This window comes from Magnolia sinica, chromosome 17 (assembly GCF_029962835.1).
Source record: "Magnolia sinica isolate HGM2019 chromosome 17, MsV1, whole genome shotgun sequence".
In the NCBI taxonomy this organism is placed as follows: Eukaryota; Viridiplantae; Streptophyta; class Magnoliopsida; order Magnoliales; family Magnoliaceae; genus Magnolia; species Magnolia sinica.
The window spans coordinates 13173331-13234278 of record NC_080589.1 but is presented as its reverse complement, the minus strand read 5'-3'; the positions used below and the strand labels follow the sequence as shown (position 1 = coordinate 13234278).

The 60948-nt window shown below is 40.7% G+C and overlaps 2 protein-coding genes across 2 annotated transcripts; both read left to right on the top strand.

Moving 5' to 3' along the window:
- Window positions 1-16021: 16021 nt before the first annotated feature.
- Window positions 16022-19693, top strand: LOC131231467 (glutathione S-transferase F13-like). Its single transcript, XM_058227669.1, has 3 exons — window positions 16022-16201; window positions 16301-16349; window positions 19135-19693. The coding sequence occupies exons 1-3, from the start codon at window positions 16052-16054 to the stop codon at window positions 19593-19595; spliced, it is 660 nt and encodes a 219-aa protein (XP_058083652.1). The 5' UTR covers window positions 16022-16051; the 3' UTR covers window positions 19596-19693.
- A 9073-nt stretch (window positions 19694-28766) lies between these two features.
- LOC131230421 (glutathione S-transferase F13-like) lies at window positions 28767-29120 on the top strand. The gene has a single exon (XM_058226348.1). It carries the CDS (start codon window positions 28767-28769, stop codon window positions 29118-29120), a length of 354 nt encoding a protein of 117 aa, XP_058082331.1.
- The last annotated feature ends 31828 nt before the right edge of the window (window positions 29121-60948 follow it).

The following is a 60948-nucleotide window of genomic DNA, read 5'->3' as shown; positions in this document are numbered from 1 at the left end:
ATTTGTGATCGACGGTGACCGGCCCACGATCGGGTCCCAGAGTTGGTGGACAGGCGCAGGAAAATCCATTAGGCCTCCACAGTAAACATGGAAGAGATCCAATGGTCGGATAACCTGGAATCTTGGTTCCATTTGCCAGCGCCAGATTGGTCCTGGCATAGTTGCGGTGCATTAAGTCAGTGCCAGATCCCACTTCTGAGCGTCTGCCGGGTCCGCGGTCCTCGATGGACCACAAGCCCAGTGAGCCCTATGATCCCCTAAATTTCTAGATTTTTTTGACCTTCCGGCGTCGCGGTATAGCCCGGACGGACTGTGGCTCATTGTAAATGGTCATCCGGCTTGGCGGCCCGCACTTGGTCTTACCATGGCCTGTCCGGTACAGGAAAATGGGCTAATCCTAGATTACTTACCTCATGGCATCCCTGCCACGAACGTTTCAACCGTTTTGTCCTGCGGTAAAATCCTACGTGGACGCCTCAAGACACTGTACCGATTGGACGAGATGTTACAATAAGGAAAAAGTCTTCAATCTTTCACAACTAATTCTTCATATACAAACTCTTCAAAATAATCTATACGGGTGTGAGCGCGATAACTCGTAGTGTCACATCCTTCCCAAAATTAAAAATTTTACTTTAACACCAATACAACTCAATAAAATAAATAGGATTAATTATGAGTATTGAATCGTCATTTTACATGACAACAATAACAATTTATTTATTTTTTTCATAACAACAAAATAAGACAATGCAGTCATCTAAAATCCTTTTTGGTTCAATCTAGGGCAGAGCACCCGTGTTTGTTAATCCTTTTAGGGAATGACCCTCGGCAGAGCACCGGTATTGATCCTTTTAAGGAATGACCCTCGGCAGAGCACCCAGTGAATAAACTTGTAGGGTAAATACTCATGGCAGATCACCCGTGTATGTTGATCATTTTAAGGAATCGCCTAGGGTAGAGTACCCGTGCCGATCTTTTCGGGAATGACCCTAGGCAGAGCACCCGTACCGTGCCGATCCTTTCGGGAATGACCCTGGGCAGAGTACCCATAAAAATATAACGATCCTTTTAGGGCATAACACTTATAAACAAATAACATGGTGATCCTTTTGGAGCAGAGCACCTATAAATTCAAATACATTATACATCATCTAATAATAAGGAAATAATTGCATTTTAAGCACATAACGATAATTTATTGAAGTCAGTTAATAACTCAAATAAATTACCTCTATAATATGCAATTAAGAATCAAATAAAATAATATGCAACTAATGACAATAATCAAATAAATTGAATATATAACAAATAATCAATTCAATTTATATATTAACGTAAAATTTTCAATTGAGAAGATCACCTACCTGATTTAGTGTAATAGAATTTGATGTATGATTGGCCTTAATGTGTCGACGATCCGACTCTGCTCCAGTTCGACTCAGTTGAACGCATTATACACTAAGTGACTTAGCATGACTCTTTACAGCTTCTATGTAAATTGATGAAGTCATCTGTCATAAAATTATAATTGTTGGTCATACATAGATTAAACTAACGTTTCTATTTCCAGCCAAAATCTAAGTACTCAACCTAATGACTCACAGAGTTAACTTAGTGAGTTGACTCAATGAATCAATAGCATTAATCCTAACTAGAGTACTATTTTGAATCGGTTGAGTTAGAGGATAGTCTACCTGTCAGGGATCGCATACAAGGTTTGGATTAAACTTGGAATTTGTTTGAATGTGAAGAGTTGATGGGTCGACTCGATGAGTCGATTTAGCGGTGATTCTCTCCTATCTTCTTCCTCGTTGCTTCTATTCTTCTCCCTCTTTTCTTATTCTTCTATTCTTGCCTGTTGTGTCTTTCCTTCTGAGTTACTTCCTCTAGATTATGTCCCACAACTGCTCATGAAAACCTGCAACTTAATGATTCAATGATTCTTGAGGTTTCTCACGATCTCTCTCTCTCTCTCTCTCTCTCTCTCTCACCATTGATGCCCCTGGCTTTTGACACTGGAGAAAGGTCTTAAAGCATTTAGAGAGTTGGAGGTTGCAAATAAAGCAAGCGGTTTGAAGAAATAAAAGAAGAAGACTGCAAAACGGATCTATGGGTAAATTTGATTGTTTATTTGAAACATGAGGCATTGAAAGATTTAGAACCATTGAATGAAGAGGTAGGAGTGGCAAAGATCATGTTATAAGGGTTTCACGCGGATCGTGGGGGAGAGTTTTCAACGGATGAGATTACTTCAAAGCCCGAACACAATAGATGGTACAAATTATGCTATGGGTCCCAGCATGAAGAATGGTTGATGATCATAGCTTGGATCATGCGAGCGCTGGCCGAAGAAGAAGGGAGAGAGGAGTGAGAGATGGGGTTGGTTACGGTGAGAGGAGTGACGTGCAATGTCACGTTACTTTCTTCTTTTCTTTTTTCAAAAAAAACATGTTGGGACCCACTAAGATGGTGTGGAAAATCCACTCTGTCCATCCATCTTGTTGGGTCAAGTTAGGGTAAGGGCCCAAAAATGAAGCTGATCCAAGGTTTAAGTGGGCCACACTGTAAGAAACAATGAGGTTTGGGATACCTACCGTTAAAAAAAAAGGATGTTACATTCTACCCTCCTTAACAAAATTTCATCCCCGAAATTTACTATAATAACGTTTATGTCAAATCTCGTGGAGTGTATGCAATTGGAGGTGCTTGTGTTGGCGTTTCCTCTAGTTTTGTCATTCTCTTAAGTGGTGGCTGACATACTCGAGTGTTGAAATTTGCTCCTCCTTTGGTGGTGTGGTAATATATCCTTGGGCTGACATGAGTGTCGTGCAGACCTATGATGTTGCCACTGTTATCATTGTTGATCTAGTTGTTGAGATTGTCGATGCGGTCCTTGATATGACTACAATGTGACGTGTACGACGGATGTTGTTGCTAAGATACTTAGTACGGTCGTGGAGAACTCGTTCCTGCGGTTGAGTCTTCAAGTGCTATGATTGTGATTTCGAATGTTGTGGCTAACCTCAAGTGTTGTGGTTACCAATGCGAGGATTGGTGATATCCATTTCCTATTCACTAGATCTGTTGTGGGATGGTTGGTGTGATCTTGAGATGTCTTGTGGGTGTCTTTACTGTTGTGACCTCAATTACGACCATAATACTTTTTAAAATATGGTGGAGGTGATCTTGAGATGATGGTTACATTGAAGAGTGCAGTGCAGATCTTTGTTACATGGATGGCAACCCATTCTATAGAGGTGTCCTATAGACTTGCTTAGGTGGTCCCTGATTTTACGGTTGGCGAAGAGGAAGGGGTCGCGCATAGACATACAACATGGTCTTCATATCCACAGTTGTAGCAGGATTTTAACAGTAGTGATGTAGAAGTGTGATCATGGTTGGTATAACTAAAGCAACTTAAAAATACTTTAGGTCCTAGCTACTCTATTTGCAAGTGATCCACTCTAAAGGCATCGTGTCAGGCGTTCATGATAGAGTGACATGACTCGAGTAATTTATAAGTACAATATATAATCGGTTGAAAATGTGTTTCACAAAAGATTTATTCGATTTCCAAGAAAGGATTTAGTGGTTGGAGTTGGTATACGTGATGGTTCAACAGGGACGGTGCTAAGATATATATTGAAGTTGAAGTGCAAAAATTTCTGATGTTGAAGGTACTGTTCCATTTAATGCATTGGATAGTTTCAAACATTGGATTGGTCTAATTTTATTTTATTTAATTATATATATATATATATATATATTTTAATTAGTATGTTGAAGATTTTGCAGGATTGCAAGGAAGATTAGATAATCTAAAATACTTACACATGAAGATCAAGAGAATAAGAGCTGTGATATGTACCAAGGTTGTTGCGCAAAACAAAAAAATAAATAAATAAAATTATGAGGATATTGTTTCCACTAATGTTTCTGGCATTTTTAGGTATCGGATTGGTCTAAATTTTTTTTATAACGATGCATATATTAGTTTATTATAACAGTATAAAATTTTAGCTTAATCCAAAATTTACAAAAAATCTTAAAATTCAGAAAATTAGGTCTGCCCAGAAGTGGACGATTTCTTACTAGTATACATATAAATTAAAATCGGTATAGGAGAAACCTAAAATTATATTTTTGTATTATTTCACTATAAAACTACACTTGTTAATCTATGACTGAGATTTTGAATCGTCTTAAACGGAGTTATAATTAATTAGTTATGATTTTTATAATTCATATGTTTTTGACTTACTATTGCTGTCCAACTTATCATAGTAGGCTAAAAATTCTTAAAAATTCCTTAAGGTCCAGTTTTGGGTTATTAGTTCAATGTTAAGCCTAAATAAGATCATATTTGATTTCGACATAGATGCAAACAGTTCCTAAATATATATTTTTATTTTTCCTATCATAAAAGCAAATGGCTTTATGTTTGCGTTACTAATTTAAAACACAACCTAGGTCCTCAGTTAGAATCTGCAACCTAGGCTCTGATACCAATCTGTCACGCCCCAAAATTCGATAATCAAGTTGGTCAGGTCCGAACTCGAATTCCAGGACTGTGAGTTGTACTTAAACAAAATATAATCGCAACTCACATTATTTTCATGCATTTTCAAGGCAATCAGAGCAACAAAAAAAAGGTCAAAATAAATATCATTAAATAATATCCACAAATCAATCATTGAATATTTAGTTACATTAATACTCAAAAATAATTAATAACAACATACATTGATCTTTAATTAACTTCTAAATAAATAAGGAAAAAAGTCTTCAATCTTGTCCAACTGATTCTTCATATACAAACCGTCCAAAATAATCTATACGGGTGTGACAGCGACAGCTCGTAGGGTCAAATCCTTCCCAAAATTGAAAATTTTACTTTAACACCAATACAACTCAATAAAATAAATAGGATTAATTATGAGTATTGAATCGTCATTTTACATGATAACAATAACAATTTATTTATATTTTTCATAACAACAAAATAAGACAATACAGTCATCTAAAATCCTTTTTGGTTCAATCCAGGGCACAGCACCCGTGTGTGTTGATCCTTTTAGGGAATGACCCTCGGCAGAACACCAGTGTTGATCCTTTTAGGGAATGACCCTTGGTAGAGCACCTGGTGAATAAACTTTTAGGGTAAATACCCAGGGCAGAGCACCCGTATGTGTTGATCATTTTAGGGAATCGCCCAGGGCAGAGCACCCGTGCCGATCCTTTCGGGAATGACCCTGGGCAGAGCACTCGTACCATGCTGATAATTTTGGGAATGACCCTGGGCAGAGCACCCATAAAAATATAACGATCCTTTTAGGGCATAACACCTTTAAACAAATAACATGGTGATCCTTTTGGGGGCTGAGCACCCGTAAATTCAAATACATTATACATCATCTAATAATAAGGAAATAATTGCAATTTAAGTACATAACGATAATTAATTGAAGTCAGTGAATAACACAAATAAATTACCTCTATAATATGCAATTAAAAATCAAATAAAATAATATGCAACTAATGACAATAATCAAATAAATTGAATATATAACAAATAATCAATTCAATTTATATGTTAATGTAAAATTTTCAATTGAGAAGATCACCTACCTGATTTAGTGTAATAGAATTTGATGTATGATTGGTCTTAATGTGTCGACGATTCGACACTGCTCCAGTTCGATTCAGTTGAATGCATTATACACTAAGTGACTTAGTGTGACTTTTTAGAGCTTCTATGTAAATTGATGAAGTCATCTGTCATAAAATTACAATTGTTGGTCATACATATATTAAACTAACGTTTCTATTTTTCAGCTAAAATCTAAGTACTCAACCTAATGACTCACTGAGTTAACTCAGTGAGTTGACTCAATGAATTAATAGCATCAACCCTAACTAGAGTACTATTTTGAATCAGTTGGGTTAGAGGATAGTCTACATGTCAGGGATCGCATACAAGGTTTGGATTAAACTTGGAATTTGTTTGAATGTGAAGAGTCGACGGGTCGACTCGATGAGTCGATTTAGCGGTGATTCTCTCCTATCTTCTTCCTTGTTTCTTCTCTTCTTCTCCCTCTTTTCTTATTCTTCTATTCTTACCTGTTGTGTCTTTCATTCTGAGTTACTTCCTCTAAATCACGTCCCACAACTGGTCAGGAAAACCTGCAACTCAATGATTCAATGACTCTTGAGGTTTCTCATGATCTCTCTCTCTCTCTCTCTCTCTCTCACCATTGATGCCCCTGGCTTTTGACGTAGGAGAAAGCTCTTAAAACATTTACAGAGTTGGAGGTTGCAACTAAAGCAAGGGGTTTGAAGAAATAAAAGAAGAAGACTGCAAAATGAATCTATGGGTAAATTTGATTGGTTATTTGAAACATGAGGCGTTGAAAGATTTAGAACCATTGGATGAAGAGGTAGGAGTGACTAAGATCAGGTTATAAGGTTATAAGAGTTTCACGCGGATCGTGGGGGAGAGTTTTCAACGGATGGGATTACTTCAAAGTCCGAATATAATAGATGATATAGATTATGCTATGGGTCCTAGCATGAAGAATGGTTGATGGTCATAACTCGGGTCGTGCGAGCGCTGGCCGAAGAAGAAGGGAGAGAGGAGTGACAGATGGGGTTGGTTATAGTGAGAGGAGTGACGTGCAATGTCACATTACTTTCTTCTTTTCTTTTTCTTTTTCTTTTTTCAAAAAAACATGGTGGGACCCACTAAGATGGCGTGGAAAATCCACTCCGTCCATCCATCTTGTCGGGTCAAGTTAGGGCAAGGGCCTAAAAATGAGGCTGATCCAAGGTTTAAGTGGGCCACATCGTAAGAAACAATGGGGTTTGGGATACCTACCGTTACAAAAAAGAGATGTTACATTCTACCCCCCTTAACAAAATTTCATCCCCGAAATTTACTACAATAACGTTTGTCGTCGAATCTCGTGGAGTGTATGCAATTGGAGGTGCTTGCGTTGGCGTTTTCTCTAGTTTTGTCATTCTCTTAAGTGGTGGCTGACATACCCGAGTGTTGAAATTTACTCCTCCTTTGGTGGTGTGGTAATGTATCCTTGGGTTGACATGAGCGTCGTGCAGACCTATGATGTTACCACTGTTGTCATTATTGATGTAGTTGTTAAGATTGTCGACGTGGTCCTTGATATGACTACAATGTGACGTGTATGACGGATGTTTTTGCTAAGATACTTAGTACGGTCGTGGAGAACCCGCTCCTGCGGTTGAGTCTTCAAGTGCTATGGTTGCGATTTCGAATGTTGTGGCTAACCTTAAGTGTTGTGGTTACCAGTGTGAGGATCGGTGATATCCACTTCCTATTCACTAGACCCGTTGTGGGATGGTTGGTGTGATCTTGAGATGTCTTGTGGGTATCTTTACTGTTGTGACCTCGGTTACGACCATGACACTTTTTAAAATATGGTGGAGGTGATCTCGAGATGACGGTTGCACTGAAGAGTGCAGTGCAGATCTTTATTACATGGATGACAACCCATTCTGTGGAGGTGGCCTATAGACTTGCTTAGGTGGTCCCTGATTTTACGGTTGGCGAAGAGGAAGGGGTCGCACAGAGACATACAACATTGTCTTTATATCCACAATTGTAGCAGGATTTTAACAGTAGTGATGTAGAAGTGTAATCATGGTCGGTATAACCAAAGTAACCTACAAATACTATAGGTCCTAGCTACTCTATTTGCAAGTGATCTACTCTAAAGGTATCGGGTCAGGCGTTCATGATAGAGTGACATGACTCGAGTCATTTACAAGTACAATATATGATCGGTTGAAAATGTGTTTCACAAAAGATTTATTCGATTTTCAAGGAAAGATTTGGTGGCTAGAGTTGGTATACGTGATGATTCAATAAGGACGGTACTGAGATATATATTGAAGTTGAAGTGCAAAAATTTCTGATGTTGAAGGTACTGTTCCATTTGATGCATTGGATAGTTTCAAACATTGGATTGGTCTAATTTTATTTTATTTAATTATATATATATATATATTTAATTAGTATGTTGAAGATTTTGCAGGATTGCAAGGAAGATTAGATAATCTAAAATACTTACACATGAAGATCAAGAGAATAAGAGCTGTGATATGTACCAAGGTTGTTACGCAAAACAAAAAAAAAAAAAAAAAAAATTATGAGGATATTGTTTCCACTAATGTTTCTAGTATTTTTAGGTATCGGATTGGTCTAAAATTTTTTTATAACGATGCATATATTAGTTTATTATAATAGTATAAAATTTTAGCTTAATCCAAAATTTACAAAAAATCTTAAACTTCGGAAAATTAGGTCTGCCCAGAAGTGGACGATTTCTTACTAGTATACATATAAATTAAAATCGGTATAGGAGAAACCTAAAATTATATTTTTGTATTATTTCACTATAAAACTACACTTGTAATCTATGACTGAGATTTTGAATCGTCTTAAACGGAGTTATAATTAATTAGTTATGATTTTTATAATTCATATGTTTTCTACTTACTATTGCTGTCCAACTTATCATAGTAAGCTAAAAATTCTTAAAAATTCCTTAAGGTCCAGTTTTGGGTTATTAGTTCAATGCCAAGCCTAAATAAGATCATATTTGATTTCAACATAGATGCAAATGGTTCCTAAATATATATTTTTATTTTTTCTATCATAAAAGCAAATGGCTTTATGTTTGGGTCACTAATTTAAAACACGACCTAGGTCCTCAGTTAGAATCTGCAACCTAAGCTCTGATACCAATTTGTCACGCCCCGAAATTCAGTACTCGAGTTGGTCAGGCCCGAACCCAAATTTCAGGATTGTGAGTTGTACTTAAACAAAATATACATTGCAACCCACATTATTTTCATGCATTTTCAAGGCAATCAGAGCAACTAAAAAAAGGTCAAAATAAATATAATTAAATGACATATACAAATCAATCATTGAATATTTAGTTACATTAATATTCAAAAATAATTAATAACAATATACATTGATCTTTAATTAACTTCTAAATAAATAAGGGAACAAGTCTTCAATCTTGCCCAACTGATTCTTCATATACAAAATGTCCAAAATAATCTATACGGGTGTGAGCGCGAAGTTTGTAGTGTCACATCCTTCCCAAAATTAAAAATTTTACTTTAACACTGATACAACTCAATAAAATAAATAAGATTAATTACGAGTATTGAATCGTCATTTTACATGACAACAATAACAATTTATTTATATTTTTCATAACAACAAAATAAGACAATGCAGTCATCTAAATTCCTTTTTGGTTCAATCTAGGGCAGACACCCTTGTGTGTTGATCCTTTTAGGGAATGACCCTCGTTAGAGCACCGCTGTTGATCCTTTTAAGGAATGACCCTCGGCAGAACATCCGGTGAATAAACTTTTAGGGTAAATACCCAGGGCAGAGCACCCGTGTGTGTTGCTCATTTTAGGGAATCGTCCAGGGCAGAGCACCCGTGCCGATCCTTTTGGGAATGACCCTGGGCAGAGTACCCATAAAAATATAATGATCCTTTTAGGGCATATGTAACAACCCGTCCAACCATCAGCTTGGATTAGAAAATGTGGTCCATTTAAGTAAATGTGGTCCACCCATGTACCTTATTTACGAGCTGGTCTGGATGAGCCGGCCCGACCTGGCCCAAAAGAAATTAATAGATGAAAGTAGAGCTTTGCTAAGTGCACATGCATGTGTAATAAAGCTCATATGCCACACATGTGCTAACATGGCACATGGACCAACCTTATATATGTTTTCCCAGTAGAAAATCTGGTTCAATCAGCATGTGGGTCCCAATAATGGAACAGGTAAATGGGTTAGAAAACTTTAGCCCACCGTGATGTGTCCGTGTTTTATCTACGCCGTTCATCTGTTTTGCAAGATCATTTTTTAAGTATGAAACAAAAAATGAGGTAGATCCAAGGCTCAAGTGGATCACAAGCTGAAGATTGAACGGACACCATAAAGAAAAAAAAAAAAAACTCCTTTGGAGCCGTATAAGTTTTGATCAAGGTCAATTTGGCCTTATGAGCAGGTTGGATGGAAAATAAATATTACGGTGGGCTTTAGAAAGGTTTCAACGGTGGGATCGATCTGCCTCACTTTTGAGCTAATGCCTTAAACTGATGTGGCCAAATGGATGGATGGCGTGAATAAAATGGCAGATGATTTTCTGAATTCTTTTAAATTTAATTTTTATTTTTTTAATAATTGGGAAACGTCATTATCATCGGACATGGATTTCTTGGCAGGAAGTTCCTGCGCTGGGAACCTAGGTGGGGTACACCGTGATGTTTGTGAGAAATCCACACCGTCTATCCTTTTTGTAAGCTCATTTTAGGAGTTATTTACAAAAACAAGCCGGATCCAATGTTCAAGTGGGTTGAAAATGTGAAGATTGAACTTCCACGGTTAAAATACTCGTGAGGCCACAGAAGTTTTGAATCAGGATAATATTTGTGTTTTCGGTTCTTCCCATTAGGAATGATGTTATGAAAGGTATAGATAGCATGTAAATATCACTGTCAACCCCACTAGGTTTCAACCGTAGGAATTTCCCTACCCACCTTTTCCTTTAGTGCAGCCCACTTGCGTCTTAGATCCTGATCAGTTTTGAGCTTAAGTCCTACAATGAGATCACAAAACGGATGGATGGGGTGGATGTCTCACAAACATCACATATGGCCCCACCTAGGTTCCCAGGGCGGGAACTTCCTGCTAAAGAAATCCGTGTCCGATATCATCGTAACGTCATCGGACGCGGATTAGATACTCCAGGTTGAGTAGCGAGAAGGGCTGCTGAAGTGACGTCATTAAGTTCTTTGGGACCTACGATGATGTATGTGTTATATCCACACTGTCTATCCATTTGGAGATATCATTTTAGGGCTTGAGAGAAAGAATGAGTCAGATCCAAAGCTCCGATGAGCCCCACCACAGAAAACAGTGGAAAGAGTGATGCCCACCATTGAAGCCTTCTTAAGGCCCACTATGATATTTACCTGAGATCCAACGTGTTCTTAAGGTAAGACAGACATGGTCAAGGGTTCGAGTACCCATACGTAGTGAAATCCACCGAGGCTTGAGTTAAGTAAGTCAGACATGAAAGAAAGGAAAACACAAATTTTAGCTTCATCCAGAACTTCTGTCGCCCTTATAAAATTTTAACGGTGAGGGTGACTCTCTCCACTGTTTTCTGGGGTATCTAGCTTTGGATACGAGTCATTCTCGCTACTCAACCTGTCAGTGGACCTAATACGCGTCCAACGTCATCACTGCTGTATTAAATGCAGCATGCGGTGACCTGAGAACGGATTGGATACTCCCATGCTTCCAGCCCCGTGGCTGGTGGTGCTCTGTGGCCCACACTATGATGTATGTGTTTCATACATTCTGTTCATCCATTTTTACCGATCATTTTAGGGCTTGACCCCAAAAATGAGAGAAATATAAATCTCAGGTAGACCACACCACAGGAAAATAATAATGATTAGATATCCACCGTTAAACTCCTCCTAAGGCCCACTGTCCTGTTTATTTGAAATCCAATCTGTTGATTAGGTCATATAAAAACAAAGATTAACTTTTATGGCCCCAAAAAGTTTTCAATGGTCGATGTTCATTCAACACTGTTTCCTATAATGTGGTCTACTTAAGATTGGGATATACCTTATTTTTGGTCTCATATCATAAAATGATCTATAACAATAGATGGACAGCATGGATGAAACACATACATCAAGGTGGGGCCCACAGAGCACCGCCCACCAGCCATTGGCTGCTGGCGGGGGAGTAGCCAATCCGTTTCCTGGTGACCTGGCCCATTTCCGTTTAAAGGATCAGGATTCGGAAAAGCAGCTTTTGGAACTTAGAAGCGCCTTATATTGGAGGTAAGGGATCAGAAGTCAACATGTTTGGATCATCTGAACGGTCCATCTTGTTGTCCCTAAAATAGATAGAGTATGCATCCCAAAACATTAAGCAGATTGGACGATTTTAATCAACCAACTGGCAAATTTTCCTTTTCAATTGAATGCCACCGATCCTATGACGAGGATCATCCCATCGTTTTTCAATCCATGGTTTGGCCCACAAGATGGACGGTTTAGATCATCCAAGCGTAGTAACAAAAAGAAGGTCTAGATTATCTCTGTTTGACTCGGGGCAGTAAGACGCTTGGCAACTCATTCAGGCATGCATGTCCAATCCGGGCCGTCCGAGTCTTGGGCCCTGTTATGGATGGAGCAAAACCTGAAAATCCTACTGATCAGGTGATCCTAATAATGCAATTGGTGGTCAATGATCGGGTACTTAGAACACACTGTCAGAGCTCAATCAAGAGGATTATTAGAGCAATATCCAAACACGTTAGGGCCCATCGGATCAACGGTCTAGATTATGAAGATGCGTGGCCTACTTGCCCATATTAAAGACTCAAAGATACTGTACATTTCATAATTCCTACTTGAGAAAATCTGGTACGGTACGTTACAGTTCACATTTCACTGTACACCGGCCTGATTTTTGGAGACGGCTTCCTTATACATGGAGTGGCCTATATGTTGAAGCCAGCAAGGTGGAGACTGTAGCCGTTGGATCTGGGTCACGAAGACCACTATTCTATTATTCTAGAAGTGGCCCACCATCCAAACGGCTAGAAAAGATCCCTCCGATTAAAGAAAAAGCTGGGCCAATGAGACACGGTCGACGACCATCGTGGCATCGTTGTTGTTGTTGTTTTTTTTTTTAAATAAATTTTGTTAGCTTGTTAGTACACCCCACTGTCAGTTCACACATCACCATCGTGACATCGTTGCTGTGGCTGTTGGATCTGGAATCATGTTGCCATAATCCAAACCATTCATATGATAGGCCTCACCATGGATGAGTGATATCCATTAAATTCCATCAGATTCGACTATTTTGATCCTCGATCATTTAACTCTTTATTTTTGTTTTAAAATGGACTGTCTAAATTAACCATTGTTTTTTGTGCCACTAATAAATGGTCGAAGATTATTTTTTTGCAGGGCATAGCCCTTCCGTGGTGTGGCCCATTATATAAATGGTTTGGATCCTTGCAACATGACTCAGATCCAATGGCTACGGTCATGATGCATCGTATGAGGTCGCATATTCGGTCTACTTTGTCTAGATGCTTTTTTGTCCCACCTTGCCGGCCTCAACATGTGGGCCACACCGTGTAGATGCCGCCCAAGATTCATGACAGTGCACAGTAAAATATGAACCGCAGTGTACTTTACCAAGTTTGCAGGAGGAATTATGCGATCGGTGATCTAGAGGCTAGGATTTGTACTGTATAATTGAGATTTTAATATGTACAAGTGGGCCATGCGCCTTGGTAATCCAGACATTTGATGGACCCTAAAAATTTCATGGTTAGGATTTCCTTCGGTGTGATTTTAGATTGGATGGTCCGGATTGGACGTGAAAATGGCCGAGGTTGCCCTTTCCAAAGAGAGAAACTTTGATACTCTGGCGGACCGTGATGGATGATACTCGAGCACTTAGAAATTGAATACGTGACATATAAGTAAATCAAATTAAAATGTTCATATTTATGTGCCCTAGTTAGATGTTTCATGAACGAAAACTTACCCTTATTTAATTATCTTATCATCAGATTGGGGAACATTTATTGGACGGTCAAAAATGAAAAAAAAAATATATCCTTTCTCCTATTTCAACGAACAAGTGTCCATAAAGTAGAGGTTAGAATTGTTGGACCAATCTTATTTTGGGCCTATGACTCCGATGGGCTCCACAATTTAGTGGGTTTGAGTTAATATAAACCACGTGTACAATTTCTAAATGCCTGTGTATAAAGCGTCATGCTCTGCCTGAGTATATAGTATAACTCCCCTTCCAAGGAACAGGACAGTGTAGTCCGATAATGCAACCTGTCTTTTTAGTGGGTCAAATCGTGTAAAATGTAGCAAACGCCTCACCGTACGATTGTTGGCATTCAATTTTGATAATGAAAATTTAACTAATCCGTTGACCGTGTTGTATCTTATTCCGGTTGATAAGGGAGTTACACGGGGCATTATACTAGAAATAGAAGATAAATAAAAAACAGTTCAATATATTTGGAGCGTTTTTTGTGAAATTATAACCGGTGTAAATTCATTTTTACATGTTATTGAGTGGTCCACGACATTATATGACAAGTTAAGTTTAACAAGTAAAAAAGAAAAATTTTATAAAATAGTTTAAGATGCTGGGAGACAGGATCTAGCCGACAAAAGATAAGTGGTCTGGGAAGAAAAATGTAACAAAAACAAAAAATATATTAAAGGCTTTTAAGTTATGGTAGCCATTGCGATAATGGAAAAAGCATCAGAAAAATAAACTACATACCAAAAATCTACAAATAACTGAAAAAAACCATGGAGCAAATATTTCCAATCATCGATAAATCTAATCAAATCCAATAAATCTATTAATTTACTTTATCTTAATATATTTTAGGAGAACTGATAATCTAATATCAGTAATTCTTAACTATAATTTTATTTGTAATTCAAATATGCACTAATACATTGAATTTATCTTTTATCGAATTAGTTTGTTTTTTTTTCAAGAGTTGCATTCTTTTTGTCACTTCTATTAACTGATCATAAATTTTTTATTTTGTTTTTTTGCACTAGTATTTGAAAAGTTTTTTTTTAATGAAAAGTAAAAAATCAACTTATCTTCAAAAGAAGAGCTTCACCATCTGTTTATCACATGATCATTATAAAATTTTGTAAGTGATTGTATAAGCGATCGGTCTTCTCAGAATCTGGTTATATACATTCACAATGGATGTATTTACTTATTTCGGTGCTTAGTTTGAAGTTGATAAGTTTGGATCGGGTTGATATATCAATTCTAATACACCCGCACACACTACATGTGACAGGAAACAAACCAAGCGACAACAAATTGAAGTCCTAATTTGAGAAGCATAGTCCATCCATGTTAGGGACTACTTTATGTACGGTTTGGATCATCCTAGCATGCAGTCATCTTGTCCCTTACCTCACATAAAACGTCTAAATTGCAACTGTTGTTTTTAATTTAAAAAATAAGATAAAATTATCTCAGCAAGTAGGAAAGGAAATAAACAAAACGAAGAAAGTCAAAGCTGGCCGCCCTCCCTCAATTTTAACGGAAAAAACTTTAATACTTGGGTAGCGTGTGATGGATGATACATAGGCACTTAAAATATTTAAATTGCATACGTGGCATAGAATTAACTCAAATTTAACCGTCCAAAATATGGGTATAGATTTAGATGTATCACAAACCAGAAATTACTTCTTTTTTGTCATTTTAATGTCCAATTGATAAATAGTTATTGGACGGTTAAGAAAAAAAAAATCCAATGCACCCTTACACAGCAGTATAGCACCTTAGTGGAAGTTACCATTACCATAGGGCCCACCTTGACGATGTGTTGTATATCTACGCCGTCCATCCGTTGGCCCATTCTAGTTCATGGTCCCAAAAATTAAGCAGATCCAAACCTCTGGTGGACCACACCACAGGAAACAATAGTGATTGAATGCTCACCATTAAAAACTTCCCAAGGTCCACCGCAAGTAGATTAGTAATGTTTATTTTACATCCAATCCGTGATAAGGTCAACCAAACCTGGCTGAAGGTAGAAATACAAATATCAGTTTGATCCAGAACTTTTATGTCCTACAAAGAGTTTTTAATAGTCATTCGCCACTTTTTTCAGTGGTGTGGTCCAGCGAAGATTTGGACCTACTTAATTTTTGGGACAACGTCGTAAAACGAGCTGCTGAAAAAATGGACAGTGGGCCCACATGGAAAAGGGTAACTAACTCCCTTCCGCAAGTCTTATTTTTGTAACTGTAACTATATCTAAGTACCTGCGTCTGAAGCGTCTTCCGCAGCAGAGTATCAAATAACTCCTCGTATATATAATTATAACCCCCTCCAAAAACCATTGCATTGCGGGGGGAGAGAGAGATGGCGCTGAAGGTATACGGTCCTCCCTTTTCCACGTGCGCGGCACGTGTGCTCTTCTCCCTGCATGAGATGGGCGTTGATTACGAGCTCGTTCCCGTAAACTTCTCAGCAGGCGAGCACAAGCAGCCTTCCTACCTCGCCACCAAAAACGTAATTCCCATTTTACCCTTCGTTTCTTCATTTCCCAGCCCTTTTCTCTTGTTTGTAAATTTCTTTCTAAGGGTATTTTCTGTCTCTTTTTTTTGGCAGCCGTTTGGTCAGGTCCCGGCTTTGGAGGATGGCGATCTCACGCTCTTTGGTTAGTTCTCTCTTTTTTACTCTAATGCTAGTACGGAAAGCATACGGGTAGTTGTACACCGTTCGACCTTTGTGGGGTCCATTTTGATGTCTGTGTGAAATCCACTCCGTCCATCAAGTGATACTCGTCATGATTACCATATACAGTAAAATTCGGATCCTTTTCGAACTCGGGTAGGATTAATCAACACGGTGAATACATTAAACAACGGCTACCGTTCATGCCATGTGAGCTGCCTGAGTTTTAGGTCAAGCTGATTTTTGTACATTCAACCTGGAGAGTCTAACCTGATGAACGGTTTGGATGGAAGATAAACACTATGGTGGGACCTGCAGAAAAATCTATGGTTGGCATTACCTCCCACTCTTCCCTATGTTGTGGCCCACTTGAACTGTAGATCGGGATGATTTTCCTTCAAAGCTTTCATCCAAATGATCACATGATGGACGGAGTGGATTCAAGAAAGAAAGCCGTAGGCCATGCAGAGAAAGAGACTTTGGACAAGGGAGTTATATGTTATGGTATGGTGATTCAGACAATCGAAAGGATGGGTCCTACCTCTGATGGACCATGCTGAAATATCCTAAATTTTCAATTGACATCTTGTACATGGTTAAAAAAAAAAATACAATATCAATGGTCCACATTCAATAGATTGGTACAGAGATTGAATGGCTAGGATTTTCCAATCAATAGACTTTTGGGTCATGGTCCATCCACACTGGGTTGAACTTGGGGCCCACTCGGCAGGACTGTGATTAGATAAAGGGAAATGATATGGTGGCCCGCATCTAACCAAAATATGGTAGACACTCCTCTATACCACACAAGGGAATGTTTGAATCACTCGGATTGGGTGATCTTAGCCATTCTATTGGTGGTCTTCAAATCAATGGTATAAAATACACACACGTGGCTTGATCGGATCGATTTGGTTAAGCTTGACCTACAATGCCATGTGTGGACCCAGCATGAGGTTATGCGTGAAATCCAATCCGTCCATCCCGATTATGCCGATCCAAATTTCAGGAAGGCCGCACCACATGGAACACTTGGGGTGGGGATGGCACCATTAAGGACCTTCTAGAATTGTGTGGAGCGTACTGTGTTTTGTATATCCCATCGAATCCATTCAGGAGGTGCGTCCCACCAGGATGAATGGAGAACCCGAAACTAAGACCATTTCGAAACTGAGGTGGGCCACACGAAGACATAGTAGGGGTTTCAGGCATGATTTTACATGTTGTGGCCCACTGAGTTTTTTTATCAAACTGTTTTTTGGCACTTGAGAGAACATGAGGAGATGCACATGATGGACGGATTGGATGTCATGTACACTTTATGGTGGCCTCGCTCCCAACTATTGTCTTGTGGGCTAAGCTTCACTTGTATAGATTTGCAGTAGAGCCAGCTTCAGAATAAAGTTTTGAAGGTGGGCGTGTTTCCACAATCCAGACCGTCCAGATTCAAACACATAATATCCATCCGTACATTTGACATAGGTCTACCCAATTCTAGTGCAATAGGTGGTCTAGCTCTTGGTCCCCACAAATCCGTCTAATCCAAAACTCAGGTGGGCCACACCATGTAAAATCATGCATCATGGCCCAAAATATAGCCCATTAAAGTCCACTAAGCTATCTGCACCATTACCTGTTTTCCAATGGCTAAAGGTGTAGATATAATCCCAGTTATGAGAATCCAAAATCACAATTTCATAGGAGAAAATGCCAATTTATCAATGCAGATCTGCCCCGTAAGGCATGGCTCCCAAGGCCCACCAAGATCAGGAATAAGATCTAATTGTGATTATGGGATGTTCCTCCCAAATGACCCTTAGACACTTAGAGCTTGTTTAGATACAAAGAATACTTGGTGCAAACATAGATATCGATAATGATTACCTCTTTTTTTTTTTGTATTTGATTAAAAAAGAAATAAATATAAGGGATACCATTTCCATTAGTAAATTTTTTTTTAATATTCATTAATTGTCACCTTTGCACATGTGTCATGTGCGTCTAATCGGAATGGTCCATGTGATGTGGAATCCCATGAAACGTCAAAGGACAAAATTTTCACACCGATCTAAAATTTTGGTGGGCCATAGCAAAGAGAAATATAAATCAAGGGAAGAAACTTTTTTTTTTTATATTTTTCATGGCTTACTAAAGTTTTGTGTCAAAGTAAAAAATTGGCCCTGGTAGGTTTTATGAGGTGCTGCTTTACGTGGACCGTTCAGATTTTGGAGTCATATCGCGTATGATGAGTATATATATATAGAGAGAGAGAGCTCTGCATGCTCACCTGCGCACCCGTTCGCATGGGGCAAACTCTTTTGAGAACCCATCATATATGATTTGACTCTAACATTTGGTGAAGCAGCACCTCATGAGACATCCCGGCCCAATTTTTACTTTGATCAGAAACTTTGGTGGGCCATGAAAAATAAAAACAGTTTCCTCCCTTGATTTGCATTTCTCTTTACTATGGCCCACAAGAATTTTAGATCAGGCGAAAATTTGTCCCTTAAGGTTTCATGGGATTCTACATCACATGGACCGTTCGGATTAGACCCCCATGACACGTCTGCATACATATATATATATATATATAGAGAGAGAGAGAGAGAGAGAGAGAGAGAGATCTTAAATTAACAAAAATACGGATAGTTTTTTTTTTTTTTCATGAATTCCTCGTATCGAAACAGGCTCTAATTAAAAAGAAGTCTGTACACACGCAAATGACCATTTGCATTTTATTGATAATTGCATGGGACGTGTAGAATCTCGTGCGATCACCCGTTACATAGTGACCAAGCATAAGGGCATGGGCGCTGATCTTTTGAGGCTTGACAACCCCAATAAGTCTGCATTGGTTGGAGTCTGGATGGAAGTGGAAGCCCGTAATTTCAATGAGCCAATCTCAGCCATCGTCCATCAGATCCTTGTCAGTCCCTTACTCGGTGTGACCACCGATGATCAAGTGGTCGAGACGAATGCCGAGAAACTAAGCAAGGTTCTCGATGTCTATGAAGAGAGGCTGTCCAAGAGCAAGTACTTAGCTGGGAATTTCTACAGCTTAGCTGATCTGCATCACATCCCATACATTCACTACTTCATGAAGACTCCCAAAGCTTCACTGATTAGCTCACGCCCGCACGTGAAGGCATGGTGGGATGACATCTCGTCGCGGCCTGCTTCCAAGAAAGTCATTGAGGGGATGACCTTTGGAGAAAAAGCATGAGATCTGAGGAGGTTTTGCTAAAGAAATAATGCACGGGTGGTGTGATTGTCATTATCGTAATAACAATCTCTCTTTGATATGTAGTCTTTGTTTTGTTTGAGTGATTTTGAATTTTCTTTTGAGTGTCTTGCTCATTTTATCCATTTATGTTGTCTATTTGGTGGAACCCACCTAATAACACGCTTGGCAACCAATCCAAGCCGTCCGAGTCTTGAGCCCTGTTATGGATGGAGCAAAACCCTAAAATCCTACTGATCAGGTGATCCTAATAATGCAATTGGTGGTCAATGATCGGGTACTTAGAACACACTGTCAGAGCTCAATCAAGAGGATTATTAGAGCAATATCCATACACGTTAGGGCCCATTGGATCAACGGTCTAGATCATGAAGATGCGTGGCCTACTTGCCCATATTCAAGGCTCAAAGATACTGTACAGTGGGTTTTTGAAGTTGCAGTTCAGGTGTTCGTGGAAATGCCTCAATGGCGAACTCGGCCTGAGCTGGCCAGTCGGGCTCAAGGACCGGGCCGAGCCGAGTTCGAGCTGAGGTTAGCCAATGTTCGAGCCGAGGACAACTTGTCACGGTTCGACTCGATGTGCATTATCATCGAGTATGTAGTCTTTGTTTTGTTTGAGTGATTTTGAATTTTCTTTTAAGTGTCTTGCTCATTTTATCCATTTATGTTGTCTATTTGGTGGGCCCCGCCTAGGGGTGGCAATGGATCAGGTCCACCCATGGCCACTTATGAGGTAGGTTTGGCTAAGCTAATTAAATGGGTAGTGGGTCAGCTTGGATTAGAAAATGTGGTCCATTAATTAAGCAAACGTGGTCCACCCATGTAGCTTATTTATGAGCTGGTCTGGATGAGCCGGCCCGACCTGGCCCAAAACAAATTAATAGATGAAAGTAGAGCTTTGCTAAGTGCACATGTATGTGTAATAAAGCTCATATGCCACACATGTGCTAACATGGAACATGGACCAACCTTGTATATGTTTTCCCAGTAGAAAATCTGGTTCAATCAGCATGTGGGTCCCAATAATGGAACAGGTAAATGGGTTAGAAAACTTTAGCCCACCGTAATGTGTACATGTTTTATCCACGCTGTTAATCTGTTTTGCAAGATCATTTTTTAAATATGAAACAAAAAATGAGGTAGATCTAAGGCTCAAGTGGATCACAAGCTGAAGATTGAACGGACACCATAACAAAAACTCCTTTGGAGCCGTATAAGTTTTGATCAAGGTCAATTTGACCTTATGAGCAGGTTGGATGGAAAATAAATATTACGGTGGGTGGGCTTTAGAAAGGTTTTAACGGTGGGGATCTGCCTCACTTTTGAGCTAATGCCTTAAACTGATGTGGCCAAATGGATGGATGGCGTGAATAAAATGGCAGATGATTTTCTAAATTTTTTTAAAATTTAATTTAATTTAATTTTTATTTTTTTATAATTGGGAAACGTCATTATCATCGGAGCGGATCTGCGCTGGGAACCTAGGTGGGGCACACCGTAATGTTTGTGAGAAATCCACACCGTCTATCCCTTTTGTAAGCTTATTTTAGGACTTACAAAAACAAGCCGGATCCAATGTTCAAGTGGGTTGAAAATGTGAGGATTGAACTTCCACATTTAAAATACTCATCCCAGTAGGAATGATATTTGTGTTTTGAATCAGGATAATATTTGTGTTTTCTTCATCCCAGTAGGAATGATGTTATGAAAGGTATAGATAGCATGTAAATATCACTGTCAACCCCACTAGGTTTCAACGGTAGGAATTTCCCTACCCACCTTTTCCTTTGGTGCGGCCCACTTGAGTCTTGGATCCTAATCAATTTTGGGCTCAAGTCCTACAATGAGATCAAAAACGTATGGATGGGGTGGATATCTCACAAACATCACGTTGAGTCCCACCTAGGTTCCCAGCACAGGAACTTACTGGCAATGGCTTCCGCAGGACGCAGATTTCCTGCGAAACCCTTGGCACGATGTTCCTGCGCAAGGATTCTGTGTGAGGCCACTTGGATGTTTGTGAGAAATCCAAACCCTCTATTCATTTTTAAGCTCATTTTATGATATAATGCTAAAAATGAGAAGGATCAAAAACTCAAGTGGGCCACACCAGAGGAAACAGTGGAGATTCAGTGACCACCATTGAAACATTTATATGGCCATAAAAGTTTTGTAAGGATCTAATTTTTCATTATTTTCACTTTATCTGAGTGAAAAGACCTTATAAACAGTTTAGATGGCATATAAACAGCTAGGTGGAGCCTAGGAAGGTTTTAACAGTAGGCATTCCTTTCCCCACTGTTTCATCTCCTATGGCCCACTTGAGTTTTGGATCCTCCTTATTTTTGGTAACATTTCTTGAAATGAGGTTGAAAAATAGATGGACGGATTTGATTTCTCACAAACATTACAGTGGGCCCCACTCAAAATTCTTGTGCAGGAACTTCATGCGGAAGGGTTTAGCAGGAAATCCGTGTCCCTTATAACCGCAACCTCATTGGAAACGGATTGGCTACTCCCCTTGCACCCGCCTCGGAGCTGGTGGTTGGTGCTCTGTGGGCCCCACCATGATGTATGTGTTTCATCCAATTTGTTCATCCATTTTTAAATATATTTTTAGGTCTTTATCCTAAAAATGAGAGGGATATAAGTATCAGGTGGACCACATCATAGGAAAATAATAGTGATTGGATATCTATCATTTAAATCCTCCTAAGGCCCACTGTACTGTTTGTTTGATATCCAATCTGTTTATTATGTCATAAAGACCCAGATGAAGGGAAAAAACAAATATCAACTTGATCTAAAACTTTTATGGCCCCCAAAAAGTTTTTAATGGTCAAAGTTCATTCAACACTGTTTCTTGTAACGTGGTCCACTTGAGATTAAGATATATCTCATTTTTTGTGTATTACCATAAATTGATCTAGAAAAATATATAGACAGAATGAATGAAACACATACATCATGATGGGGCTCACAAAGCACTGACCATCAGCCATTGGCTGGTCGCTGGATAGGCTACTCCCCCGGCCTCCAGCCCCTTTGCTGGTGGTCGGTGCGCTGTGTCCCCCACTATGTCATCTATTTCGTTCATCCATTTTTATAGGTCATTTTAGTGCTTGATCTCAAAAATCAGAGATATAAATCTCAGGTGGACCACACCACAGGAAAACAATAGTGCTTGGATATCCACCATTAAAATCCTCCTATGGCCCACTGTACTGTTTATTTGAAATCCAATCTGTTGAGTAGGTCATATAGGACTAGATGAAGGTGAAAAACAAAGATTAACTTTTATGGCCCCAAAAAGTTTTCAATGGTTGATGTTCCTTCAACACTGTTTCCTATAATGTGGTCCACTTAAGATTGGGATATACCTCATTTTTGGTCTCGTAAATATAAAATGATCTATAATAATAGATGGACGGCATGGATGAAACACATACATCATGATGGGGCCCACAGAGCACCGACCAGCAACCATTGGCCGGTGGCAGGGGGAGTAGCCAATTCGTTTCCTGACCTGGCCCATTTCCGTTTAAAGGATCAGGATGCGGAAAAGCAGCTTTTGGAACTTAGAAGCGCCTTCTATTGGACGTAAGGGATCAGAAGTCAACATGTTTGGATCATCTGAACGGTCCATCTTGTTGTCCCCAAAATAGATAGAGTATGCATCCCAAAACATTAAGCAGATTGGACGATTTTAATCAACTAATTGGCAAATTTTCCTTTTCAATTGAATGCCACCGATCCTATGACTTCTATCATCCCATCGTTTTTCAATCCATGGTTTGGCCCACAAGATGGACGGTTTAGATCATCCAAGCGTAGTAACAAAAAGGTCTAGATTATCTATGTTTGACTCGGGGTAGTAACACGCTTGGCAACTCATTCAGGCATGCATGTCCAATCCGGGCCGTCCGAGTCTTGGGCCCTGTTATGGATGGAGCAAAACCCTAAAATCCTACTGATCAGGTGATCCTAATGATGCAATTGGTGGTCAATGATCGGGTACTTAGAACACACTGTCAGAGCTCAATCAAGAGGATTATTAGAACAATATCCATACACGTTAGGGCCCATCGGATCAACGGTCTAGATCCTGAAGATGCGTGGCCTACTTGCCCATATTCAAGGCTCAAAGATACTGTACATTTCATAATTCCTATTGAGAAAACCTGGTAGGGTACTTTACAGTTCACATTTCACGGTACACCGGCCTGATTTTTGGAGACGGCTTCCATATACATGGAGTGGCCCATATGTTGCAGCCAGCAAGGTAGAGACTATAGCAAATGGATCAGGGTCGCTTTGCAATGATCAAAGCGTCCAAATAGTCCAAAACGAGAGGCCCATCACATAAACGGTTTGGATGATAAAAATGTCATTGCAGATCCAACAGCCACGTGGGGGTGTATGTAGCAAACCTAGGAATATACCACCTTCGAAGACCACTATTCTATTATTCTAGAAGGGGCCCACCATCCAAACGGCTAGAAAAGATCCCTCCAATTAGAGGAAAAGTTGGGCCAATGAGACACGGTCGACTTCAGGGGTGTAGCTGGCTCGGCTTGGCTCGAAAAAGCTCGATTCAACTCGGTTCGAAGCTGTGTTCAAGCCGGGTTGAGTTGATTTTTTGAACTCAAAAATGAGTTCGAACAGCCCTAGCTTGACTCGTCTTGAAACGAATCCAGCTCGAATTGAACTCGGATTGAACCAGTTTGGTGACTCAGTTACTTTGCCATTGATGTTGCTCCCCGACTGTTTGATAAAATGACTCAAGGAAATGTGGCCGGTGGGAAGGAAGGTTTGTACATTAAACAAATATATATATATATATATATATATATATATATATATATATTTCTCTCTCTCTCTCTTTTTTTCTTGGTTTTTATGTTACTTATAAAGTGTTTGAGAAAACACCTATAAAACCATTGCCTTTGTTTGTAAAACAGTGGATTTTTAAAATTGTAGTTCAGGTGTTTGTGAAAATGCCTCAACGGCAAACTCAGCTTGATCTTGGCTCGAACTCAGCCTGAGCTGGCCCGAGTGGCTGACTGAACCAAGCCGAGCTGGCCAGTCAGGCTCAAGGACCACGCCGAGCCGAGTTTGAGCTAAGGTCAGCCAATGTTTGAGCCGAGTTCAAGCTGAAGACAACTTGACTCTGTTCAACTCGACGTGCACCCCTATCAACGACCATCGTGACATCGTTGCTGTGGCTGTTGGATCTGGAATCATATTACCAATATCCAAACCATTCATATGATGGGCCTCACCGAAGATTGGTGATATCCATTAAATTCCATCAGATTAGACCATTTTGATCCTTGATCATTTTACTCTTTATTTTTGTTTTAAAATGGACTGTCGAAATTAACCATTGTTTTTCATGCCACTAATAAATGGTCGAAGATTATTTTTTTCCGGGTATAACCCTTCCGTGGTGTGGCCCATTATATAAATGGTTTGGATCCTTGCAACATGACCCATATCCAATGGCTACGGTCCTGATGCATCGTATGAGGTCGCATATTCGGTCTACTTTGCCTAGATGCTTTTTTGTCCCACCTTGCCGGCCTCAACATGTGGGCCACACCATGTAGATGCCGCCCCAGAATCATGACAGTGCACAGTAAAATGTGCACCGCAGTGTACTTTACAAGTTTGCAGGAGGAATTATGCGATCGGTGATGTAGAGGTGAGGATTTGTAATGTATCATTGAGATTTTAATATGGACAAGTGGGCCATGCATCTTGGTAATCCAGACATTTGATGGACCCTAACAATTCCATGGTTAGGATTTCCTTAGGTATGATTTTAGATTGGACTTGAACATGCCCGCGGCTGCCCTTTCTAAAGAGAGAGACTTTGATACTCTGGCGGAGCGTGATAGATGATACTCAAACACTTAGAATTTGAATACATGACATATAAGTAAATAAAATTAAAATGTTCACATTTATGTGCCCTAGTTAGATGTTTCATGAACGAAAACCTACCCTTATTTAATTATATTATCATCAGATTGGTGAACATTTATTGGACGGTCAAAAATCAAAATAAAAAATAAAAAAATCCTTTGTCGTACTTCAACAAACAAGTGTCCACAAAGTAGAGGTTAGAATTGTTGAACCAATCTTATTTTGGGCCTATGACTCCGTGACGGTGGGCTCCACAATTTAGTGGGTTTGAGTTACTGTAAACCATGTGTACAATTTCTAAATGCCTTGCGTATCAAGCATCATGCTCTTCCTGTATATATTATAACTCACCTTCCAAGGAACAGGACATTGTAGTCGGATAATCCAACCTGTCCTTTTAGTGGGTCAAATCATGTAAAATATAGCAAACGCCTCACCGTACGATTGTTGGCATTCAATTTTGAAATTGAAATTTGAACTAATCCGTTGACTGTGCTGTATCTTATTGCTGTATATAAGAGAGTTACACGTGGCATTATACCATAAATAGAGATGAATAAAAAAAACACTTCAACAAACCTGGAGCGCTTTTTGTGGAATTATACCGGATGTAAATTCATTTTTACAAGTCATTGGGTAGTCGACCAAGTTACATGATCAAGTTATCTAAAAATTTAACAAGCCAAAAGAGAAAGTTTGTGAAATAGTTAAAGATGCATGAGATGACCGAGTGACTGAATCTAGCCAACAAACAATAAGGGGTCACGAAAGAAAAACATAACAAACACAAAAAATTATAGAAAAGGCTTTTCAATTACAATAACCAATGCGATAATGGAAGAAGCATTGGAAAAATAAACCATGTACCAAAACTCTACAAATAGAAGAAAAAATTCACAGAGCAAATATTACCATTCATCTATAAATCTAATTAAATCCAACAAATCTATTAATTTACTTTATCTTAGCGTATTCTAAGAGTGGTGATAATCAAATATTGATAATTCTTAGCTATAATTTTATTTGTAATCCAAATATGCTATCATATGTTAAATTTGTCTTTTATCCAAGTGATTTTTTTTTTTTTTTCTATGAGTTGCATTCTTGTTGTTACTTTTATTGGCCGATTGTGAATTTTTTATTTTGTTTAATTACATTGGTATCTAAAAAATCCTTTCTTATGAACTGTAGAAATCAACTCATCTTGAAAAGAAGAACTTCACTATATCTAATTATCACATTTTCAATATAAAATTCTGCAAGTGATTGATTATGCGATTGGTCTTCTCAGAAATTGATCATATACATTTATAATGGATGTATCTACTTACTTCGATGCTTAGTGTCGAAATTGATCAATTTGGATCGAGCTGATATATTGATTCTATCATGCCCACACACACTACATGTGACAGGAAACAAACTAAGAGTTAACAAACAGAAGTCCCGATTTGGGAATCATAGTCCATCCATGTTATGGACTACAATATGTACGGTTTGGATCATCCTAGCATGCAGTCATCTGGTCCCTTACCTCCAACAGTTGTTTATTCCATTTTTTTTTTGTTTTCTTTAAAATATTATCTCAGCCAGTAAGAAAGAAATAAACAAAAAGCAGAAAGTCAAAGCTGGCCGCCCTCCCTCTATTTTTACATAAAAAAAGAACTTTAATACTAGTGCAGAGTGTGATGGATGACTCACAGGCACTTAAAATATTTATTTACTGGACGATTAAGAATAAAAAAATCCAATGCAACCTTACTCAGCAGACGAGTACCTTTCGAATAGGAGGTCACGATTCTTCCGCAAAGGGAGTGGATTAGGTGTTGTTACCCTTACCATGGGGTCCACCTTGATGATGTGTTGTATATCCACGCCGTCCATCCGTTGGCCCATTTTAGTTCATGGTCCCAAAAATTAAGCAGATACAAACCTCAGGTGAACCACACCACAAGAAATAATAGTGATTGAACACTCATCATTAAAAACTTCCCAAGGTCCACCGCAAGTAGATCAGTAATGTTTATTTTCATCCAAGCTGTTAATAAGGTCAACCAAACCTGAATAAAGGTGACATACAAATATCAGTTTGATCCAAAACTTTTATGGCCCAAGCTTGACTTGACACGGATTGAATCCCAACTCGAATCGAACTCAGATCGAACCAATTAGGTTACTCGGTTACTTTGATATTGATGTTGCTCACCAGGCGTTTGATGAAATGTCTCAACAAAGTGTCGGATGGTGGCAAGAAAGGAATGTATGTGAAACAAATACTATTTTTTCTTAATTTTAATGTTGCCTACAAGGTGTTTGATGAAATACCTGAAAATAGATGATGTTGTTTTACATCCAGTAAGAAATTGAAAGTGCACTCTATGTGTTTGTAAAAAAGCCGGTCAGGCTCGATCTTGGTTCGAACTGGCTCGAGCTGTTGACCGAACCGAGCCGAGTTCGAGCTAAGGTCAGCTAGTGGCTGAGCCAGGTTGAGCTGCACCAAGCTCGACTCGGTTTGACTTGTGTACACCTCTACACACCATGTAAAATCGTGCATCATGGCTCAAAATAATGCCCATTAAAGTCCCAAAAATCACAATTTTGTATGGGAAAATGTCAATTTAACAATGGAGATCTGCCTTGTAGGGCATGGCTCCCAAGGCCCGCCAAAATCAAGAATAAGATCTAAACATGATTATGGGATTTTCCTCCCAAATGACACTTAGAGCTTGTTTGGATACAAAAAAACACTTGGTGCGGACATATATATATATATATATATATAATGATTATCTTTTTTCAGCATTATACTTTCATCGATTAGAAAAAAAAAAAGAAAAAAGAAAAAAAAAAAGGAGTGTTATTTAGATGATCAATAGAAATTGAATATTTATTATACAATAATCACCTTATATCTTATGAAAGAGAAATGTATGTAACGATATCTTCGCAAAGTCTAATTTTTTTTTTCGAATCTAAATAACAAGAAATCTCAAATTAACAAAAAGACGGGTAATTTCTTTTTTCATGAATTCCTCGTATCGAAACAGGCCCTAATTAAAAAGAAGTTTGCACACAAGCAAATCACCATTTGCATTTTATTGATAATTGCATGGGATGTGTAGAATCTCGTGCGATCACCCATTACATAGTGACCAAGCACAAGAGCATGGGCGCTGATCTTTTGAGGCTGGACAACCTCAATGAGTTGGCATTGGTTGGAGTCTGATGGATGTGGAAGCTCATAATTTCAATCAGCCAATCTCAGCCATCATCCATCAGATCCTTAGTCCATTGCTCGGTGGGACCACTGACGATCAAGTGGTCGAGACGAATGTTGAGAAACTAAGCAAGGTTCTCGATGTCTATGAAGAGAGGCTGTCCAAGAGCAAGTACTTAGCTGGGGATTTCTACAGCTTGGCGGATCTGCATCACATCCCATACATTCAGTACTTCACGAAGACTCCCAAAGCTTCACGGATTAGCTCACTCCCGCATGTGAAGGCATGGTGGGATGACATCTCGTCGTGGCCTGCTTCCACGAAAGTCATTGAGGGGATGACCTTTGGAGGAAAAGCATGAGATCTGAGGGAGTTTTGGGAAAGAAATAAAGCATGGATGGTGTGATTGTCATTATGTTGATAACAATCTCTCTTTGATATGTAGTCTTTGTTTTGTTTGAGTGATTTTGGATTTTCTTTTGAGTGTCTTGCTCATTTTATCCATTTATGTTGTCTACTTGGTGGGCCCCACTTAGGGGTGGCAATGGATCAGGTCCGCCCATGGCCACTTATGAGGCAGGTTTAGCTAAGCTAATTAAATGGGTACTGGGTCAGCTTGGATCAGAAAATGTGGACCGTTTAAGTAAATGGGGTCAGCCCATGTAGCTTAGTGACGAGCCGGGCTGGTTGAGCCTACCCGACCTGACCCAAAACAAATTAATAGATGAAAGTAGAGCTTTGCTAAGTGCACATGCATGTGTAAATAAAGCTCATATGCCACACATGTGCTAACATGGCACATGGACCAACCTTATATATGTTTTCCCAGTAGAAAATCTGGTTCAATCAGCCTGTGGGTCCCAATATTGGAACAGGTAGATGGGTTAGAAAACTTTAGCCAAGCTTTTCAGATTGGTGCCTATGTTTTCCAAACTGACAGGCAGTCTGCCAACCATCAGCTTTTGCTTTAGATTTGGAGAACTCGTGGATGAAAGTCCTTTGGTAAAAAAAATATTAGCTAGTTGATCTTTAGTGACATATTACATATGAATATCAATATATTTTTAAAGAACCTTTTCATGAATAAAATGAAAATCTGATGTTCACATGATTTGTTCTAGCATAAAAGCTAGGATAGAAGTAAGAAATAGCAGTGATCTTGTTGCACCACATAGTGGGTGGATCTTGGACAAAACCATGAAAATCCTTTAAAAGCATTATCGTCGTTTTAACGGGAACTCCGATGAAACTTGAGTACTTTGAACTTTTCACTCTTGGTTTGTTAAGGTCCTACAGTTAAGTGGGCTTAAGCTTAGGCTTGTATTGAGCTTCGAACCAGACTTCAATTTCGTCTGGACAGCATTCAGATCTCTGGATGGGTTATCTTGATGTAGAGCAGGTCGTGGGTAATTTTATGTCCAAGATGGATCAAAGAAGGCCCGATCGGAGGCAGAAGTCATCAAGATCGTTAGAACCTTAAAACGGGCATATCTCATAAACTGGAATGAGTTACTCAATGTACTGTTGCGCAGCACGCCAACAACGCAGTGAACAAAGATCCAATCTCCGGTCTTACCCATAAATGATAAACAGAAAGAAATATAAATCAGAAAAAGAATCAAAGCATTCCAAACAAACCATAAGACAAGATATACGTGGAAAAACCCCAACAAGGGTAAAAAGCTACAGATGCAAACTTTCACTATGAAGAAAAGCGAAGATTACAAGGCAATATACTAACTTCTCCCTCAGAAGTACAGAGAAAACTCTTTGCCCACACTTTAGAATTATTTTCCATATCCTAGAAAAGCCCTAGGGACACCTATTTATAGTTTAGGCAACTTTCCTTTCGCACATCTGCGAAAACCGACTCAAAAATCCGCAGTCCGCATCAAATCCAGAAACTAATCTGCATAACTTTAACTGGTCGAGTAGGCTGCTCGACCGGTCGAGCATGGGCCACGACTGGTCGAGCACGTCGGAACCCAAAACCTGATGCTCGCTGGACTTTGAGTCGAACCAGTCCTCAACTAGTCAAGTGGGCCACTCGATCGGTCGAGCAGGGCACTCCGCTAGTCGAGCGGCCCCCAGATGTAGCTCCACATCTCAACAATCTCCTACTTGGAGACACATCACCATAAACCTTCATCTTCTACATCTGGAGTACACCACCTCTCCGTCTTTAAGCCTGAAGATCAATCAAAGCTGAATAGAGCTTTAGCTTCTCTTGTGTGACTGCCTTGGTCAGCATATCCGCAGGATTCTCAGTTGTATGAATCTTCTCAAGAGTAATCGATCCATCTTCCAGTAACAAACGTATGAAGTGATATCTGATGGCAATATGCTTGGTCCTTGAATGAAAGGTTGAATTCTTAGCCAAATGTATTGCACTATGACTGTCACTGTACAGCTTGCAATCTGCTTGCTTCTTACCCAACTCTTCCATGAAACCTTGCATCCATACCATCTCCTTGTACCCTTCTATAGTCGCAACATATTCTACTTCTGTCATACTGATAGATACTATCTTCTGTAACTGAGAGACCCAACTGACTGCAGCACTACCCAGAGAAAAAACATAACCTGTAGTGCTTCTTCTGCTGTCGATATCTCATGCCAAATCTGAATCCACATAGCCTTGTAGCTTAAATTCCGATCCTCCATAACACAGCCTTACATCCTTGGTACATACCAGGTATTTAATGATCCACTTCACAGATTCCCAATGTTCCTTCCCGGGGTTGTTCATGAACCTGCTAACAACTCTCACTGCTTGAGCAATGTCTGGCCTCGTGCTCATTATAGCATACATGAGACTCCAAATAGCTGACGCATATGGGACTTTAGCCATGTAGTCCCGTTCCTCTTGCGTCTTTGCCCCTTGCTCTTTAGATAGCTTGAAGTGGTTGGCTAATGGAGTGCTAACCGGCTTAGCACCTCCCATATTAAATCGATCAAGTACCTTGGTTATGTACTTTGCCTGTGACAAAACTAGTTTCTTGCTTTCCTTATCACGCTTTATCCTCATGTCTAGGATTTGTTTTGCAGCTCCAAAATCCTTCATGACAAATTCTCTAAACAGTTGTCTTTTGAGATCTGAGATGTCTTTCATGCTTGAACTGGCCATAAGCATATCATCAACGTACAGAAGAAGGATGATGTACGGTGTATCAAACTTCTTCAAATAGCAACAGTAGTCTACATGACATCTCCTAAAACCATTTTCCGACATGAAATTGTCGAACTTCTTGTACCACTGCCTCGGGGCCTGTTTTAGGCTATATAAACTCTTCTTCAGTCTGCACACCTTATTCTTCTTTTCTGGTGTAACAATCCGTCCAACCAGTACAGTGTCTTGGGGCGTCCACGTAGGATTTTTCGCAGGACCGATCATTTAAAACATACACGGTGAGGTACCACAAGCAAATCAACCTAGGATTAGCCCATTAGAATAAACCGGTTGAGTCATGACAAGATCCGGTGCGGGCCGTCAAGCCAGATGGCTCATTTGCCCTTAGCGACAGCCCGTATGGGCTACACCGTGACGCAGGAAGGTCAGAAAATTCTAAAAATGAAGGGAACCATAAATCTCACTGGGCTTATGGACCATCGCGGACCACGGACCTAGCGGACACCTAGAAATAGGATTTGACACTGACTAAATGCACCCCACCAATGCAAGGACCGGAATCTGGTGCTTGCAAATGAAACCGAGATACCAAGCTATCCAACCGTCGGATCTCTTCCACAGTTACAGTGGAAGTCTAATGAATTTTTCTACACCCATCCACAAACTCTGCAACACCGTTTTGTTGTGGAGTGTAAGTCATTGTGTACTGCCAAATGTTGAGGGTCAAATATTGCATATCAGACCCATTTATTGCATGGATTTACAAGCATGACACCGTTTAATAGCCTAATTTAATTAAATTTGTGATGCAGAGTGTATTTACAAGTATGAACTGAAAAAGGGTGCTTAAACCATGGATTTGACGCTCTGATGACACCCAAGGCAAGGGACGGACTCCAGGGGACTAAGATCGATGGAATTACACACCAGGGATCCGAGGAAATCAAGCCATTTACGTTAAAGAGGCCCGAAATTGGTGAAAAATGCAAGATCACATAGTTGTCGCCATCTGATTGGCTCAAAACTTCATAGATGGCCTGAGAGCCATAAATTAACCTTACATATAAAATTTCAGCCCTCGGATCACTATGGAAGTGCCCCAACTGATAGGTCAGCCCATAAACCGTTGATTCTGGGCCCGCCTGATATCTGGAGCTGCCTAAAATCTGGTCTCAATGCCTTAAATAGGGGGACTAATTGAATGAATGGATTCGATTTTGATTGAAGATCATAACAGCCCCATATGTACAGCGTATGTGCACAACGTGTTCACGGACGCGAGCTGCACCGAATTAACAAAAGCTCTTCACAGACGCGTCTTCTTCCCAAACACGGAAGTCGCCGTTTTAAGCCGTGTAACGGACGGACGCTGTCCGTTTTTGCGGACGCCAGTGGGCCCCACACATTGTCCTAGTGAATGATCCAAGCCGTCCATATTGTAGAGGGCCATGAGTTCTTCAAACCCATGCTAAACTTTTGGACCCATGCAAGCACACGTGCACGATACAGAGGCCATAAGTGGACTACCCTGCAACGTTCAAATTGATGTTTGGGTGATTTCTTCTCTGATTCCGCATCAATGGACGTTCAAAATCACCCATTCTTGACCGAAATTTCGTCCTGAATCCAATGGACGGGGTGGATTTCCCAGAAAATACCTCTGTGGGGCCCACCAATCACGTCAGCGCCGGACGTGCGAAAGGCTACGCACGTCCGCGAAATCGGACTTTCCAAGCAGTTGTGGCCCACCATCTTTGATCATATGGCAGATCTGAACCGTCCATCGTGTAGGCCAGCCAAAACACTTCCAAGAGACGCTGATTTTACAGAAATAATGCAAGGAACGCGAGAGTTATGAAGCCCCGAACTTGGCTGCGAAAAGGCTTTCGCTGTGCATGCGATAGCTTCCCAAATCCGATTTCCACCACTCCAAAAGCTATAAAAAGAGTTCCAAACATGGAGAAGAGAGTATGCTTGAATAGGGGACGTCGAGAGAGAGAGAGGCAACGGGAGGGCTCGTTTTGGAAGGTTTCAACGTGGGATGTTCGACAGGAGCTAGGAAAGTAATTTTTGTTTTTTTCTTTTTCTATTCTTTTCTTTCTATTGTATTTGTTTTGGATCCAGCCCATTCATGTTGGTGAACCTCTTAGCTAGGGCTAAGAGGTGAAGCTCGTAGTGAGGGAGAACCTTTGCTTGTGCCTTTTGTTTAGGTGATGTTGATTTTAGTTGATTATTAAAGGAATATTTTTCTTAGTCTTTAATGGTGTATTGTGAGTGAAATTACAATGGATTTGCAATGGCTTTGAATATTTTTTTCCTTTTAATGTTTATGACGTCGGGAAGCCTGTTGTTCACCATCGTCTCATGGGCATGGTCGGATGATGGTACCCTTTCTAACTTTCATGCACTATTGTTTGGTTGGTAATTAGTTTAATCCTGTTATTTGCTTTGTCTCCTGGGCATGGTTAGATGATGGAATCCATTCTAATTCATGTACCTTTCATCTTGTGAAGACTAGATCAAGTAAGTTCAGTTTGATTTCCATGAGTCTTGATGCAGGCATAAGATCTCCCTGATCCCTACAAGTGGATCCTCTGAATCCCTAGTTTCCTTCATTTGAATTCCTTAAGTTATTAGATAATTTTTCCACAAATTATTCCTTAAATTCTATTTGGTTTAGGTCACATCTTAGTCTAGTTCTAGTTCTACTTGGTTTCAGATAACGTACAGGTATCAGTCCCTTGGGATTCGACCTCGGTCTTACCGAGTTTATTACTACATCACAACCCTATATTTGGGGAGTGAACAAGTTTTTGGCGCCGTTGCCGGGGACTGACGGTTACGATTCTTTGAAATTAATTAGTTTTAGAATTAGTTTGAGATTAGGATTTTACTAACTTTAGTTTTAGATTTTTATTTCTATTTGATTTTTAGAACTAACTTGTTTCCTGTTTTGTAGGATTCTGACATAAACTTCTAAATTGGTAATCCTTTTCTAATTCCTCTACTTTTTCTATTTTTAGAATTAGGGTTTGAATTTTAGAAATTTTCTAATTCTAGTATTTTCTTTTTTTTTTTATTTTTTATTATTATTATTATTATTATTATTATTTTGAATAGTTTACTTTTAGAAACTTTCCTCTTTTGTTTTTAGAAACTTGGCTAGTTATTTCCTTTTTTTTAGAGTTTCTTTCTAATTTTAGAAACTAACTCATTTTTCCTTTTTAGAAACTAACTTTCTATTTTTATTAACTTTCTAATTCTAACTCTTTTATCTAACTTTGTTTCTTAATTTATTTTTAGAAATTTCTATTTGTAGACTTTTTGTTTAAAAACTAACATTACTTTAGAATTTTTAGATTTAGAAACTAATTTCTGTTGTTTTCTTTTACAGGATCTTAATATTAGAATCTCTAGTCTGGTAACATCTTTCTAACTTCTCCTCTTACTTTATGTATTGCTGTAAGATTCTTTTTTTTCTAGGATTAGACTCAGAGTTAGGGTTTTACCATGGAAGCGTGGGTACGTGCATATGCCGAGATGGATAAGAGATATTGGGGAATGCCTGAGGGTTGTGGAATTCAACGTATACCTCAAGATTTTTCTCCATCAAGAACAGACATTGAGAACCGACTAAAATGTTATGTTCCATCTGTTAATAGGGTCGTATATGATCGTAATTATGGAAACGAGGATTATTATCAACCATCATATTCTCCCATGTATGATCAGTATGACTATTACCAGGGGAAACATCAAAATTTGGAAGATGAACCAACTATATGTTATAATGACTACCCTCTTGGATACCCTACCATTGATATCCAACCAGAAACAATCCAAGAGGATTTAGCTCAGCGTAGCCTGGCCTATCTCACGGAAATGAGAAAATCGTTGGAAGCGCTTAATTCGCGCCTTGATAAGATAGAGGAGGCTCGGTTATCTCAACCACAATTCATTCCAGAAATACAATGCGAGAAAAGTGATCCTAACTCGCTTTGGAAGAACTCTGGAATTACAAATGAGGAGTTGGATTCTATCAATGAGCATATGGTTCAATTTCCCGATGAGTTGATCTCGATGACTGTTCAAAGGAATGGTCAAAATGCGTGGGTATCTTTCAAATACAGTGATGATGACACACTTTCCTCACATGACACACAGGATCTCAATGATGACGTAGAGGTTAGTTTTTTCAAACCTCAACCGAACTTAGGTGTAGAATGTGAGGAGAGCGACCCCATCCTAAGTGTGTACTGTACGGAATTAGACGATGATGCTTATTGGGATGATGATCATGAATATACAGCTCAAAGTCCCCTAGAATCAATCTCAAGTTTGGTCCAGGTCAATGATCAAGATGTACATGAAGTGGTCGGTCATAATGAGCCACTCTCCTCACCTGACATGTCTGATTTTAAGGTAGAGGATGAGCCCCTTACAATCGACCCTTCTAACTCTTGTGAAATATGTTTGGACCACTCTTCTGAATTAAATGATGATGTGATTCGGGAGAAGGACGAGTTGCTCGCTACGACCTTGGAAATTGAAACCACTAAGTTGAGGCCACCATCTGAACTGTACACGTTTGACAATTCAACACCTCGATTGAGTAGTTTCAATGAACAAAGTGATCACATCAATGCTTCCCCTATTAATTTTCAATCTATCTGTATAGGGCTGGAGCAAGAGAGCACACCTCCGTTTACCTTTAAAGACAATGGATTCCTTGGGCAGATCATCACAAGCTTTAATGTGGAAAATGAGTCACCCTCAGCTGAATGTCCCAACTCTTTTGATGATTGTTTGGCACACTTTGCAGATTCAAATGATCCCATGATAAGAGACATAGTGAATGCCTTGCAAGACAACATCTCGGTAGTTATCACTGACCGAGAGAACCCTTACTTTGAAGCCCCTTCTTCCACAGACCCTGAATGTTTACCATTAGGGGAGGAGGAGCTGAAAATTGAACTGAAGTTTGCTACTTTGGAATGTGTTGAGACTACACCACTTCCTGAAAATTTTTCTCAATTTGATCTACCCGTAGTCTCTGATTCACCATGGGATACTAACTTTGCAACTTTTTCTGACACAGGTGAATCATATATATTTTGGATACCTCAAGCGAATCAACAGCAAAACTTTAACGAGGTACATAAGTTTCTCTGGAAGGTTATGCTCCAAGGCGTCCAAGCCTATTGCAAAAAGGGCTTTTGGATGATCCTGTTGAGGAACTTACTGAGAAACTTGTCAAGATACTGGCCGAAAGAGGAACCTTGCGGCTTGACTCAGTAGTTTTTCCTTGCTTTCTTAAGACTAGGGTAGTTTCCTTTATGCTGTTTTAGGATAGACGGTGAACTTGGGCTCCTGGGAGGCAACCCGACTCTTCATTTCATTTCGTTTTTATCATTAGTTAGTTCAATGTTTGTGGGTAACATTGCTGCAAACCCTCACGAGACTACAACTCGTCCACTAGGGGCAACCTAGAGGTTTAAAGGCTTGTTGCATACGCTAAATGCAATCGAGAGTACCTGCGAAAGTGGTGTAGGTAGGATTTCATTTTTGTTATTTTTATTTTTATTTTACTGGTTTCTCTCTTGTGTTGACCCGATCTTACGTAGATATCTTTGGAAAGCCTTTTGATTCTTTCGTCCAGGTACTATCTTTCCATCACTCCTCTTATATTTTTGTTGTCCCATGTGCATTGCATGCTTATTTCTTTTACATTGAGGACAATGTAGATTTTAGGTTGGGGGTGAGAAATTAGGTTTCCTAATCAGTGTTTTCTTGGTCTTGAGCAAAAATTGTGAAAAATTTTAAATTTTTCTGGAATTTCGTATGAATTCGAAGTGATTTTGATGGCCATCTTGGATTTAGAATTACAAGATAAGTGATGTTGGTAATTTATGACCCTTGAATTCAGTATCTTTTAGATTTCACAGTTAAGTTTGAATTGTTAATCCATGATTAGAGGTTTTAAACATTGATTGAGTCATGATCTCATAAGACACATCTTGCTTTCACATAAAGGTTTCAGTTTGATATGGAAGGGTTAATTTGGTAATCACTAAGCTTGAAAGAACCAACCTGAGAATTTGAAAGGATTGGGCGAATGGTCTACACCATAGGTTTGCTCCCTATAGGTGTAGATTTAATTCCCTATGAGATATGTGAAAATTTTGGGTGTACAGTCTTCATCATAGGTTTGCTCCCTGTAGGTGAGGATTTGATTCCCCTTCTTGGCGTTACTTTTAATAAAAAAATCAAAATCTGAAGGAATGAAAAGATGATCTGTGAGGCAAGTTTTGGTTATCATGAATCTTCTTATTGGTTACCAGTGATATCCTGAAATAGAGAAGTAAATTTTAATGATGATAAGCTGAGATTACACTGTATGCTCATATATCTTAATGATTAGAATTTTTTTAATTAATGGAATAATACTTTGAACTTGATTATAAAGTTTACCGTGCACTTGAGTCTAGGAGAAAGTAATGTCCAACATTCATGAATCTGGAAATTCTTATATCTGGATTATTCTATAAAAAATCACTCGGGTTTATAGAAATTGTTCTGTAATTCTCAACTTACTTTTCGCATATTTTGCTCGGGACTAGTAAAATGCTGGTTGGGGGTTGTGTTGAGGGTCAAATATTGCATATCAGACCCATTTATTGCATGGATTTACAAGCATGATACCGTTTAATAGCCTGATTTAATCGTGTTTGTGGTGCAGAGTGTATTTACAAGCATGAACTGAAAAAGGGTGCTTAAACCATGGATTTGACGCTCTGATGACACCCAAGGCAAGGGACGGACTCCAGGGGACCAAGATCGATGGAATTACACACCAGGGATCCGAGGAAATCAAGCCATTCACGTTAAAGAGGCCCGAAATTGGTGAAAAATGCAAGATCACATAGTTCTCACCATCTGATTGGCTCAAAACTTCATATATGGCCTGAGGGCCATAAATTAACCGTACATATCAAATTTCAGCCCTCGGATCACTATGGAAGTGCCCCAACTGACAGGTCAGCCCATAAACCGCTGATTCTGGTCCCGCCTGATATCTGGAGCTGCCTAAAATCTGGTCTCAACGCCTTAAATAGGGGGACTAATTGAATGAATGGATTGGATTTTGATTGAAGATCATAACGGGCCCCATATGTACAGCGTATGTGCACAACGTGTTCACGGACGCGAGCCGCACCGAATTAACAAAAGCTCTTCACAGACGCGTCTTCTTCCCAAACACGGAAGTCGCCGTTTTAAGCCGTGTAACGGACGGACGCTGTCCGTTTTTGCGGACGCCAGTGGGCCCCACACATTGTCCTAGTGAATGATCCAAGCCGTCCATATTGTAGAGGGCCATGAGTTCTTCAAACCCATGCTAAACTTTTGGACCCATGCAAGCACACATGCACGATACAGAGGCCATAAGTGAACTACCCTGCAACGTTCAAATTGATGTTTGGGTGATTTCTTCTCTGATTCCGCATCAATGGACGTTCAAAATCACCCATTCTTGACCGAAATTTCGTCCTGAATCCAATGGACGGGGTGGATTTCTCAGAAAATACCTCTGTGGGGCCCACCAATCACGTCAGCGCCGGACGTACGAAAGGCTACGCACGTCCGCGAAATCGAACTTTCCAAGCAGTTGTGGCCCACCATCTTTGATCATATGGCAGATCTGAACCGTCCATCGTGTAGGCCAGCCAAAACACTTCCAAGAGACGCTGATTTTACAGAAATAATGCAAGGAACGCGAGAGTTATGAAGCCCCGAACTTGGCTATGAAAAGGCTTTCACTGCGCATGCGATAGCTTCCCAAATCCGATTTCCACCACTCCAAAAGCTATAAAAAGAGTTCCAAACGTGGAGAAGAGGGTATGCTTGAATAGGGGACGTCAGATGGAGAGAGAGGCAACGGGAGGGCTCGTTTTGGAAGGTTTCAACGTGGGATGTTCGACGGGAGCTAGGAAAGTAATTTTTGTTTTTTTCTTTTTCTATTCTTTTCTTTCTATTGTATTTGTTTTGGATCCAGCCCATTCATGTTGGTGAACCTCTTAGCTAGGGCTAAGAGGTGAAGCTGCAGTTTATGGGAGAACCTTTGCTTGTGCCTTTTGTTTAAACTGATGTTGATTTTAGTTGATTATTAAAGGAATATTTTCTTAGTCTTTAATGGTCTGTTGTGACTGAAATTACAATGGGTCTGCAATGACTTTGAATATTTCTTTTCCCCTTTTAATGTTTATGACGTCAGGAAGCCCTGTTGTTCACCATCGTCTCATGGGCATGGTCGGATGGCGATACCCTTCCTAATCTTCATACATTATTGATTGGTTGGTAATTAGTTTAATCCTGTTGTTTGCTTTGTCTCCTAGGCATGGTTAGATGATGGAATCCATTCTAATTCATATACCTTTCATCTTGTGAAGACTAGATCAAGTAGGTTCAGTTTGATTTCCGTGATTCTTGATGCAGGCATAAGATCTCCCCGATCTCTACAAGTGGATCCTCTGAATCCCTAGTTTCCTTCCTTTGAATTCCTTAAGTTATTAGATAATTACTCCACAATTACTCCTTAAATTCTATTTGGTTTAGATCACATCTTAGTCTAATTCTAGTTCTACTTGGTTTCAGATAACGTACAGGTATCAGTTCCTGTCGTGGAACGGTGACCGTCGATTACAAATCGGACCCGTACGACCAAACCCCAGATCTGATCGTCCCCAAATTTTGCATGGCCCTTCATTGTGCCATGAAGCAATTATCTTAGGAATTCATAGCCAGAGGGCCACCCGAACCACTCCAATCACCAGAATGGACCCCTCAGGGCCATTTAAAGATCAGAACCGTTGACTCAAACCCCACAACCGTCCATCCGCTTGTTCCCAAAATTTACACTGGCCCTAATCGGGCCATAGGGCACCTACCCACCAAATTTGGTGGCCAAAGGAGTGTTAGGGCCACGCCAACTCCAAAAATGAGTCCTAGTAGGCTATTTTGGAAATTTGAGGAAACTTAAGGCCAAAGGGCCCAAGTCTAGGGAATAAACCCTAGCTCTCATAACTCTCCCTCATTTGCCACAACCACCAAGAGAGAAAGAGAGTGAAGGAGCCAAGAGGAGAGGATAGTGTGAGAGGAGGTGATTCAAGGTGGACCCTATATCGAGGTGGGAACTAAGGAAGCCGATCTTGCATCTCCCTATCCTTTTTTCAAAGGAAAAACCCAACACTACAACACCAAGGATCGTCCTTTGATCGTCTAGGTAAGATCCTTCATCCCTTTTTTCTTGAAACCCTTATGTAGAGGAGAGACTTACATGAAATTCTAACATACAATGTATGCTTTAGGGATTCCGGCAATTCGATCCCAAAAATCCATGCTCCTAGGTCGTTCCCAAGCCTTCAACAGATCCAAAGGTACAGACTATTGTTCTTAGGTAGCATAGCACCAATTTTAATACGAGATTAATGATTTTGGTTGCTTGGATGTCATATTTAGGGAATCCAGAGAAACCCTAGGAATTGTAGGTTTGTTGAAATAATATGGAATTGTTGGTTTGACTCTTATGATTATTGTTCTTGCCTCTCACATGATTTGGTGTATGCATGATTACATGTTCATGCCTTGTGCGATTTTTCCATGTGTTGTTGCCTCATAGGATGTATGATTTATTGCTCTTGTACATATGGTTTCTCAACATGGAGGAAGTGTTAACTTCCTCACCAACCCACACCACACACATACACTTTATTCATGATATTAATAGTTGCTTGTTAGAGAAATTTGAATTATATGTTGAGCAACATGAGAACATGGTGTTGAATATACTTGATGTTGCATTGGTTGTTGGCATGCTATGAGTCACTATTCCTACCCTTTGGTTGGTCAGGAACTCGAGGAGAGATGGTAGTCCCATCGGTAGGACTACGCTATGGTTGGACTTGTGGGTTCGGGCGGGTGTGATCGGGTGGCTGTAGTTCGACTACATGGGACTCTCGTCCCCGATGTTACACGCCTCATGCTTGCCTGACTCGTGAGGTCTAGCCTACCGTCTAACCAACCTTGATTGTTAATCCTGTTTGCTCACACATGTATGGAACCTGAAATACCCTGCAACTGTGGTAGCTCATCAATAACCCACTTGAAATTGGTCCACAGCCTCGTGAGCCGGGCATGGTGGAATGGGACACTGTGTCTGAGCTGTCGGCCTATGCTGGGGTACTGCGCCTCCCCGTAGTGACCGCGAGCGATCCCTTTCTCATAACACTCCTCATGTGCTTGAAGTCGGGGATGAGGAACCCGACGGGATCACGGACCGCGGGGTCTCGGCCTTACGTATTGGGGGGTCTTGGCCTCACAATCCGTTTAGGGCGTTAATATGTGGGGTGTACCAGATTCCCCAATCGGCTGGATGAATGGACCTAACTAATAACTCGGCTAATACGATCGCATTGCATCGCACTAGTTAGGGTGGCGACTCGGCAGTCGAGGTCGCATTGAGGGAGTGTTGTCATTTGCGATCATTAGATAGTATCGTTCGAGGGAGCGTTGTGGTGAGGGCATGCATCATGTCATGTTGCATGCATGCGCATTAATAAGATTACTTAGACGTATGTGATTGTCTGCTTTTCATTAAGATCATATTATAATTGATGTCTATGATAACTTAAGGTTAATAGCACCCACTGAGTTGATCACTCACTCCCACTCTGGGATGGTATTTTAAAACATCAACTAGACCCGTTTATAGATGTAGGTGACTCAGGACTAGAGGAGCCTGACGAGACGAGCCTCGACGAGGAGGACGGGTTATCTTATTTCCAGTTGATGGACATCTCTTCATCGGCTTGATGGATAGGATCGGGATTGCTGGGCTGTGGGCTCAGCCGTATTATTTTTGGACATAGTATTCTTTTGTTGTTTTGGTTGGGCAACGCTTTGTGCGACCCATTTTTATTTTAGACCTGTATATATGATAGATCTCTTTCATCTCAGTAGACTTGTGTGGTTATGTTCATGTTCCAGGAAATTTCAGGTTGCGCAAATTAAACCGGATTAAATGCTCATTAATGAAAGTTGGTTATAAGTGACTCTCGGGAACTCGGAAGTTGAGCGCATGCGTGACCCCCGAACTCTAGGGCGTTACAAGTTAGTATCAAAGCATGGTTTGGAATTAATTGGGTCATGGGTCATGAACCCGCTAACGCATTCGCTGACTTAAGTGGTTACGTCATAAAAATTACGAAACCCTAGGAACCACCCCACTTCCAGACAAGGAATAGGGAACTTGACGGTGCGGCTCGATTCGATTAACTAGGAAGTTATGTGTCTTCATTCCTCGTTAAACTTAGAGATTCACCATCATGGGATTGGGAATCCCATACTGCATCTTCCAAAACGATGCCCGTTAGCAAGCCGATGAAATAAATTTGAGAATCCCACTCCACTCATTTCAGACGCAGCGGTCCCAACCTAGAGTTGGGATTAGCCTTGCCACCCAAATCAGTACAACTTAATGCCGCTAGCCAAGTTGGCTAAGGATTAAAATTCCTTTTCCAATATGTCCTTTTAGGTATTTACATGTCCTTGCTCTATTTTCGTACTTTCCTCGCATATTGATAGAGACAGCCGTAGACTGAATGATTGAGCGATATAAGCCCTCATCCAAGCCCGAAGGAGCTAATACAGGACCAAACATATTAGTTCTAACCCATTCGGGGGTAATTAGGTAAGGGCGAATGAAAGACTGTGGGAATTAGAGAGAAGGTAGAAAGTCAGATTTTGGCCCCTAATCAGGAAGAATCTCATGAAACTAATAGGCCCAATGCGTAGATCTGCTCATTCTACCCCAAATCCATATATAGAACCTCCCCGGGGGCCTTTCCGGTGGCAGGGAAATGGTGGAACAAATGGACCCCGCCGACCCCTGTCCGCCCTCACGCGCACCCCGCCCACCAGCCTACTGCCCGCGCGTGACCCCACCCACGCACGCATGACCCCGTTCGACTGTCCAGGGACTGCGCAGGACCGCGCCCGCTCGGCGTGGCCCCCGCCCACTCGTTCAAACCCTCCGCAGGACCCCGCCCGTCCAGCGTGGGCCCCGCCTAGACCCCAAAAATGGGATTTTTCCCCTTGGCCATTAAAAATTCGAGTGGGGCCCATTTATAATACAATCTAAAAGACCAAAACCCCTCATTCTTCTCCTCTTTCACTCTCAAATGCATTTCTAACCCACCATTCTCCAACATCATTCTATAAACCTACCTTCAAAGGCCCTTCTTTCAACAACTCCCACCTCTTCTTCTTCACTTTCAACCCACCTTCACCCTTCCTCCCTTCTCATCTTCTTCACCATCACATTTTCCTTCTCCAAACCCCATTCCTCAACTCATTCCCATTCTCAACTTCCATTTCCTTCTCCCATATATCCCATTCCCTCTACTCCAAACTCAATCCCCCAAATCCCCTTACTCAAAACCCTTTCCATTCTCATCTCCCAAAACATACTTTTTACAAAGCCCTTTCTACACGACTGGCCCAGATATGTACTTATTGCAGGAGAGCTGGACACTCTGAGCCCTACTGTTTTACGAGAATGAGCGACTTCGGCTTCACATCGCCACAGCGCAACATTAAGCCCCCGCAGCAGGCCTTGCAGATTCCGCCCCTACGGGCAATGGGGCTTAGCTAGCAGTTTCGCCGTCCACCACCACCGTAGGTTAGGCTGCCACAACGGCTCATGCAGCGGTCGAACTTTCCACAGCAGGCTCGGGTGCATGCCCTAGCGGTGGAGGGCCAAGATGCGACAGTCCCTACTCCTACGGCCTTTGAGATGACGGCCCACATTCAAGGTACTCCCATATTCCTTTTGGTAGACACTGGGTCCACTGCTTCTTTTATATCTTATGCAACTGCCAAGCATCTGGGGCTACGCCCTAGCCCCTTCGTGGGGGTGAAGATCATTGCAGCCGCTGGTACTTTCTCAGAAGCGACAAAGATATGCTATGATTGCCCCATCTACTTGGGATGTAAGGTGGCACATGTGGATTTGATAGTGACCAAAATCTTCCATTATGACATCTCTTGGGCATGAACTGGTTGACAGTGATGAAAGCAGAAATCGATTGTGATACAATAACAGTGAAGATACACGAGGATGACGGCACTTCCCTCACATTTTCGGTCCAGGTCAGTTACGAACGCAGAATTTTGTGTTATGCTTCATTGGAGGACGGATATAGTGGACTCTCGATAACGGACACACCCGTGGTCCAAGATTTTTGGGACGTGTTTAAAAATATACCTGGACTTCTGCTTCGACGTGAGATAGACTTCACGATTGATCTGGTTCCTGGAGCGAAGCCTATTTTCTTGCCTACTTACCACATGCCCCCATGTGAGATGGAAGAACTGCTGACTCAAATCGATAATTTGCTAGAGTTAGGCTTCATCTGGCCCAGCGTGTCGCCATGGGGAGTCCCGGTTTTATTTGTAAAAAAGAAGGACGGCTCTTTACGACTATGTGTGGATTATAGAAGACTGAACTAAGTGACGGTTCGGAACAAATACCAGTTGTCCAGAATCGACGATTTATTCGACCAGTTGAGGTGTGCTCAATATTTCTCAAAGGTCGATTTACAATCAGGGTACCATCAGTTGCGAGTTAGGGACGAGGATATACAGAAAACGGCCATCAGGACCTGTTTTGGCCATTACGAGTTCCTTGTTATGTCGTTTGGGCTCACCAATGCCCCAGCGGTCTTCATGGACCTCATGAACAGAATCCTTAGGCCATTCTTATACAGATTCGTCATCATGTTTATCGACGACATATTGATTTATTCAAAGAGCCGTGAAGAGCATGGAGAACATTTAAGGGCAGTCTTCGAAACTCTAGAGAAAAATTAACTGTTTGCGCAATTTAGGAAATGCATCTTCTGGAAGGAGGAGGTTAAATTTCTGGGTCATGTAGTGTCTAAGGAAGGGATATATATGGATCTCGCCAAGGTGGGGGTGGTACAAGATTGGAAGCAACCGAAGTCGGTTACGGAATTGTGAAGTTTTCTTGGTCTTGCAGGCTATTACCACAGATTCATTAGAGACTTCTCGAAGATAGCCCGACCGCTATCCCAGCTAACTCAGAAGGACCTCAAATTTGCCTGGAATGAAAAGGCGGAGGCGGCCTTCCAAGAGTTGAAAGATAAACTGACGTCAGCACCTGTGCTTGTGCTACCTGAGTAAGGGGTCAAGTACACTGTCTATGCTAACGCCTCTTATGTGGGCTTGGGTTGTGTACTAATGCAAAAAGATAAGGCAATTGCGTATACGTCGCGACAGCTAAGGAAGCATGAGGAGAACTACCCTACACATGACTTCGAGCTTGCGGCAGTAGTTTTCACATTGAAAATATGGAGACATTATCTCTATGGTAAGGAGTTTGAACTCCTCTGATCATAAGAGCCTCAAATACATCTTCACCCAGAAGGACCTGAATATGAGACAACGTCGCTGGATGGAGACGTTGAAAGACTTCAAGTTTGATGTTTCATATCATCCTGGCAAGGCCAACTTGGTGGCAGACTCCTTAAGTCGCAAGAAGACAATTGAATCTGTGGCCCCGCTAATGGAGAGAGAGTGGGACATGGTAGAGTTCGTTCGGGACTTCGACACGAAGCTAACCGTGGAGGAGCCGTACGAGATCATAGCTCACATTCAGGCCCAGCCCCTGGTTGACAGTAAGATCATTAAAGCCCAGGGGGGCGATGAGTTATTGAAAAAGATAAGGGAAAGAGCAAGGAATGATGAGAAGTCTGAGTGGAGGATCGGTACCGATGAAGGGTTGCGTTGCCAAGGCCGCCTTTGTGTTCCAAACCTTCAGGGACTACGAGAAGAAGTCCTAAATGTCGCTCACAACTCCAAGTTAGCAATGCATCCTGGTAGTACTAAAATGTATCGGGATCTGAAGTGAAACTATTGCTGGAACAACATGAAAAAGGAGATAGCAGAGTATGTGTCCTGATGCCTCACTTGTCAACAAGTTAAGACCAAACATCGTCAGCCACCGGGCCTTTTGCAACCCATGCCCATAACAGAATGGAAGTGAGACTTCATATCTATGGACTTCATTGCTGGCTTGCCCAAAACTAGGAGGGGGCATGACTCGATATGGGTAATTGTGGACAGGCTAACCAATCAGCCTACTTCCTGCTGATCAAGACTTCTAGCTCCGCTGATGATTTGGTTAAGTTGTATATCAAGGAGATAGTGCGGCTCCATGGCGTCCCATTGGAGATTGTGTCAGACCGGGATACTCGGTTCACGTCGATCTTCTGGACCCGCATTCAAGAAGCTATGGGAGTGAAACTGAAGTTTAGCACCGCCTTCCACCTGCAAACAGATGGGCAAACCGAACGAGTGAACTAGATTTTGGAAGACATGTTGCGTGCTTGTGTTCTAGACTTTCAGGAGAGTTGGGACGATTGCCTCCCATATGCCGAGTTCGCCTACAACAATAATTTTCAAGCTAGTATCGGTATGGCACCTTACAAGGCCTTGTATGGGCACCCATGCAGAGCCCCGCATTATTGGGAGGAAATTGGCGAGAAGAGTTTGCTAGGACTAGATCTGGTGTGGATCACGACTGAAAAGATTGGAATTATCAGACGCCGCCTCTTGACGGCTCAAAGCAGGCAGAAAAGCTATACCGACACAAGGCGAAGGGACTTGAAATTTGAAGCTGGGGACCACGTATTTCTCAAGATCTCCCCAATGAATGGCGTTTTACGCTTTGGTAAGAAAGGAAAGCTCGTGCCACGGTTCATTGGGCCATTCTAGATTTTGGACCGTGTGGGTGCGGTTGCCTATCGCTTGGCCCTACCCACGCCTCAAGCCGGAGTGCATAACGTCTTCTATGTATCAATGTTGAAGAAGTACGTCTCCGATCCTTTGCATATCATCAAGTGGGAATATGTGGAACTTAAGGAAATGCCACATATATTCTTCGACCCACTCGAATACTTGATAGGAAGGAGCAGGTCCTACACAACAAGGTCATCCCGTTGGTCAAGGTACTATGGACCAATCACGATGAAGAAGAGGCCACTTGGGAGACGGAAGCAGAAGTCTGTAAGCATTACCCAATCCTTCTTCAACAATACGAACAGGTACAAATTTTGAGGATGAAATTTATTTGTAAGGGGGGTAGATTGTAACAACCCGTCCAACCAGTACAGTGTCTTGGGGCATCCACGTAGGATTTTCTGCAAGACCGATCATTTAAACCATGCACGGTGAGGTACCACAAGCAAATCAACCTAGGATTAGCCCATTAGAATATATCGGTAGGGTCATGACAGGACTCGGTGCGGGCCGTCAAGCCAGATGGCTCATTTGCCCTTAGCGACAGCCCGTATGGGCTACACCGTGACACAGGAAGGTCAAAAAATTCTAAAAATGAAGGGAACCATAAATCTCACTGGGCTTGTGGACCATCGCGGACCACGGACTCAGTGAACACCCAGAAGTGGGATCTGACACTGACTAAATGCACCCCACCAATGCCACGACCGGAATCTGGCGCTTGCAAATGAAACCGAGATACCAAGCTATCCAACTATGGGATCTCTTCCACATTTACGGTGGAGGTCTAATAAATTTTCCTACACTTGTCCACAAACTCTGGGACCCGATCGTGTAATGGTGACCGTCGATCACAAATCGGACCCGTACGACCAAACCCCAGATCCGATCGTCCCCAAATTTTACATGGCCCTTCATCGGGCCATGAAGCAACTATCCTAGGAATTTCATAGCCAGAGGGCCACCCGAACCACTCCAATCACCAGAATGGACCCCTCAGGGCCGTTTAAAGATCAGAACCGTTGACTCAAACCCCACAACCGTCCATCCATTTATTCCCAAATTTTACACGAGCCCTAATCGGGCCATAAGGCACCTACCCACCAAATTTGGTGTTTAAAGGAGTGTTAGGGCCACACCAACTCCAAAAATGAGTCCTAATAGGTTATTTTGGAAATTTGAGGAAACTTATGGCCAAAGGGCCCAAGTCTAGGGAATAAACCGTAGCTCTCGTAACTCTCCCTAATTTGCAACAACCACCAAGAGAGAAAGAGAGTGAAGGAGCCAAGAGGAGAGGATAGTGTGAGAGGAGGTGATTCAAGGTGGACCCTATATTAAGGTGAGAACTAAAGAAGCCGATCTTGCATCTCCCTATCCTTTTTTTAAAGGGAAAACCCAACACTACAACCCCAAGGATCGTCCTTTGATCGTCTAGGTAAGATCCTTCATCCCTTTTTGCTTGAAACCCTTGTGTAGAGGACAGACTTAATGAGGTTCTAACATACAATGTATGCTTTAGGGATTCCGGCAATTCGATCCCAAAAATCCACACTCCTAGGTCGTTCCCAAGCCTTCAACGGATTCGAAGGTGCGGACTATTGTTTTTAGGTGGCCTAGCACCAATTTTAATATGAGATTAATGATTTTGGTTACTTGGATGTCATATTTGGGGAATCTAGAGAAACCCTAGGAATTGTAGGTTTGTTGAAATAATATGAAATTGTTGGTTTGACTTTTATGATGATTGTTCTTGCCTCTCACATGATTTGGTGTATGGATGATTACATGTTCATGCCTTGTGTGATTTTCCCATGTGTTGTTGCCTCATAGGATGTATGATTTATTGCTCTTGTACCTATGGTTTCTCAACATGGAGGAAGTGTTTACTTCCTCACCAACCCACACCTTACACATACACTTTATTCATGATATTAATATTGCTTGTTAGAGAAATTTAAATTGTATGTTGAGCAACATGAGAACATGGTGTTGAATATGCTTGATGTTGCATTGGTTGTTGGTATGCTATGAGTCACTATTCCTACCCTTGGGTTGGTCAGGAACTGGAGGAGAGACGGTAGTCCCATCGGTAGGACTACGCTATGGTTGGACTTGTGGGTTTGGGAGGGTGTGATCGAGTGGCTGTAGTTCGACTACATAAGACTCTCGTGCCCGATATCACACTCGCCTGACTCGTGAGGTCTAGCCTACCGTCTGACCAACCTTGATTGTTAATCCTGTTTGATCACACATGTATGGAACCTGTAATACCCTACAACCATGGTAACACATCAATAACCCACTTGAAATTGGTCCACAGCCTCGTGAGTCAGGCATGGTGGAATCGGACATTATGTCCGAGCCGTCGGCCTATGCTGGGGTACAGCGCCTCCCTGTAGTGACCGTGAGCGATTTCTTTCTCACGGCACTCCTCATGTGCTTGAAGTCGGAGATGAGGAACCCGATGGGATCACGGACTACAGGGTCTCGGCCTCACGCATTGGGGGGTCTTGGCTTCACAACCCGTTTAGGGCGTTGATACGTGGGGTGTACCAGATTTTCCAATCGGCTGAATGAATGGACCTAACTAATAACTCGGCTAACACGATCGCATTGCATCGCACTAGTTAGGGTGGCGACTCGGCAGTCGAGGTCGCACTGAGGGAGTGTTGTCATTTGCGATCGTTAGATGGTATCGCTCGAGGGAGCGTTGTGGTGAGGGCATGCATCATGTCATGCTGCATGTATGCGCATTAATAAGATTACTTAGACATATGTGATTGACTACTTTTCATTAAGATCATATTATAATTGATGCCTGTGATAACTTAAGGTTAATAGCACCCACTGAGTTGATCACTCACTCCCACTCTGGGACAGTGTTTTAAAACACCAACCAGATCCGTTTATAGATGCAGGTGACTCAGGACTAGAGGAGCCTGGTAAGGCGAGCCTCGATGAGGAGGACGAGTTATCTTATTTCCAGTTGATGGACGGCCCTCCATCGGCTTGATGGGCAGGATCGGGATTGCTGGGCTGTGGGCTCAGCCGTATTATTTTTGGACATAGTATTCTTTTGTTGTTTTGGTTGGGCAACGCTTTGTGCGACCCATTTATATTTTGGACCTGTATATATAATAGATCTTTTTCATCTCAGTAGACTTATGTGGTTATGTTCATGTTCCAGGAAATTTCAGGCTACGCAAATTAAACCGGATTAAATGCTCATTAATGAAAGTCGATTATAAGTGACTCTCGGGAACTCGGGGGTTGAGCGCTTGCGCGACCCCCGAACTCCAGGGCATTACTGCGTGACACTACGTATCTTGTCGGCTGATTTATATGTATCTCTTCTTCAAGGTCCCCATGAAGAAAGGTTGTCTTAACATTTAGCTGCTCTAGATATAAGTCCTCTGTAGCGACTATACTCAAGACCATGCAAATCGTAGACATTTTTACTACCGGTGAAAATATTTCAGTGAAATCGATACCTACCTTTTGTTGAAATCCTTTCATAACCAATCTAGCCTTGTACCATTTCGAACTATCGTGCTCCTCCTTCAGTCTGTAAACCCACTTGTTATGAAGAGCTTTCTTACCTTTGGGTAGAGTGACTAGCTCCCATGTACGATTAGACTCAAGAGAGTCCATTTCATCATCCATGGCCTATACCCACTTAACCCATGTATCCGACTGTAATGCCTTTTTAAAACACTCTGGTTCACAATTATCTGTCAGCAGTAAATAATGTAAGGAGGGTGAGTATTGGACCGTGGGTCTCCTCTCCCGAGTAAACCTCACAACCAGTGTGTACGGCTCTGCCTCATAATGCTCCTGTGCATGATCATCCTATAGCGCTGTAACACCCGTGTCTGGTAACTCTTTCAACTCTACGAATTCTTTCTCCTCAGCCTTATTTTCTTACACACTATCCTTATGCATCACTTTTTCATTGAAGACTACGTCCTTGTTTCTGATGATTTTTTTTTATTTTCTGCATCCCAAAACCTATAGCCAAAATCATGTTGCCCGTGGCCTATAAACACACACCTCCTGGACATCGCATCCAGCTTGTTTCTGTGCTATGCATCAATGTGAACATATGAAGTGCAACCGAACACTGAGATGTGCAATGTTTACTTCTTTCTCAGTCCACGTTTCTTCTGGTAGCCCACCATCCAATGGTGCTGAGGGACTTCTATTGATGAGATACGTGGCAGTATTCACAGCATCTGCCCAAAAGATTTTAACAACCCTGTATGTAACCTCATGCTCTTGGTGCACTCAAGGATGGTCCTGTTAATGCGCTCAGCCACACCATTCTGCTGCGGTGTCCCTGGAATCGTTTTCTGATGTTTGATTCCATTTACTACACAATACTCCTCAAATCTCTTATCACAGTATTCATCCCCATTATCAGATCTGAGACATTTTACTATTTTACTTGTCTCGTTTTCTACCATTATTTTTCACTTCTTAAATACATCAAACACATCAGATTTGTGCCTTAAGAAATAAATCCACAATTTTCTACTAGCATTATCAATAAAGGAAACAAAATAACGTGAACCACTAAGAGATGATACTTGTGTCGGTCCCTACACATTAGTGTGTACAAGTTCCAATAGATGCGTCTTTGGAGCGCGTCCTGTCTTCTTGAAACTTACCCTCTTCTGCTTGCTATATATGCAGTCCTCGCAGAATTCCAAATCAATGGCTGAGGTGGATTTTACATAAACACTGTGCATGGTGGATCCATCCCAAGTCAGTAACTCCTTTTCCTCTTTAAAGTATCTTTTGCATGGGGCATCGTTCGTTAAACATTAATTAGCATTAATTCAGACAAGTAGTGTGTGAGCATCTCTCTCTCTCTCTCTCTCTCTCTCTCTCACATATATATGTGTGTGTGTGTGTGGAAATGCTTCTATGCGGTCGTCCTCATAAGAACTTCTTGTGAGCTCGAGCTGTGTGGGCTGCACCATGATGTGTGTCGAACATCAACTCCGTGCATTTGATGGGTCCCCTTTAAATTATGGGATATTCTCAAAATCAGCCTTATACGGAATTCAGGTGGGCCATACCATCTAAAATCATGTGAAGACATGCCTAAAACATATAAAAGCACTTGGTGGAGCCCCCCCTGAAATTTGGATGTGTATGAAACTGGGTCTTACCCCTCATCCAAGTGGGATACACAAAATAGATGGGCTGGATTTGTGAAAATCATCTCGATGGGCCCAATAAATGATTATGAATGTTTTAATGAAGGATAACCCCTCTCTACTTTTGTATGTAGTGTGGCCCACACAAGTTATGGATTGACTTGATTTTTAAGCCCGAGGCTGACCATGGAATGGTGCATCTGACTGATGGGGTAGATGTTCGGCACACATCATGGTTGCACAAAGATGGTCAATTTTCATCGTAAAACCATGCATCCATGCAGAACAACATATTTTATATATATATATATATATATATATATATATATATATATATATATATATATATTATATATATATATATGAGAAATGCTCACACACAACTAGTGTCGTCCAACTAGTTAACTAGTTGGCATTTAATGAGAATAAATTTCTCTAAAGTACGATACAAGTTCTCATTAATTAATCATAATTAATGTTAAGAGAGAGGGCATTTGCTCTACCGTAGCTTTTCACAAGGTCTTTTGAAAATAATCTCCAACTTGGGTGGGCCCTGTTTTGGTGTTAATGTAAAAATCTACCATAACCATCACCTGTGTCACCCCATGTTAGACCTAGGAACTGAAAATCAATTCCATCCCTGGTTCAAGTAGAACGCACAATTGGAATTGTGTGCAAAAATAAGCTCACCTTCCAAAATGATTCCTTTGATGAGGTGTGCTTAAATGAAGTATGTCCGTGATTTTTGAGTTCTACGCTATCCTTTGGTATGGCATTCAATGATTGGAGTGGATTTCACTTACGCATAACTTTGGGTCCCGTAGAAATCAAAGGTAGACGTCTCACCCTCTACTGTTTTATTGGTGTGGCCTACCTGGATCAAAAGTCAGTATGATATTTTGTCTCGAGAAGTAGAATGAGATGACACATCTGACTGTCATAGTGGATCTCACATGCACATCACTACATCACGATGGGCCAATAAAAATAAGGTTAGGCATCCTGCTGTTAAACTATGGGCTCCGTTACGAGAAAAAAGGGCCATGTTAGTAAAAAAAAAAAACCTTAAGGATTAAGTGCAGCCCCTTCCTCATGCAACACAGTTCATCGCTGGTCATGTTGTCCACCTTGACGTAGGGTGTTATATATCCAGGCTGTCCATTGGTTTTTTTCAGCTCATTTTAGAACATTAATAAATAAATAAATAAATGAAGCAGCTAGAAATCTAAGTAGTCCATGTCATAGGAAATAGCTAGTGGATATTGAACTCTTACCAGTAAATTTTTTTTTAGGGCCCACCGTGATTTTTACTTGGCACCCAACTTATTGAAAAGGTCACAAAGACCATGATGAAGTAAAGTAAAAATAAAAAGCAAATTTCAACTTGATCCAAAACTTTTGGACCACAAAAAGCTTTTAATGCCCCACTAACCACAGTTTCTGTAGTGTGGTCATATATACGAGAAATGCTCACACACAACTTTTTGTGGGCATTAAAAACTTTTTGTGGTCCAAAAGTTTTGGATCAAGCTGAAATTTGTTTTTTATTTTTATTTTACTTCATCAAGGTCTTTGTGACCTTTTCAATAAGTTGGGTGCAGGTAAAATTTACGGTGGGCCCTAAAAAAATTTTAATGGCAAGAGTTCAATATCCACTATTTCCTATGATGTGGACCACTTAGACTTCTAACTGCTTCATTTTTTATTTTTATTTTTATTAATGTTCTAAAATGAGCTGACAAAACCATTGGACAGCCTGGATATATAATACCTACATCAAGGTGGATGACATGACCAGCGACCAATTATGTTGCATGAGGAAGGGGTCACACTTAATCCTCAATTTATTTATTTATTTTTTTCTAATGTCCCTTTTTTTCTTGTAATGGAGCCCAATAAATTTAACGACAGGACGCCTAACCTTATTTTTATTGGCACATCGTAATCCAGTGATGTGCATGTGAGATCCACGATGACCATGACCGTCATATGTGTCATCTCATTCTACTTCTATAGACAAAATATCATATTGACTTTCCAAGTAGGCCTCGCTAATAAAACAGTAGAGGGTGAGATATCTATCTTTGATTTCCACGGACCCACAGTTATGAGTAAGTGAAATTCACTCCAATCATTGAATGTCATACTAAAGGGTACGCATAGAACTCAAAAATCATGGCATACTTCACTTAAGCACACCTCATCAAAGGTATCATTTTGGAAGGTGAGCTTATTTTTGTACACTATTTCCAATTGTGCGGTCTACTTGAACTAGGGATGGAATTGATTTTCAGTTCCAAGGTCTAACATGGGGTGACACAGGTGATGGCCAGGGTGGATTATTACATTAATACCAAAGTAAGGCCCACCCAAACTAGAGATTATTTTCAAAAGACCTCGTGAAAAGCTACTGTGGAGCAAACGCCCCCTCTCTTAACAGTAATTAGCATTAATTAATGAGAACTTGTATTGTACTTCAGAGAAATTTTTTCTCATTAAATGCCATCTAGTTGGATCAAAACGCAGTGTCCAACTAGCTGTGTGTGAGCATCTGTCTCTTAACATTAAATAGCATTAATTAATAAGAATTCGTATTGAACTTGAGAAAAACTTTTTCTCATTAAATGCCAGCTAATTGGACCAAAACACAGTGTCTAACTAGTTGTGTTTGAGCATCTCTCTTAACATTAATTAGCATTAATTAATAAGAACTTGTATTGTACTTTAGAGAAATTTTTTCTCATTAAATGCCAGCTTATGCCAGCTAGTTGGACCAAAACGCAGTGTCCAACTAGTTGTGTGTGAGCATCTCTCTCTCTCTCTCTCTGTATATATATAAGGGAAAAGGTTGTCAATCAAATTCAAAATGGAATTCTAAATTATTTCATTTGAATCTGGTTCAGAGCCCGGAGCACAAGAGCAAGGGTAAACTCCTCGGCTAAATAGTCCGTGGGGAATATCAAAATGGATAGCGCTCTTCCATGGGGCGACGGCTTGGAAGCAAGCTACTAGTTTAAAGGCAGTAAGATTGGGGGTAACATAATGCAATAACTTTCACATCTCTCTATCTATAGATATCTAGAGAGAGAGAGAGATCATCGGGGTCATCCCTTCCTCTCCGAGAGAGGACCACCCGTGGAGGGGCGAAATACTGGAACAGAGGGTCGATGTAACCATATGCTAAGGTCGAGCTGTATTGAACATCAACACCATGCATCTGATGGGTCCCTTTTAAATTATGGGATACTTCAAAAATCAGCCGTATACGGAACTCAGGTGAGCCATACCATCTAAAATCATGTTAAGACATGCCTAAAGCATATAAAAGCACTTGGTGAGACCCACATGAAATTTGGATGCATCTGAAACTTGGTCTGACCCCTCATCCAAGTGGGACACACATAATGGATGGGCTGGATTTGTAAACCATATATTGATGGGCCCAACAAATGATTATAAATGTTTTAATGGGAGGGTAACCCCTCTCAACTTTTGTATGTGGTGTGGTCCACAAGTCATTGATTGACTTGCTATTTAAGCCCGAGGCCCACCCTGGAATCGTGCATCTGACTAATGGGGTAGTTGTTCAACATGCATCACGATGGGGCCCACACAGCTCGACCTTATCATTGTATTAAAGTAATTATAGTGATGCAATTGATAATTTAATTATTTTGGGTATCATTAATGGGCCATGTGTCCAATCTCTTTTTTTACATGGTTAAGGGTTCGAGGATCCATAGGTGGTGAAATCCCACTACGCCGAATGTGTGGGGGTGTGTTTTCACACCAGAGTTCAAACCCCTTTTTGAAGGGTTTCGAAGCCCCCGTTGGCTTTATGGCGCCAAACAAGGATTTGAAATCCCCTCAAATCCACGGTGCCAATCGACCCCTATGTGACATTTGGGAGTCATAATTAGATCTTATTCCTGATTTTGGCAGGCCCTGGGAGCCATGCCCAACAGGGCAGATCTGCATTGATAAATTAGCATTTTCTCCTATTAAAATGTGATTTTGGATTCTCATAACTGGGATTATATCTACATTTTTTACCGTTGGAAAACAGGTAATGGTGCAGATAGCTGAGAAGACTTTAATGGGCAATATTTTGGGCCATGATGCATGATTTTGCGGTGAGGATTAGATGATCGGACAAAAGATGCCGATCATATCATCTGATGGGTTATACATGAATTTGAATATTTGGGCCGGTGTACATTATTTTCATGATGTGGCTTATCTTGGGATTGCATCATCTAGATTTTTATTCTTTTAATTATTATGGTGAATTGTATTTTTTGGATGGAATGGATGTCATACACATACCACGTGGGCTCAATAATTCTTGGCACTACCACTTTTAAATTATACTATTTTAATCATTGCATCTAATGGCATCGTTTTTGGAATTTTGATTAGCCGATGTACTTTTTGGTAAAATCAGAATTTTGCATTACAGATCCCTTTCATTATGAGATATTTGGACGTGCGTTTCAGCAAACAGGATATTAATACGGGAAATGAGGCAGCTTTTGGCTACACAATTGAATTGGATTGCATTTAATCAAGATGAAAAAAAAAAAAAAAAAAAAAGTAATGGGAAGTGGTCCTCAGATTGTATTACCTTCTTCCAATTCTTTTAAATTTGGAGCCCAAACTGTCAACGGTTACATTTTTTATTTATTTATTTTATTTTATTTTTTTTATTTTAAATAATGACGATTGCAATTCAATTCCATAGGGCATCCAAACGCACCCAAAACATTACTTTCCCTTTTGTTACCAGTGATTGCCATACTATCAATTGTCCATATTCAATACAGACAATTGGGCCACCTGATGAGTGGACCGTCCAGATTTTGGGTGGCATGTTCATGGTCCTTAATGGACGGATCGCCTGCTGCACATGTGTGGCATGTTGGTACGTGTGCAACAAAAGTCCTCGTCATCACGTCCAATAACAACGGTCCACATCTTCTTTAGAACAGAATCAGTAAAAGGGCTACGCCATCAATATGGATGGTACATGCAATATACCAACTGCAAAAGGGAATCCAGGCTGTTGATTGTGTGGGCCCTGGCACTATGCCCGAGACAAAAAGATGATATATATATATATATATATATATATATATATATATATATATATATATATATATATATATATTTTAAATTTCTAACAACCACGTAGGCGACAATAACGATTTTCAACTATTCTAGAATTTTTCCACCTGTATACGTCGGTAGAAGCTGCGTATGGTAGGGTCATCTCTCCACGGTACACGTGGCAGCGTGTGAAGAATCAATCAGGATCGTCCATCAAGTGGGATCTACTGTTGATGATTAATCAGATGATCCTATCCATCTGTGAAGCACCCTTCAAAGCCAAGGTAGAAAAAGAAACAGCTAGCGGTCATTATTCGATGTACAGAATTTAGGTCGGATAGCATTATCTTACTTGTAAAAAATTTAAAAATAATTCATCTTGACACTTCTAACAATATGGACTGTGATTAGATAAAGGGAAATGATATGGTAGCCCGCGTGTAACCAAAATATGGTAGACGCAAGGGAATGTTTGAATCAAAGATATTGATAGGGTGATCTTATCCATTCTATGGGTGGTCTTCAAATCAATGGTATAAAAGACACACACGTGGCTTGATCTGATCGATTTGGTTAAGCTTGACCTACAATGCCATGTGTGGATCCAGCATGAGGTTATGCATGAAATCCAATCCGTCCATCCCAATCCAAAACTCAGGGGGGCCGCACCACAGGGAACACTTGAGGTGGGGATGGCACCATGAAAGACCTTCCAGAATTGTGTGTGGAGCGTACTGTGTTTTGAATAAACCATCGAATCCATTCAGGAGGTGTGTCCCAACAGGATGAATGGAGTCCCGAAAAATAAGGCCATTTAGAAACTAAGGTCGGCCACATGAAGACATTGTAGAGGTTTCAGGCATGATTTTACATGTTGTGGGTCCACCTAATTTTTTTATCAGCCTTTTTTGGCATTTGAGGAGAACATGAGGAGCTGCACATGATGGACGGATTGGATGTCATATACACTTTATAGTGGCCTCGCTCCCACCTATTGTCTCGTGGGCTAAGCTTCACTTGTACAGATTTGCAGTAGAGCCAGCTTCAGAATAAAGTCTTGAGGGTGGTCATGTATCCACAATCCAGACCATCCTGATTCAAACACATCATATCCATCCGTACATTTGACATAGATCTACCCAATTCTAGTACAATAGGTGGGCTAGCTCTTGTTCTCAAAAATCAGGCTGGCCCAAAACTCAGGTGGGCCACTCCATGTAAAATCATGCATCATGGCCCAAAATATTGCCCATTAAAGTCTTCTCAGCTATCTGCACCATTACCTGTTTACCAACGGTAAAAAATGTAGATATAATCCCAGTTATGAGAATCCAAAATCACATTTTAATAGGAGAAAATGCCAATTTATCAATGCAGATCTGCCCCGTTGGGCATGGCTCCCAGGGCCCGCCAAAATCAGGAATAAGATCTAATTATGACTCCCAAATGTCACATAGGGGTAGTTTGGCACCGTGGATTTGAGGGGATTTCAAATCCTTGTTTGGCGCCATAAAGCCAACGGGGGCTTCGAATCCCTTCAAAAAGGGGTTTGAATTCTGAGGTGAAAACACACACCCACACACTCGGGCACAGTGGGATTTCACCACCTATGGATACTCGAACTCTTAACCAGGTAGAAAAAGAGATTGGACACATGGCACATTAATGATAACCAAAATAATTAAATTATCAATTGCATCACTATAATTACTTTAATACAATGATAAGGTCGAGCTGTGTGGGCCCCTTCGTGACGCGTGTTGAACATCTACCCCATCAGTCAGATGCACGATTCCAGGGTGGGCCTCGGGCTTAAATAGTAAGTCAATCAATGACTTGTGGACCACACCACATACAAAAGTTGAGAGGGGTTACCCTCCCATTAAAACATTCATAATCATTTGTTGGGCCCATCGATGTGTGGTTTACAAATCCAGCCCATCCATTATGTGTGTCCCACTTGGATGAGGCGTTATACCAAGTTTCAGATGCATCCAAATTTCAAGTGGGCCCCACCAAGTGCTTTTATAAGTTTTAGGCATGTCTTCACATGATTTTAGATGATATGGCCCACCTGAGTTCCGTATAAGATTGATTTTTAGGATATCCCATAATTTAAAAGGGACCCATCAAATGCATGCTATTGATATTCGACATGCATCACGGTGGAGCCCACATATCTCAACCTCATGGGAAGTTCCCAGGAGCTTGACCGCATAGAAACTTTTCCATATATATATATATATATATATAGAGGAACGCTCAGCTACGCACCGGTTCGCACGTCATTAAGTGCGAACCTTCTTATCAACCGTAAGATAAAGCAGACGGTCTGGATGAAGGTGCTCTTAGCGCGAGTTTGAAAGAGCAAGTTTACTTCTCTTGCACGCCTCTTCACCTTATTCTCGAACTCTCCAACAAATGCGGCAGAAACCTTTTTATATGAAATTCTTCCGCTGGGATGCTAGGCAGGTCTCACCAAGATGTTACTGAGAAATCCACATCGTCCATACATTTTTAAAAATAATTTTATGGTGTAAACCCAAAAATGAGGTAAATCAAAATCTCAAATGGGCCACACAATGTTGATTGAACTCTCACCATTAAAAACTTGCTGGGGCTACCGAATTTTTAGATCAAGCTGATATTTGTTTTTTTTTCCATCATCCAAGTCTGTATGACCTAATCTACAGATTAGATGTCAAATAAATATCACGGTGGGCCCTAAAAAATATTTAACGGTGAGAATGATTATCACCGTTGCTTCCTATATTGTGGTCAACTTGAGATTTGGATCTACCTCAGTTTTGGGATAATGCCCTAAAATGATAAGAAAAAAAATGGATGGACGGGGGAGATTTCTCAAAAACATTATGGTGGGCCCCACCTAGGTTTTCAACGCGTGAAAGGCTTTC

Coding starts and splice junctions, on each gene's coding strand:
- LOC131231467 (XM_058227669.1), top strand. CDS start 16,052: ATGGCGCTGAAGGTATACGGTCCTCCCTTTTCCACGTGCGCGGCACGT. Junction 16,202..16,300: donor CCTACCTCGCCACCAAAAAC/GTAATTCCCATT, acceptor TTTTTTTGGCAG/CCGTTTGGTCAGGTCCCGGC. Junction 16,350..19,134: donor TGGCGATCTCACGCTCTTTG/GTTAGTTCTCTC, acceptor TGGGACGTGTAG/AATCTCGTGCGATCACCCGT.
- LOC131230421 (XM_058226348.1), top strand. CDS start 28,767: ATGGATGTGGAAGCTCATAATTTCAATCAGCCAATCTCAGCCATCATC.